The 72,089-nt window shown below is 44.2% G+C and overlaps 1 protein-coding gene across 1 annotated transcript; it reads left to right on the top strand.

Annotated features, from left to right (window-relative positions):
- The first annotated feature begins 19,070 nt into the window (after window positions 1-19,070).
- LOC138796413 (vomeronasal type-2 receptor 26-like) lies at window positions 19,071-28,945 on the top strand. Its single transcript, XM_069976010.1, has 7 exons — window positions 19,071-19,151; window positions 19,577-20,617; window positions 22,051-22,174; window positions 23,818-24,631; window positions 27,951-28,049; window positions 28,146-28,287; window positions 28,601-28,945. The coding sequence occupies exons 1-7, from the start codon at window positions 19,071-19,073 to the stop codon at window positions 28,943-28,945; spliced, it is 2,646 nt and encodes an 881-aa protein (XP_069832111.1).
- Window positions 28,946-72,089: the final 43,144 nt, after the last annotated feature.

Genomic DNA, 72,089 nt, shown 5'->3' with positions numbered 1-72,089 from the left:
TCAGGCCTAATTTTTGTGAGGTTACAGTAGCCTCATTGAAAGGCCGGTAATGGCCACTTTATGGTCTTTTTTATCTAATCTTCAATTTATATTTTGAAATCAAATGGACTTCAATTCAAGTGCTATTTTGCAGGAATGTCTGGTCATCTATTGTATCTCCAAGAAACACGCCACTGTTCAAAGGAACAGACAGTGAAAATGGTGGATCCTAATTTAGTATCCTTGTGTTGTCGATTTTCGTACCAGACAATCTGTGGATGTCAACTTGCGGGTGTTCTCTGCCGTCCTTTCATTTTTTAGCTCAGGGCCTCTTAAGAAGACTGTATTGTTATTCTTCGTCCCTACCTCCAAAGTTATGCCTCTCACACACAACTGCATAAGGGTGTCATGATACTGGTGTACGCACCTGGAATCCAATGGCCAGATGGAGTGAGCCAAGCACACGGATAAACTAAAGAGAATGTCCGGAGGGGTGCAACTAGAATGTAGATAAGGATAATACAACTTGAATGTAGAACAGTCTGGAGAAGATAGTTCTCTGGAGCAGGAGGCTGGAACAAGTCACAATACTCAAGCAATGTTTGCATTGCCTCATGGTCAGAAGTAGGCCCAAACAGGAAGCAAGATGGCTGCCACATCATCCATAGTGACCATTTTGGAAAAGGGCAAGAACAAGGGCAAAACAGCAGCATCCAGTGGTAAGGTATGGAACTGCAGCACAATTTCTTCCAAAATACACATGGCAGCCTCTAGTGGTCAAATGATAAAATATCAGGATCCTGACAGAGGGTGTGAGTCCAAATCTAGCCATAATCCAGCTATTTTTATTGGATGATTGTATTGTCCATATTGGTCTGGGTCTGTGGTTTCAGGATAAGTTTTTGGAGGGTCCATATCCTACCAGTGTTTGAATGGTTCCATGTGTTCTCACAGCCAAGCTGTGTCAGGCTAAATTTTGAGGTGGTTCATATGCTAGCTCTGTTTTTAATGGTTCCCTGTGTTCTCACTGCCATGCTGTGTCAGGCTGAGTTTTTGGGTGGTCCATATGCCTACCTCTGTTTTAACCAGGCTGTTACACAGAATTTGGCATAATGCTGCAATTAGGAAGCCTCAGGGGCATGCATACATGCTGCTCCTGCTGTTTCCTGTCCATTTCCGTTGTGTTTCCATAATTTTCTGAGGTTGACAGGTTTTCACACGACCTTCCCTCTACCGAACTTGGGTCCCATGCAAAAATGCTCGAGTTTCCCATTGACTTCAATGGGGTCCGTTACTCGAAACCAGCACTCGAGTATCGGGAGATATTCGTCTCGAGTAACGAGCACCCGAGCATTTTAGTACTCGCTCATCACTAGTAATAATCCCTTGTATCCTGGTCTATTCTGTGAAAAAAATACAATTTTGCGTCACAGTTGTTATTTTTACCAGATTCATAACAAACTTTCTCAAAGTTCGCTTTGGTGCCAAACCGAACTTTTTGCAAAGTTCGTTACGAATCTGGTTTGTTACTGTTCAGTTAACTCATCCCCAATAAAAACCATGTCATCCAGTTCATTTTGTGACAAAGCCTGTGGTTGGTTATATTTCTACAGGAATTTGGTACACAGTGGTGTGTAGGGTGTGTGATGAATATAAGAGATAATAAAAATCAGGATAAGGTAATTTCCACTGGATTGTTAGATAACGCTAACACAAAGTCATCAGCAATATGTCATCTTATTTTGGATAAGTATGAAGACCAGACGTCAAGTCACTCATCTATACGTTCATTCATTTATGTATAGGCCAGATCTTCAGGGATTCATACATACTCTGATATTTGTGTTTGCTATTGATAATATTAATCAGAATCTTGACATCTTGCCTAACATTACCTTGGGATATCACGTCTTTGACACTTGCTTAGATGTAACATTCATGGTTCAACGTGTTTTACGTCTTTTATCCAGACCGGGTAAAGTTATACCAAATTACTCTTATACGGGCCATGGCCAGCTGGCTGGTATCATTGGAGATCACCACTCATCTACCACTATTCCTGCAGCACAGATCCTTGGATTATATGGATATCCTCAGGTACTGGATACTGTAGGAATTGTCTTATAGTGTTTAATAAGAGTGTAATAGGACTTATGTTGTTTATAGTGATTCAGTGGGTGTGTAATGTAAGAAATCTATATCTAATTTGTGTGAGGCATGGCTCCAGACTGCATTAAGGTCAACCAAGGTAAAAAATAAAAATGAGGCGGATAGCAATTGCCGTATTCCTTTCCAGTGTAGATAAAACATCCCCTGTAGGAAGTTGCTTGGTGGGAGGAGGTGTAGCTTCAGTCTTCTCCAGATTCTTACAAAGAGAGGATACACAAGACAACAGTTCCTGCTGTAGTTAAGCCAGGACCTGGCTGCTGCCAGGACCCCTGCCAGGAACCAAGCTCAGATGCAGGTAAAGACAAAGATTTCTTCTGAGCAAGGAGCTAGTTCTATAATGCAGTGCTAAACAACAGTCAGGGAGAAGAGTCCAGGGACTCCCCAGCCCATGCCAGGAACTCCAAAGACACTGCTGAGGTACTGTTCTCTTTCTCAAAACCCTGTACGAAACAGGAAGAAAACAATGCACAAAACAGGAGATACGTCTTTTCAAATCCACAGCTAAAGGAACTTACACAAGACCCATGATTCTGACAGTCTGGGCAGACCATAGTCTAAACATGGGTGCAAGTATCTCACTCTCAATTATTCTTTTAAAGTTCCAGCAGAGCACAGTACTACATTGGGTTGGGACTCCCTTGACAAACTCTTTTCCTCTACGCTACTCCACTCTACTTCAAACTTTTGAGCACTGCCCCAACTATCTCCACTCTACGTTTTCAAGCATCTCCTCAACACAACTAAATTTAAGCATCAAAGTCTGTAAAGAGATAAATCTATTTCTACAAAAGTGTTTTGTATTATTAAAAGACTGTACAGTAAAACTGTTCTATTTTTTCATCACTGGGACTCAGTTATCCTTTCCTATGCACCAGCACCTATACACAATAGCCGTACACCTTGGGTTATTTTGGTTAATTTGGCGGTACCGATTGTCCGGGTGGGTCAATTGCCACTCAGAACTATCGTGACAAGAGCCAAATGGACTCACTAAAACCCAGCAGATTACCGACCATTTTGGGGAGTACAGCTAGGCACAAAACAAATCAGATATTACCAGGATACCTGTGTGCTGGACTAGCACTGGCATCACAACAATTACATCTTTGGCTGAGATGCACAACAGAAGCGACCAACCACAATATAAGTGGCGTAACTAGTAACACCTTAGTATGCACCAGTTGGGTACACTACAAATACAGTGCTGAGTGGTGTTACAAGTAGAAAATACAGCGTTGTGTGGTGTTACAGGGGGTAATTGTGTGCTGTGTGGTGTTACAGGTAGAGAATACAGAGTGCTGTGTGGTGTTTCAGGTAGAGAATACAGCGTGATGTGTGGTGTTACAGGTAGAGAATACACTGTGCTTTGACGTGTTACAGGTAGAGAATACAGCGTGCTGTGTGGTGTTACAGGTAGATAATACAGCGTACTGTGTGGTGTTACAGGAAGAGAATGCGGTGTGCTGTGTGGTGTTACAGGTAGAGAATACAGCGTGCTGTGTGGTGTTACAGGTAGAGAATACAGCTTGCTGTGTGGTGTTACAGGTAGAGAATATAGCGTGCTGTGTGGTGTTACAGGTAGAGAATACAGTGTGCTGTGTGGTGTTACAGGTAGAGAATACAGAGTGCTGTGTGGTGTTACAGGTAGAGAATACAGTGTGCTGTGTGGTGTTACAGGTAGAGAATACAGTGCTGTGCGGTGTTACAGCTAGAGAATACAGTGTGTGCTGTGTGGTGTTACAGGTAGAGAATACAGTGCTGTGTGGTGTTACAGGTAAAGAATACAGAGTGCTGTGTGGTGTTACAGGTAGAGAATACAGTGCTGTGTGGTGTTACAGGTAGAGAATACAGCGTGCTGTGTGGTGTTACAGGTAGAGAATACAGCGTGCTGTGTGGTGTTACAGGTAGAGAATACAGCGTGCTGTGTGGTGTTACAGGTAGAGAATACAGTGTGCTGTGTGGTGTTACAGGTAGAGAATACAGAGTGCTGTGTGGTGTTAAAGGTAGAGAATACAGTGTGCTGTGTGTTGTTACAGGTAGAGAATACAGCGTGCTGTGTGGTGTTACAGGTAGAGAATACAGTGTGCTGTGTGGTGTTACATGTAGAGAATACAGTGTGCTGTGTGGTGTTACAGGTAGAGAATAAAGCGTGCTGTGTGGTGTTACAGGTAGAGAATACAGTGTGCTGTGTGGTGTTACAGGTAAAGAATACAGTGTGCTGTGTGGTGTTACAGGTAGAGAATACAGAGTGCTGTGTGGTGTTACAGGAAGAGAATACAGTGCTGTGTGGTGTTACAGGTAGAGAATACAGCGTGCTGTGTGGTGTTACAGGTAGAGAATACAGCGTGCTGTGTGGTGTTACAGGTAGAGAATACAGAGTGCTGTGTGGTGTTACAGGTAGAGAATACAGAGTGCTGTGTGGTGTTACAGGTAGAGAATACAGCGTGCTGTGTGGTGTTACAGGTAGAGAACACAGTGCTAAGTGGTGTTACAGGTAGAGAATACAGTGTGCTGTTACAGGTAGAGAATACAGCATGCTGTGTGGTGTTACAGGCAGAGAATACAGCGTGCTCTGTGTTGTTACAGGTAGAGAATACAGTGTGCTGTGTGGTGTTACAGGTAGAGAATACAGCGTGCTGTGTGGTGTTACAGGTAGAGAATACAGCGTGCTGTGTGGTGTTACAGGTAGAGAATACAGCGTGCTGTTTGGTGTTACAGGTAGAGAATACAGCGTGCTGTGTGGTGTTACAGGTAGAGAATATAGTGTGCTGTGTGATGTTACAGGTAGAGAATACAGTGTGCTGTGTGGTGTTACAGGTAGAGATACAGCGCTGTGTGGTGTTACAGGTAGAGAATACAGTGTGGTGTTACAGGTAGAGAATACAGCGTGCTGTGTGGTGTTACAGGGAGAGAATACAGTGTGCTGTGTGGTGTTACAGGTAGAGAATACAGTGTGCTGTGTGGTGTTACAGGTAGAGAATACAGCATGCTGTGTGGTGTTACAGGTAGAGAATAGAGTGTGCTGTGTGGTGTTACAGGTAAAGAATACAGTGCTGTGTGGTGTTACAGGTAGAGAATACAGTGCTGTGTGGTGTTACAGGTAGAGAATACAGTGCTGTGTGGTGTTACAGGTAGAGAATACAGCGTGCTGTGTGGTGTTACAGGTAGATAATGCGGTGTGCTGCGTGCTGTTACAGGTAGAGAATACAGTGTGCTGTGTGGTGTTACAGGTAGAGAATACAGCATGCTGTGTGGTGTTACAGGTAGAGAATACAGTGTGCTGTGTGGTGTTACAGGTAGAGAATACAGTGCTGTGTGGTGTTACAGGTAGAGAATACAGTGCTGTGTGGTGTTACAGGTAGAGAATACAGTGCTGTGTGATGTTACAGGTAGAGAATACAGCGTGCTGTGTGGTGTTACAGGTAGAGAATACAGCGTGCTGTGTGGTGTTACAGGTAGAGAATACAGTGCTGTGTGGTGTTACAGGTAGAGAATACAGAGTGCTGTGTGGTGTTACAGGTAGAGAATACAGAGTGCTGTGTGGTGTTACAGGTAGAGAATACAGTGTGCTGTGTGGTGTTACAGGTAGAGAACACAGTGCTAAGTGGTGTTACAGGTAGAGAATACAGCGCTGTGTGGTGTTACAGGTAGAGAATACAGAGTGCTGTGTGGTGTTACAGGTAGAGAATACAGAGTGCTGTGTGGTGTTACAGGTAGAGAATACAGAGTGCTGTGTGGTGTTACAGGTAGAGAATAGAGTGTGCTGTTACAGGTAGAGAATACAGCGTGCTCTGTGTTGTTACAGGTAGAGAATACAGTGCTGTGTGGTGTTACAGGTAGAGAATACAGAGTGCTGTGTGGTGTTACAGGTAGAGAATACAGAGTGCTGTGTGGTGTTACAGGTAGAGAATACAGCGTGCTGTGTGGTGTTACAGGTAGAGAACACAGTGCTAAGTGGTGTTACAGGTAGAGAATACAGTGTGCTGTTACAGGTAGAGAATACAGCGTGCTGTGTGGTGTTACAGGTAGAGAATACAGTGCTGTGTGATGTTACAGGTAGAGAATACAGCCTGCTGTGTGGTGTTACAGGTAAAGAATACAGCGTGCTCTGTGTTGTTACAGGTAGAGAATACAGTGCTGTGTGATGTTACAGGTAGAGAATACAGTGTGCTGTGTGGTGTTACAGGTAGAAAATACAGCGTGCTGTTTGGTGTTACAGGTAGAGAATACAGCGTGCTGTGTGGTGTTACAGGTAGAGAATATAGTGTGCTGTGTGATGTTACAGGTAGAGAATACAGTGTGCTGTGTGGTGTTACAGGTAGAGATACAGCGCTGTGTGGTGTTACAGGTAGAGAATACAGTGTGGTGTTACAGGTAGAGAATACAGCGTGCTGTGTGGTGTTACAGGGAGAGAATACAGTGTGCTATGTGGTGTTACAGGTAGAGAATACAGTGTGCTGTGTGGTGTTACAGGTAGAGAATACAGCATGCTGTGTGGTGTTACAGGTAGAGAATACAGTGTGCTGTGTGGTGTTACAGGTAAAGAATACAGTGCTGTGTGGTGTTACAGGTAGAGAATACAGTGCTGTGTGGTGTTACAGGTAGAGAATACAGCGTGCTGTGTGGTGTTACAGGTAGATAATGCGGTGTGCTGTGTGGTGTTACAGGTAGAGAATACAGTGTGCTGTGTGGTGTTACAGGTAGAGAATACAGCATGCTGTGTGGTGTTACAGGTAGAGAATACAGAGTGCTGTGTGGTGTTACAGGTAGAGAATACAGAGTGCTGTGTGGTGTTACAGGTAGAGAATACAGAGTGCTGTGTGGTGTTACAGGTAGAGAATAGAGTGTGCTGTGTGGTGTTACAGGTAGAGAATACAGTGTGCTGTGTGGTGTTACAGGTAGAGAATACAGCGTGCTCTGTGTTGTTACAGGTAGAGAATACAGAGTGCTGTGTGGTGTTACAGGTAGAGAATACAGTGTGCTGTGTGCTGTTACAGGTAGAGAATACAGCGTGCTCTGTGTTGTTACAGGTAGAGAATACAGTGCTGTGTGGTGTTACAGGTAGAGAATACAGAGTGCTGTGTGGTGTTACAGGTAGAGAATACAGAGTGCTGTGTGGTGTTACAGGTAGAGAATACAGCGTGCTGTGTGGTGTTACAGGTAGAGAACACAGTGCTAAGTGGTGTTACAGGTAGAGAATACAGTGTGCTGTTACAGGTAGAGAATACAGCGTGCTGTGTGGTGTTACAGGTAGAGAATACAGTGCTGTGTGATGTTACAGGTAGAGAATACAGCCTGCTGTGTGGTGTTACAGGTAAAGAATACAGCGTGCTCTGTGTTGTTACAGGTAGAGAATACAGTGCTGTGTGATGTTACAGGTAGAGAATACAGCGTGCTGTGTGGTGTTACAGGTAGAGAATACAGCGTGCTGTTTGGTGTTACAGGTAGAGAATACAGCGTGCTGTGTGGTGTTACAGGTAGAGAATATAGTGTGCTGTGTGATGTTACAGGTAGAGAATACAGTGTGCTGTGTGGTGTTACAGGTAGAGATACAGCGCTGTGTGGTGTTACAGGTAGAGAATACAGTGTGTGTTACAGGTAGAGAATACAGCGTGCTGTGTGGTGTTACAGGGAGAGAATACAGTGTGCTGTGTGGTGTTACAGGTAGAGAATACAGTGTGCTGTGTGGTGTTACAGGTAGAGAATACAGCATGCTGTGTGGTGTTACAGGTAGAGAATACAGTGTGCTGTGTGGTGTTACAGGTAGAGAATACAGCGTGCTGTGTGGTGTTACAGGTAGAGAATACAGCGTGCTGTGTGGTGTTACAGGTAGAGAATACAGTGCTGTGTGGTGTTACAGGTAGAGAATACAGCGTGCTGTGTGGTGTTACAGGTAGATAATGCGGTGTGCTGTGTGGTGTTACAGGTAGAGAATACAGTGTGCTGTGTGGTGTTACAGGTAGAGAATACAGCATGCTGTGTGGTGTTACAGGTAGAGAATACAGTGTGCTGTGTGGTGTTACAGGTAGAGAATAAAGTGCTGTGTGATGTTACAGGTAGAGAATACAGCGTGCTGTGTGGTGTTACAGGTAGAGAATACAGCGTGCTGTGTGGTGTTACAGGTAGAGAATACAGCGTGCTGTGTGGTGTTACAGGTAGAGAATACAGCGTGCTGTGTGGTGTTACAGGTAGAGAATACAGTGTGCTGTGTGGTGTTACAGGTAGAGAACACAGTGCTAAGTGGTGTTACAGGTAGAGAATACAGCGCTGTGTGGTGTAACAGGTAGAGAATACAGAGTGCTGTGTGGTGTTACAGGTAGAGAATACAGAGTGCTGTGTGGTGTTACAGGTAGAGAATACAGAGTGCTGTGTGGTGTTACAGGTAGAGAATAGAGTGTGCTGTTACAGGTAGAGAATACAGCGTGCTCTGTGTTGTTACAGGTAGAGAATACAGTGCTGTGTGGTGTTACAGGTAGAGAATACAGAGTGCTGTGTGGTGTTACAGGTAGAGAATACAGAGTGCTGTGTGGTGTTACAGGTAGAGAATACAGCGTGCTGTGTGGTGTTACAGGTAGAGAACACAGTGCTGTGTGATGTTACAGGTAGAGAATACAGCCTGCTGTGTGGTGTTACAGGTAAAGAATACAGCGTGCTCTGTGTTGTTACAGGTAGAGAATACAGTGCTGTGTGATGTTACAGGTAGAGAATACAGCGTGCTGTGTGGTGTTACAGGTAGAGAATACAGCGTGCTGTTTGGTGTTACAGGTAGAGAATACAGCGTGCTGTGTGGTGTTACAGGTAGAGAATATAGTGTGCTGTGTGATGTTACAGGTAGAGAATACAGTGTGCTGTGTGGTGTTACAGGTAGAGATACAGCGCTGTGTGGTGTTACAGGTAGAGAATACAGTGTGGTGTTACAGGTAGAGAATACAGCGTGCTGTGTGGTGTTACAGGGAGAGAATACAGTGTGCTGTGTGGTGTTACAGGTAGAGAATACAGTGTGCTGTGTGGTGTTACAGGTAGAGAATACAGCATGCTGTGTGGTGTTACAGGTAGAGAATACAGCGTGCTGTGTGGTGTTACAGGTAAAGAATACAGTGCTGTGTGGTGTTACAGGTAGAGAATACAGTGCTGTGTGGTGTTACAGGTAGAGAATACAGCGTGCTGTGTGGTGTTACAGGTAGATAATGCGGTGTGCTGTGTGGTGTTACAGGTAGAGAATACAGTGTGCTGTGTGGTGTTACAGGTAGAGAATACAGCATGCTGTGTGGTGTTACAGGTAGAGAATACAGTGTGCTGTGTGGTGTTACAGGTAGAGAATAAAGTGCTGTGTGATGTTACAGGTAGAGAATACAGCGTGCTGTGTGGTGTTACAGGTAGAGAATACAGCGTGCTGTGTGGTGTTACAGGTAGAGAATACAGCGTGCTGTGTGGTGTTACAGGTAGAGAATACAGCCTGCTGTGTGGTGTTACAGGTAGAGAATACAGCGTGCTGTGTGGTGTTACAGGAGGAGAATACAGTGCTGTGTGGTGTTACAGGTAGAGAATACAGTGTGCTGTGTGGTGTTACAGGTAGAGAATACAGGGTGCTGTGTGGTGTTACAGGTAGAGAATACAGCGTGCTGTGTGGTGTTACAGGTAGAGAATACAGAGTGCTGTGTGGTGTTACAGGTAGAGAATACAGAGTGCTGTGTGGTGTTACAGGTAGAGAATACAGCGTGCTGTGTGGTGTTACAGGTAGAGAACACAGTGCTAAGTGGTGTTACAGGTAGAGAATACAGTGTGCTGTTACAGGTAGAGAATACAGCATGCTGTGTGGTGTTACAGGCAGAGAATACAGTGCTGTTACAGGTAGAGAATACAGCATGCTGTGTGGTGTTACAGGTAGAGAATACAGTGCTCTGTGTTGTTACAGGTAGAGAATACAGTGCTGTGTGATGTTACAGGTAGAGAATACAGCGTGCTGTGTGGTGTTACAGGTAGAGAATACAGCATGCTGTGTGGTGTTACAGGTAGAGAATACATTGTGGTGTTACAGGTAGAGAATACAGCGTGCTGTGTGGTGTTACAGGGAGAGAATACAGTGTGCTGTGTGGTGTTACAGGTAGAGAATACAGTGTGCTGTGTGGTGTTACAGGTAGAGAATACAGTGTGCTGTGTGGTGTTACAGGTAAAGAATACAGTGTTGTGTGGTGTTACAGGTAGAGAATACAGTGCTGTGTGGTGTTACAGGTAGAGAATACAGTGCTGTGTGGTGTTACAGGTAGAGAATACAGCCTGCTGTGTGGTGTTACAGGTAGAGAATGCAGTGTGCTGTGTGGTGTTACAGGTAGAGAATACAGTGTGCTGTGTGGTGTTACAGGTAGAGAATACAGTGCTGTGTGATGTTACAGGTAGAGAATACAGTGTGCTGTGTGATGTTACAGGTAGAGAATACAGCGTGCTGTGTGGTGTTACAGGTAGAGAATACAGCGCTGTGTGGTGTTACAGGTAGAGAATCTAGTTCTGTCTCGTGTTACAGGAAGAGAATACAGCATGCTGTGTGGTGTTACAGGTAGAGAATACAGCGCTGTGTGGTGTTACAGGTAGAGAATCTAGTTCTGTCTCGTGTTACAGGAAGAGAATACAGTGCTGTGTGGTGTTACAGGTAGAGAATACAGCATGCTGTGTGGTGTTACAGGTAGAGAATACAGTGTGCTGTGTGGTGTTACAGGTAGAGAATAAAGTGCTGTGTGATGTTACAGGTAGAGAATACAGCGTGCTGTGTGGTGTTACAGGTAGAGAATACAGCGTGCTGTGTGGTGTTACAGGTAGAGAATACAGCGTGCTGTGTGGTGTTACAGGTAGAGAATACAGCCTGCTGTGTGGTGTTACAGGTAGAGAATACAGCGTGCTGTGTGGTGTTACAGGAGGAGAATACAGTGCTGTGTGGTGTTACAGGTAGAGAATACAGTGTGCTGTGTGGTGTTACAGGTAGAGAATACAGGGTGCTGTGTGGTGTTACAGGTAGAGAATACAGCGTGCTGTGTGGTGTTACAGGTAGAGAATACAGAGTGCTGTGTGGTGTTACAGGTAGAGAATACAGAGTGCTGTGTGGTGTTACAGGTAGAGAATACAGCGTGCTGTGTGGTGTTACAGGTAGAGAACACAGTGCTAAGTGGTGTTACAGGTAGAGAATACAGTGTGCTGTTACAGGTAGAGAATACAGCATGCTGTGTGGTGTTACAGGCAGAGAATACAGTGCTGTTACAGGTAGAGAATACAGCATGCTGTGTGGTGTTACAGGTAGAGAATACAGTGCTCTGTGTTGTTACAGGTAGAGAATACAGTGCTGTGTGATGTTACAGGTAGAGAATACAGCGTGCTGTGTGGTGTTACAGGTAGAGAATACAGCATGCTGTGTGGTGTTACAGGTAGAGAATACAGTGTGGTGTTACAGGTAGAGAATACAGCGTGCTGTGTGGTGTTACAGGGAGAGAATACAGTGTGCTGTGTGGTGTTACAGGTAGAGAATACAGTGTGCTGTGTGGTGTTACAGGTAGAGAATACAGTGTGCTGTGTGGTGTTACAGGTAAAGAATACAGTGCTGTGTGGTGTTACAGGTAGAGAATACAGTGCTGTGTGGTGTTACAGGTAGAGAATACAGTGCTGTGTGGTGTTACAGGTAGAGAATACAGCCTGCTGTGTGGTGTTACAGGTAGAGAATACAGTGTGCTGTGTGGTGTTACAGGTAGAGAATACAGTGTGCTGTGTGGTGTTACAGGTAGAGAATACAGTGCTGTGTGATGTTACAGGTAGAGAATACAGTGTGCTGTGTGGTGTTACAGGTAGAGAATACAGCGTGCTGTGTGGTGTTACAGGTAGAGAATACAGCGCTGTGTGGTGTTACAGGTAGAGAATCTAGTTCTGTCTCGTGTTACAGGAAGAGAATACAGTGCTGTGTGGTGTTACAGGTAGAGAATACAGCGCTGTGTGGTGTTACAGGTAGAGAATCTAGTTCTGTCTCGTGTTACAGGAAGAGAATACAGTGCTGTGTGGTGTTACAGGTAGAGAATACAGCATGCTGTGTGGTGTTACAGGTAGAGAATGTAGTTCTGTCTCGTGTTACAGGTAGAGAATACAGTGCTGTGTGGTGTTACAGGTAGAGAATACAGTGAGCTGTGTGGTGTTACAGGTAGAGAATACAGAGTGCTGTGTGGTGTTACAGGTAGAGAATACAGTGCTGTGTGGTGTTACAGGTAGAGAATACAGCGTGCTGTGTGGTGTTACAGGTAGAGAATACAGTGTGCTGTGTGGTGTTACAGGTAGATAATACAGCATGCTGTGTGCGTGGTACCACAATGAAATGCTAACTAATTCATTAACACAACAAAACTGCAATGTTGGAACAACTTTGGGCGGGGAATGGGTAGGATGGGGTACTGTGATGTACAGATGAGGGAAAGCAATGCATTCTGGAACCTGTGGTACTGTGTACAACAGCTCAACCAGGAAGTACAGTCACAAAATACAGAACAATGACTCCCAATATAAATGTTTTTTTGCTAGTTTTGAAACTGGTTTAGACAGGGAAGCAATGCTACATGCTTCTGCAGCAGGTTTTTTTTTTTTTTTTTTTACCTCTACCTGGAGTTCCCCTTTCAATCGTGTATATTTTTTAATTAAAAGTAAAAAAAAAAAAATTGGCATAGCCATTTAGGGGGAGGAATTTTTAATTGCTCTTCTAAACAGTGCACCTATGTCGCTATGGCACATGTGCACTGTTTAGTGATGAATAGAAAATTCTGTTTGGGGAGGATGGAAAAGGAGGGAAGAGGCTTCACAGACCTGTGGCACAGACATTCTAAGCCACTCCAGTATGACAGAGCACTGCAGATTAACCCCTTCAAGACAGAGTCCTTTGATGCACAAAAGTCCAGGTCAAATTAATGCAAGGTTCCTCCCAGCCTTCTAAGAGCCATAGCGCTGTTATATTTCAACCTACAGGGCTGGTTGGGGTGTCATTTTTTGCGCCATGATCTCTAGTTTTTAACAATATCATATTGGTGTTACAGAAAATTTTTTAATGCTTTTTATGAATTTTTTTGTGTTATATAATTTAATAAAATCAGCAATCCTGGTGCGTTTCTTGTTTTTTTCCGTTTACACCTTTCACGGTGCGGGAAGAATAATGTTATATTTTAATAGATCAGACAATTCTGCATGCTACGATATGTAATATGTTAATTTATTTGAACTTTTATAATGGGCAAGGGGGTCTTTTAAACTTTTATTTGGGGGAGGGTTATAAAGTTTTTTTTTATACATTTATAACACTTTTTATTACACTTTTTTTTTTTACATTTTTATTTACTGTAAAAAATGCAATCATTAGATTTTACTGATCTATGCTATGCCATAGCATAGATCAGTGTTATCGGCGAGCAGACTCTAGAGTGTAGAGCAGACTCTACGCATAGATCGCCAAACCGACAGGACGGAGGTAAGGAGCTTAGCCCCGCCTGTCAGTACACGCGATCGGGACCCGATCACTCAGTGACAGATGCTTGATCTGTCACTGAGCACCTTAAACACCGCGGTCGCTGTAGATCGCAGCGTTTAAGGGGTTATTGAGAGTCGGCACCGCGGTCGCTGTAGATCGCAGCGTTTAAGGGGTTGTTGAGAGTCGGCTGCGGGATCGCAGCTGACTCTCATTACCTCAGGCCCTAAACACAGATAAGAGCGGGATCGCTATCACTGCAGTGCTCCCGTTTTCATCAATAACCCCGTCAGTAACAGGAACGTATATATACATTCCTCATGGATAATGAACGCCATGTCGTATTTACAGAGCCCTCGTGCTGCCAAGACAGTGAAAAACCCCCACAAGTGACCCCATTGTGGAAACTACACATCTCATGGAATCTAACAAGGGGTGCAGTGAGGATATGGACCCCTGGATGACGGGCACATTTGTGCTGTGAAAGTGAAAAAATGCAAATTTTCCCTTTCACGTAACATTGTTCCACATTTGTGCCAGTGACAAGTGGGTTCCATTTGCTCACTGTGCCCCTTGTTAGAATCCTTTAAGGGTGTAGTTTCCAGAATGGGGTCACTTGTGGGGGTTTTCAGTGTTTTGGCAGCACGAGGGCTCTGTAAATCCGACATGGCCCTTGAAATCCATTCCATTGAAATTCAGCTTCCAAAGGCCAATTGGCGCTCCTTCCATTTGGAGGCTCGTCCTGCGCCCGCTTGGCACTTTATGTCCACATGTGGGGTATTTCTGTACTCGGGAAAAACTGCGCTACACGTTTGGTGTTTTTTTTTTCTTTTATCCCCTTGTAAAAATGAAAAATTGAAGGCTAGAACAACGTTTTAGTGTAAAATATTGAATTTTTATTTTTTCACGCCACATTGTTCTTAAAATCTGTGAAGCACCTGTGGGGTCCAAATACCCACCGCACCCGTTGTTACATTCCTTGAGGGGTGTAGTTTTCTAAATGGTGTCCCTTTAAGGGTGATTTTTATGTTTTGCCACCCCAGAGCCTCTGCCAACCTGAAGTGGTACAGTCAGAAATGACCAAATGTAATAGCGCAATAGCGCAATAGGGCCACATATGGGGTATTTCTATAAAGTGCGGCCGCAGAAAGCCCTGTCAGTTCACACAATGAAGCAAGTGGCTCCGGCCGCTTGCTTCATTGTGTGCTATGGGAAGCTCTTGTGCAGGCGCGCGTACGTAAGTACCTGCCAAGATGATCCGGGCAGAGACCGGCCATTCCGTGACCCAGCCGGAGTCAAGGAACGGCCAGTCTCTTACTGTGTGGGAACATAGCCTTAACCTGAACAAGTCCCTAAAAAAATCTGATTTTGAAATTTTACTGAAAATGTGGAAAATTGCTGCTAATGTTTTAAGCTTTCTATTGTCTAAAAAAATGAAAGATAATTTAATAAATGCTGCCAACATAAAGTAGACATGTTGCTTATGCTGTTTAATATATAATTTATGTGAAATAACCATTTTCTGTATAAGCAGAAAATTTTCAAAGTTGGAAAAATGCAATTTTCCACGTTATTTATTTTTTTTTTTTTCATAAATATAAGTATCGATTCCAATTAACCAAAGTACCATATGTCACGAGAAACAATCTCAGAATCAGCCGGATAGGTAAAGGCACTCCCAAGGTTTTAATGAATAAAGTGACAGAGGTCACATACATAAAATTTGCCTCAGTCCTTAAGGCCATTTCAGGCTTGGTCCTTAATGGGTTAAAGGACAACTCCACAACTCCGGCAGGGGGAGGGGAGATAAACCCCCCTACACTAAGTTTTATACTCACATCACTGGAGAGTCTGTCGCTGCCTGAAATGTATTCGTCCCAGGACCCCGCCGCCCAGATTTTCTTTTCTTCTTCACTTCCTGGTTTGGCGGTTTAAATCTCCCGTTCCTCTGTTCAGTGGCTCGCATGGCTTACAGCTTGCTTAGCCATGAAACTGGAAGTGTTGGAAGAAAAGGGTGGCCAGACGAGGAGGTTCAGTGATGATGTTTATTGGTATGCTTTGCCCCCTCTAAAGTATGATGCCACTCTTCCAGGGCTAACTTAATCACCAATTGATCTCGATCCCCTATAGTGTAATTCCTCTCAGTCATGGAAAAGATCTTAGAAAAGAAGCCACAAGTCTTGGTTCTCCCAGAAAAATCTTTCTGAGTGAGAATGACTCCAGCTTCCACAGAAGAGGCATTCACCTGCAGAGATAATGGCCTGGTGGGATCTGGATGAGACAAAACTGGACAGAAGCAAAGGCGACCTTCAATTTAGAGGCTTGTTAAGCTTTAGTCGGACACTGCCTGTGGTTCACATTCTTCTTGGTAGGAGCCACAATGGGCATGATCAGGGTGCAGAAATGTGGAATAAACTGCAGATAATAGTTGGCGAACCCCAGGAACCATTGTATCGCTCTAATGGGGCGTGGTCACTGAAGAACCGCTGACAGCTTCGCAGGATCTATCAGACCACGATCTGATACGATGTAGCCAAGAAAGTGCTGGACTGACGGAACAGGTGCACTCAGTCACCCTGGAACCTGCTGGGAGGTAATGATCTGTTTGGATCGAAAATCTAGCAAGCTAGGAAATACCTATTTTCAAAGTGGTACTTCAAACGGAACTTTTATTATACAATCTTAAAATGTTACAATATTACTTGTTTCACCCGGTGAATTATGCAATGTTAAACACTTGTAATGTGGCAGCACGGTCTCTCTCTGTGAGGGTCACAGTGCAATTTACTTGCTACGTGGTTAAACAGAGAAGGTCCAATGGTGACACACTACTTCATGCATCAACCAATATAGACCACATAAGACCCGCAGTCAGACCGTGCCTCCAACGAGTGTGATCCCGCATATCTCGTGGACAGCATGGTATGATAACGAGAGACCTATCAGAACTCGGAAAATTGCTGACCAAGTCTGTTGCTGTGTATCAGATAGCGGTGGGGTCCACGAGCATGCGGCGTATTGGCAATTATTGATGCTCGTGGTACAGCTGCTGCTATTGTCTCCGGTAAAGTAGCGACCGATTTGTGTCCCTTGGGACCACAAATCAGTCAAACAGAGCCTCCAGAGGAGTGCGGGCCCGCACCACTCATGGACAACACTGTAGAAGCTGTCAGATCTCGGGAGGGATTGCTGACCGAGTCTGCAGCTATATGCAAAGTGGCAGCGGGACAAAAGAGCATATGACGTATCACCGATCAGTACTGCTAGTAGTGTGACTGCTGCCGCTGACTATAGTGTCGGAGCAACTGTCTAATTAGGGTAGCAAGATAGAGCAAGCTATATTAAAGCTATGTTGCCCAGGAAGAATTTAGTATATGTTCCGAATTGCTCCCCCAGTGAGACCGCTATCTAGACCATTCACAAGTGGTTAAAAATCCCATTCTATCTCTTAAAAGATAGAATAGGATTTTTAACCACTTGTGAATGGTCTAGATAGAGTTCTCACTGTGGGAGCAGTTTCGGAACGTATACTAAATCGTTCCTGGGCAACATAGCTTTAATATAGCTTTCCCCATCTTGCTACCCTAATTAGACAGTTGCCTCTGATGGAACACACACTTCCCCAACTTGGCATACAGGTGATTGGTTCTCAACTGTTGCTGCACCTGTCGGACATGTTCAACATGAGTCTACAGATCTGGAGAGTAGATCAGGATGTAATCCAGAAAGACGATGACACAGACATAGAGGAGGTCCTGGAAGATGTTTTTAATAGACTCGTGAAAGACTGCCGGGTGTTACATAAGCTGAAGGGCATAATTAGCTGCCCAAAGTGCCTACCTCTGGTGTTGAAAGCAGTCTTCCATTTGTTGACTTCACAAATCCTGATCAAGTTGTAGGCTTCTCTGAGACTAAACTTCAAGAAGATACGGCCTCCACGAAGACCATCAAAAAGCTCTGAAATTAAAGGCAATGGATACTGGTTCTTAACAGTCACTTTATTGAGACCCTGGTAGTCGATGCATGGGCAGAGGAAGCCATTCTTCTTTTGAAGAACCCAAAGAAGAACCTGGTGCGTGCTGGTGAGGTGGACTTGCGGATGAAGACTTTCTGCAGGTTTTCCATAATGTAGGCAGACACAGCAACAATCTCCGGATACACTCTACCACAAGAAGGAGTTGCACTAGGAAGAAGGTCTATAGGGCAGTCGTGGGGAGAATGAGGTGGTAGTGTGTCAGCTTCTTTTTCGGAGGCAATGGCTTGGAAGAGTCACTGACAAATAGGATCGGCCATGAGAAGACTGCAGACAGCGGTCAAAGCAATCCAGACCCCAAGGCAAGATCTCGTCGGTCTTCCAATCAAGGCTGGGTGCATGGAGCTGTAGCCAAGGGGGACCCAACAATATGTATGAAGAGGAGTGGGACGGAATTTAGAAAAGGAATGGGACAAAATGTAAAAGGCAATCTTCTACAGTAGTTGGGTAAGTTGAACCACTGGGAGTTGGCACTTCTGGCACAGATTCTGCTCCCGACTGCGTGTTCTTTCCTCTGGCAACAAATTAACTCTCTCCACCTGCATGAGCTCCTCAGATACTGGCGGGGACTTTTGAAAACGTGTGGCGAGGACGATGTAACTTGTGTTCGTGCCGAACCTCCTCTTCTCTCTCAAAGAAACAGACGTTGATCCGAGTGGCCAGATGGTTCTGGTCATTCAAAGAGGTCACGAGGTCCTGGCTAGAAAGCACATCTTTCACTCAACTGGAAAGGCCCTTCTTGAAGCTGGAGACTAAGGCAGCATTATTCCAGTCAAGCTCGGCAGTCAGCGTGCAGAACTCTTGCGTAGTTGCCCACTGAACAGTTCCCCTGGTTGAGGAGGGTGCACTCAGCAGAGGATGCTCGAGCTGGTTCCTCGAACATGCACCGGAGCTTCAATAAAGGTTAGCGGTAACCAGATCTAACAGAGGTATTACTTCCCCACAAGGAAGCTGATGACAAATGCCACCTTGAAGCCCTCCATGATGAACTGGTTGGCCATAAGTTCAATATGCATGGTACACTGGAAGATGAACCCTTTGCACATCTTTGGGTCTCAACGGCAGAGCAAGGCATAGGTGCATGCCGTTGAAGGCGACCCCCAGGTCACTACCCCTGGCGTGGCCTGCTAGCAGCAGCGAGCGAAGTGAGGCTGGAGAGTGGTAGGCAGGCAGGCTGGAACACAGCTGGACTAACGGCTGGAACCGGGATAACAGTCACAGGCAGGAATGAGCACGGTTTAAACCAGGGGCAGGAATCACAGGCAGGAGTCATGGGCAAGCTTGGACCACACATTTATGGGAAGCATGCAAAGGATCCAATACTAGTCAGGACAAAGCAGGAACTTACAGGGAGGTAATTTAGTGCATCAACCAATTAGAGAAGTAATGCCTTTTTAAATTACAGAGAGAATGTTTGCACGTGCCCCAGGGAGCAGAAGTGTGCGAGCCAACAGCTGGGGCGCTGAGGAGAGCGAGCTGGAAACAGGACATGTGAGATGCCCTGTGGGGCTCAAGAGGCAGCGGCGACGGCCCCCTACACATTGGGACCAGCGTCTGTCCGAGACTGGGAACAGCGGGAGCGGTTGTGGCTCAGTGCTGGCCTGCTTCAGTCAGTAATTGTCTGAGTGGCCTGTAAAAGTGTTCAGCCGGCGACCCAGAATTACTGCTGGGGGACACCAGGGCAGTGTGGTGGTGTAAGAATAAAATGTTTATTATGTTGCGTATAAGGGCAGCATTATATAAAAAATGTTTTGGAGAACAATGGCCAAAAATGTAGTTAAGAAAATTATAAACTATGGCTGTTTTGTTTAACAGTTATATTATAAGGATCATGACTGAGCAATGCTGATAACCTTATCACAAATCCCCCTCCAGTCTGTAGAAAATGTTTTTTTATTTCCTTCTGCATTTTGCAGATCAGCTATGGAGCCACCGACCACTCACTATCTGATAGACGTCTCTATCCACATGTTTTCCGCACCGTCCAGAATCACCACGTCCACAATATGGTAATAACCAAACTGGTGAAGCACTTTGGCTGGACCTGGGTTGGGATTTTAGTATCGGATAATGATGCCGGAGAGAATGAGCTGCAGATACTGACAAAGTACATGAGAGAGGACGGGATCTGTGCCGCTTACATTATAAAACTTACAGAGGAAAATAAGAAGGATAATGAGCGGATATCACATTTATTACAGAGTCCACAGGTCAGTGTCATTATAATATGCGGCACCTACACAGATAATGGAGCTTTGTTATTAGTTAATTATGAATCTATATTTATAAACAAAACTCTCATCCTTCCACCGTCTTGGGCTCTCAGTTACCTTGTATCAGAAATGCAATATCCAGGAACGAATGGGAGTCTAGCCGTGGACTTTTCATCACAACCTTTTCCGGGAGAGAAAGATTTTGTGAAAAATTACAGGAAACTCCCCAATATATTAAATACTGAAGCAATGTTGAAAGAAATAGATTTTATAGCAGTAAGTGAAGATGAAAATGCCTTTATTTCCTTCAATTTCACTAATGACTGGGATAATAAGACGTATATTTACGCTATACCAAGTCTGAGGAATTACCTCTCCTCTGGAGTCTCTCCGAGAGTGTATAACGCAGTAGAAATCCTGGGAAAATCTCTACATGAAATGTTCTTATATATAAAAGACAAATATCAAGAAAATTCTATCCCTGGACTTCTACAATATACCCGGAGGTTACAGCGCTACCTACAGAGGATGAAGTCTCCATTGGATCCAATGGCATCTTCATATTACTTCAATGACCAAGGAGAAGCTGTACATCCATATAAGATAATAAACTGGGTATTTATAAATAAGACCACACATATGGACATACGAAAGGTGGAAATAGGAAATTATACCCCCTGGGATGTCAGTGGTCAGAAGCTTTACCTTGATCCTAAGTCTATAACCTGGAAACATACAATACAGGTAAGGTGCTACAATAAGGTGTTACCTGTAGGATAGTCTCAGTATAATAATGGGCAGGAATTAGGATGATATTGTCAGAGTGACAGCTTTATTGTTCTCTTGATAAGGGGAAGATAAACCTGGCTCACACAGACAGAATACTTTCTTAGGCTTCATTCACACGTCCGCACTGCTGGCCGCAATCTCAGACCCGCGATAATGGACAGCAGCGTAGTGGTCCACAATTTATGGACCCATTCCGCGATTGCTGATCTGCTTTGAAACAATATCATTTCTCTTTCATAAAAAATGTGGATCCACAAAAGCGGACATGTGGTGTCCCACCACGGGTGTTCTTTCATACACCTGTCACAAAAGCTTCTCACTCCAGATTAAGTTGTGGTGTAGCGCTCTTTAGAGTTTCACCTGTAGATGTCAGTGTTTTATATGTATGCTCTTATATATTGCACAGTTGAAGTTAGGAATGGGTTACTGTTTTATGTGTACCATGTGCCTTTCTTCTCTTATATATAATTAAACATTAAGGCCCAAATTTATCAAAGGATGTAAAATATACACTGATGCAAACTGCCCACAGCAACCAATTACAGCTCAGCTTCCAGCTCTGGTGAAAGGAAAGAGGAGTTGTGATTGGTTGCTGTGGGCAGTTTACACCAGTCTATATTTTACACCCTTTGATAAAGCTTCCCCTAATTGGTAATATTATCTTCAAATAATAATAATAATAATAATAATAATAATAATAATAATAATTAATAATATTATTATTATTTTACTTATTATTATTGGATGAACCGTCCTAGAGGGTGACACAAGGCCTCAGAGATTGCATATCTATGTTCTGTTGGCTTGATCCAAACCTTAAACATACTACACTAAAACAACAAACACTTGCAGGCATTCGCTCATCAATTCTTACCTGTCCGTGGTCCCTTGGTGTCCCCTACATATCGTAGACACCAACACTTCCTTATTGAGAGGAGAGTGACAACCCGAGTGACAACCCACTCAGTCAAATCACTGTCCCATTTCAGGCAGTCAATGATTGGCTGTCACTCTCATTTCGGGAGTGAATGCCCAAGGGCTGCGATCAGTGGGGGATACTGGAGACCTGTAAGAGGACACCGGGGAAGCGCTGACAGGTAAGCACATGCTCTTTTTTGTTTTGTATGTGTATTAAGTTGTGTGCCCACCATCTTGGAACAGGTTCATTACGAACTTCACAAAAAGTTTTTAACAAATCTTGGAAGTTTGATTCATTCATTTGTAACTCTTCCCTCTTAAAGCAGAACCACATGTGCTTGAGTCTATGCCACTATACAATGAGGGTTGGCGTGGCTTTTGATCCCCCTTTTCCTAAAGTCATACCCTCCTCTGCTTATGGCTCCAGGGGAGTCTGTACATTCTGTAAAGTTTCTGGTCTTTTTATTCAGGTCCCAGTATCCAGCTGCTCAGACCCATGTCTACCTGGAAGCCGGAAAAAGCCGGGAGAAACAATCCATACCTGCTGCTATGACTGTGTCCTGTGTTCAGAAGAAGAGATATCCAGTATAGCCGGTATGTAGTATACTGGTATAATGGGTAAATAGTAGTGTCTTACCGGGAGTGATAAAGCAAAGTGATCAAGGGTTGGTTAAAGTCCCAATACATTACTATTGAGACATAAGAAGAATGGGTGACTGCTAGAGATGAGAAAGGGACTAACCATAATCCCTAGCGGCCCTCCAATCAGCGTTAGGCCCCTCTGTGATGCCAGCATCTCCCCCTCCCTCTCTATATAACGTTCGGTAACGGACGTGGCCAGTCGGCTATGTGTGGAGGAGAGAGCAGGAGGGCAGCAGGCAGTTACCGCAGAGCAGGAAGAGACTTACAGAGTGATATAGGGACAGAGAGTAGAAGATTGGATAGAAGGGCTGATTATGGTTGATGTCAGCACCTCCCCCTCACCCTTTATATCGGGTGGTCTATTAATGTTTGTGTTCAGGACTTTCATTGAAGTAATCCAAAACTGCAGAAGACCTGCCTCTCCCATGACCGAGTTCTCTGGGGAACATTTTCAGGACCACTTGCTATGGCCCACCTTCTCCTTCTGGCCACACCACTGCCTCTTGTAGCCGGTGCTGCAGATCACTTCCCCTCTAAATTGCTGGGTTCAGTCATCTGACCAGTCAGACCAGTCGTTTTCTCATCCACCTCATCTACACTTGGGGAATCGGTGGACACAATTTCCTCAGGTGCTTCCTGAACCATTTGATACAGGTGTTGGTGTTGTTCCTCAGCAGCAGGCTCTTATTCAAGTTGCCCAGGCCGATGGCTTGTGCCCGCACTCTCATCACTATGCCCATGTCCTCGCCCCTTTACACTGTTTTTCCACATATTTTTTCTTAGGAAACTAGCATATACTTATTGTATACTGTGTCACCACCACTTGACTTTAGCACCATGACACTAATTACACTTCAACATACAGTAAATCAGATATTTTTTGTATGTTTTGTTTCTTGTCTCACAAAGAAATCTATTGTAAATACTATACAACAGCGTATACTGCGTCACCACCGCTAGATTGTTGCACTATGACACTGGTTACAATGCAAAATACTTCTATGACAGATGTTTTTTTGATAATCCTAAAAAGTACTTTATAGTTGTGGAACTTATACCATCTACAGTATGTACCACTGCTGTATTCCTTACAATATTGGTAAACTGTATGTTCACTCACACTCACTAATTCCTACTACTAGTCCTTACAAGGACTGTTAGGTATGTATTTAAGGTAATCACCTACCTAACTCTACAATCTGAACCCTACACCTGATCTGTCCCTGCTCCAGTATCTCTCCCTGTCAGCGAGCAGACTGAAAATGAATTGAGCATCAGGTGACTTGGCTGTAAATAGACTCAGGTCCCCTGATGTAGCCGGCTAATCACTGCTATAACAGCAGCCAACATATTGTAGCTGCTGCGTAATAGGACTTTCCTGCCCTTTCCCCGCATGTTTATTGGCTGATCAAAGCTACCAAACATGCAGGGAGGGAAATATTATCAATGTTATCAATGTATTTGTTGGAGTATTAAGTACTTTCGAGCACCTTGAGATAGTACTTTTCCGATAGTATTAAGTACTTATGAGATAGATAGGAGATAGCAGCTTATCTATAATTTTGATATAAATATGTCATGAAATCTTCCTACAGATTCTGACACCTGCATTAAATGTCCAAGTGATGAATGGCCGAATGAGAAGAGAGACCGATGTCTGCCCAAAGTCCAGGACTTCATCTCTTACCACAATGACACAATGGCTTCTGTATTCTCCTGTGTCTCGCTCTTCGGATGTCTTGTGACCGGCTCCATATTGAGGATATTTATCTCCTACCGGGACACTCCTATTGTTAGAGCTAATAACCGGAACCTGAGTTATCTCCTCCTGGTCTCCATCATCCTCAGCTTCCTCTCCGTCTTCTTGTTTCTTGGGCGTCCCAGTGATGTCACTTGTAGATTACGGGAAACCAGTTTTGGAGTCTTCTTCTCAGTTGCCGTCTCTTCACTTCTCGCCAAGACTGTGATGGTTTGTGTTGCTTTTAAGTCCACCAAGCCTGGAAGCCCCTGGAGGAAATGGCTGAGTGTGAAGCTGCCCTATACTGTAGTGTTGTTGTGTTCATCCATTCAGGTTGTAATCTGTGTTATCTGGTTGTCTACCTCTCCTCCATTCCAGGACCTGGACACTCAGTCTTATCCTGGGAAGATCATCATTCAGTGTAATGCAGGGTCAGATATCTGGTTCTACTCCATGTTGGGGTATCTGGGGTTCCTGGCAGCGGTGAGCTTTGTTCTGGCTTTCATGGTGAGGACATTACCGGACAATTTCAATGAGGCCAAGTACATCACCTTCAGCATGCTGGTGTTCTGCAGTGTCTGGATCGCCATGATCCCGGCTTATCTGAGCACCACAGGGAAATCCATGGTGGCTGTGGAGGTCTTTGCAGTGATGGCGTCCAGTGCTGGACTGTTAGGATGTGTGTTTCTCCCCAAATGTTTTATCATTTTATTTAGATCTGAAATGAATAGAAAAACCGACCTGCTGGGGAAAAGGGGAGAAAAAATTGGGAATTATTAACCTTCTCGTTAGTGATTATGTCTTAACACATAACTCATAAATTACCACGACCACTGCCAATAATTTTGACTTTTTTTTTTTTTTTTTGCTTCGTAGCAAATACTCAAATCACACGCACACATTTAGTAACTGAACCTTCTGGATTTATATAAAATCGATCATGTTAATAAACGTAAATTATTTTAAAATCTCCAGTATCAAAATTATTATCAAAAGATCATTCACATATGTAGCCATTTTGTGCTCTCCAAAACTTATAATTAATATCTCCCCTTCCTCCTGCCAAGTGGCATGTTGAAAGTGACAGAGAGTGCGCCATTGATAGAAATTGGGGTCAATGAGAAGACGTGGAGAAAGAAAATGGTGTCAACGAGGACGGGAACCTGATTCTTCCTAGAAGGAATGTTCTACAAGGGGCAAATCAACTCAAAGGTCTTCTTTTCACCAGTGCTTAGAGAGATCAGTAAGACGTTATTTCTCCAAAAGTGATGATAGATGTGAAGTCCTCACCTCTTCCATACGTTACAAAGTGAGCTCGATCAGGAGACCTAGTAATTGGTCATATGTGCTTTAATATCTCAGTCAGTATTGTGGCTATTCAATGTAAGTCAAATTAAAGTAATGTTATGGGCACATTATCCTCTTTGGAAATCAAAGTAAAGTTTGTGTGGGATATATCCGAAATAAGAGAATAAATTTGTAAGATGCAAATTACAAATAGATAAAGGCAAAAGAAGAGTATATTTTAATGGTGGAGTGCTAGAATAAGGAATAAGAGAACTTTAGATGGCTTCTAGTGGAGGGAAGTAAATCCAGCAAAGTTGAAATCACAACATGGTTTGCAAAAATTTGCTTAAATAACAAAGCTAATTTTTTGCATTTATTTCAAGGGGAGGCAGTTGGCAAAGTTTAAGGTTTGCCGGCAGTGTTATCTTCGGCTGGTGTCCCTGAGTTCAGTGATCTGTTTCTCTTATGGCTCTACTAGGCATCGCTCCCACCTAACCAGAATCCTACTCCACACTGATGAGGGCCAACACCCCGAAATGACTGTCTATGGAAGAATACCTGGCCTTGATTCTTCCCTTTTCATTACATTGACTTTTAGGGCCACTTAATATGGTGGTTTTGGTGGTTTCCCTACAGGAGCCACCCCTTGGCTGGGTCCTTCCCAGAGGGATATTTGGCTAGTCCTGTGTTTTGAGACTCCTAAATGAGGTTCCACAGGCTCTTCTTTTGCATATTCATGTTTGGTAGTTAGCAATGCACCTAGGAGTTCACTGCACTTGTCAGGGTCGGTATTGATTATTGATTATAGATGAATGATTATGATTATAGAGAAACATTTCAATTTGTTCTGAGTCTTAATAGTTAATTCAGATATATTTCAGCTCCAGACAGCCAGCTTATGCTAAAACTGCAAGACCGGACCTCCAGAACTTCCTCTTTCTGGATGACTAAAGGAGAATCTTGACAGCTTGCCAATTGCTAGGCAGACAAGCCTGAACTTGCTATATACCATATCAATGCAATAATATAACCATTCGTTGCGCACTTTTATATACTATTTATATCTAAAAATCAAGTTATCCAATCATGCTATACCAAATATGTACATGTGACTATGTTACCACTCCTGTATTCCGTGATTATAAAATGAGAAACATTTCTGATAAAAAGAGGAAGTTGTGTGCACACATCTGTGTCCTGTCTCCATGTGTCCTGTATTGTAGCTTCTAATACGGGCTATGTGGGCACGGGCTTGTTAATTAGAACAGAGACAGTTAATTGATGCGAGGTGACTAAAAGTAGACTCATCACCTTGACACACTGAGCGCTTTAACGAGCAGCCGGCAAAGTTATCTTTGGCTGGCCTCCCTGAGATCAGTGATCTGTTTCTCTTATGCAAAACTATGTTGCACTTGATACGTTTCATATGATTGGTTGCTTGATGTTTTTATCTTACTTAAAATTTCATTAAGAATTTTTTCATATCATTTTCCAAACAAGACAAGGAACAAGCGGCCAATACACTTACAGGAACTAGAACAAATAAAAACAACGCAGGGCCTGCATAATAAGTGCATGTGAACAATTGCACTTGAACAAATGCAATAAATAGATAATGCTTGATGTTTTTAACCCACTAGTGTTTATTTCCCTGTCATACCTGATTAATCGTGAAACTAGTGATGAGCGAGCATGCTCGTCCGAGCTTGGTACTCTTTTGAGTATTAGGGTACTCAATGATACTCGGACAAGCATCTTGCAATACTTGAGAAAATGGCATTATCCGTTTCCTCTAAGTTTGGGCGCAATTTCTCAGCCAATCAACATGTAGGAGACTCTTTGGTACATTCTGCGATCACGTAGGACCCATACATGTCGATAGCAGCGATTGGTTGGCCAGATCAGATGACCCTGGCATGTAAAAATTTGTGCTGGCGGCATTCGGCTCACATGCATTCTGGAAGAGAATAGGGACAGAGCTGCTTCTTGTCAGGGATAGCACTAAGGAGGAAATTAGCGTTCTAGTAGGCAGGGATATTATAGAAAGAACCCAACAGCCCTTGTAAGGGCTTAAAATCTTTATTTTTTTTTATTACTCCAGACTGCTGGCTGGGAATTGCAGTGCAGCTAACACGATTTTAGCAGCACACTGTGGTGATTGGCTGCTGGCAGAAAGGGGACAGCTGGTGTTGCATACAGACCCCCAAAAAGTCCTCAGTACTATTATATTTTTTTGTGGCTGGTGCTGCTGCTGTTGTACATTGTATTACTGTGATTTGTAGTACAGCTGCATAGAACCACACTTCTCATTGTCCTGTGTAACAGGTGGCATACACCATATACCACCATTTACACACAGACTTTACGACAACCTCTAAAAACTAGTGTGTATATTTCCTTATTTCTTCATTTCTTAGTGCAGTCATATCTAAGCTCACTGCTAATTGCCCTGTGTAAGAGGGTGGCATACACTATGCAGCTGCTTTTACCCACAGATTTCATACGACAACCTCCAAAAACTAGTGTGACCAGTATATTTTCTTATGTCTTCATTTCTTAGTGCAGCCTCATCCAAGCTCACTGCTAATTGCCCTGCCTAAAAGGGTGGCATACAGTATATTGCAGCATTTATCCACAGATTGTATACGACAACCTCCAAAAACTAGTGTGACCAGTATATTTTCTTATTTCTCCATTTCTTAGTGCAGCCATATCCAACTCTTTTCTGGCCTTTTCCCTGAGTCTGAGCAACCGGAGCAGTCGATTTGTTCCGATGCCCAAACATAGCAGCTCACGCAATCAGTGGGTGATGAGAGTGGGGACTTGTAAGAGGGGTTGGAATAGGTGTCTGATGATGACGATGAGGTCTGGTTGTCAGACAGTGATGTTGTTGTGAAGGGATGTAATTCGAAGTGGGGAGCAGAGTGAGGAATTGGAGGAAGAGCTGGTGGATGAGGACGAGGTGACTGACCCGAGCTGCGTGGATAAGCCTAGTGAAGACAGTGCTATTGAGAGGGAGGCAAGTTCAGCCACAGGACCGGTTGGAAAAGGAAGAGGGATGGGCATTAGGAGAAGCAGGGGCAGAGCAAGTAGATCAGCAGCTGTTTCACAAAGTCAAACTCCCGTGGCCAGGCCTAGATGATCGCAAGTCTGGAGGTTTTTTAAAGAAACTGCGGATGACCGACGGACTGTAGCGTGCAACGTGTGCCACGCCAGGATGAGCAGGGGAGCCACCACTACCAGCCTAACCACTACACTCATGCGCAGATATTTGAATGCTAAACACCCCACTCAGTGGAACCAAGGCTGTTTAGTAACTGCAAGTCACACCCCTGCTCCTTCCCCTGTGTCAGGTGCTGGCTCTGTCAGTCCCCCGCCCAGGCCCCAGGCACGAGCGCTTCCCGCCCTACACCCACCCCTTCAACTCCAGTATGCTCCACAAGGTGTCCAGCAAGGTCTCCAAGCGAAGCGTTCAACTGTCCCTACAACAAACCTTTAAACGGAAGAGCAAATACACTGCCACTCACCCAAATGCACAAGCCCTAAATGTGCACATAGGCAAATTGCTGAGCCTGAAGATGCTGCCCTATCGGCTGGTAGAGACAGAGGCTTTTAGGAACCTCATGGCGGTGGCTGCTCCTCGGTACTTCATTGTGTCAGGCCTAATTTTTGGGAAGTTCCACGCCTGCCTCATCTAAAGGCCAATTTATGTTCTTTTTCATAATCTTCAATTTCAATTTTCAAACCAAATCAACTTCAATTCAAGTGCTATTTTGCAGGGCTGTCAGGTCATCTATTGTATCTCCAAGATACACACCACAGTTAAAATGAACAGACAGTGAAAATGGTGGGTCCTAATTTAGGATCCTTGTGTTGTCCATTTCTAACCATTCAATCTGTGGATGTCAACTCTGGGGTGTCCTCTGCAGTCCTTAAATTTTGTAGCTGTTTCAAAGGCAGTAGTCAGCTGCTCGTTAAAGGCCACTTTATGGACTTTTTTTTAATCTTCAATTTCAATTTTCAAATCAAATCAACTTCAATTCGACTAATAGTCGAATTCAAATTCAACTATTTTGCAGAGGCTATCTGGTCATCTATTGTATCTCCAAAATACAATTTAAATTTAAAATTTAAATTTGGTAGCCAGAACAGAAGCGCTGGGGAGAAGTGGTGAGTGACATGATACTGGGAAAATTACCCCAACTGCTAAAGTAATAGAGGGGGGGGGGGGGAGGGGGCATGCCCTAGCCCTGGTCAGTCTGTTATAGAGGCATCCATGACTGCTACCCCTGCAGTCTCCTGTCCAATTCCGTAGTGTCAGGCTGAGTTTTTGGGTGGTTCATATGCTACCTCTGTTTTAATAGTTCTCTGTGTTCTAGAACTTACTGCCATGCTGTTTTGGGCTACATTTTAGGGTGGTTCACATGCCTACACTGTGGAATTCCACCTTCGGGATGGTAGCCAGGGTTTACCAGCAATTGCAGAATGCCAGATGTCAACTTCGGCAAGAAGCGGTAGTCAGGTCCTTCAGTTTCCGCAAATCTACAATGAGGAGTGGACGTGGATGTCTGCTATCTGTCAGGTACTGGGCCCTTTTGAGGAGTCAACACAGATGGTCAGTGGCAATGCAGCCATCATCAGCCTCACCATCCAGCTGCTGTGTCTGCTTCAAACCTCCCTGCTCAGCCTGAAGTCTTAGAGCTCAACATGAAGATTCTTCGTATATCCTCTCCTCCTCTTCTTCCTCCTCCTCCTGCAATTCTCAGCCAACAGACATTTCTTGTTCCGCCATGCTGTGCCTGGCATAATTTTTGGGAGGCTCATCTGCTACTGCTTCTACCTGGGTCACTCTATCATCACCATAATGCTGTGTCTGGCATAATTTTTGGGAGGCTCACCTGCTACCGCTTCTACCTTGGTCACTCTGTCCTCACTACCATGCTGTGTCTGGCATAATTTTTGAGAGGCTCACTTGCTACCTCACTTTTAATGGTTCTCTGTGTCCTCACTGCCATGCTGTGTCTGGCATAATTTTTGGAAAACTCACTTGGTTCCTCACTTTTAATGATTCTCTGTGTCCTCACTGCCATGCTGTGCCTGGCATAATTTTTGGAAAGCTCACTTGCTACCTCAATTTTAATGGTTCTCTGTGTCCTCATTGCCATGCTCTGTCAGGCCTAATTTTTGTGAGGTTGAACGACTGTCTTATCTAACTTGTTCACTGAGTTCTCAAAGCCATGCTGTGTCAGGCATAATTTTTGGGAGGTTCCACGCCTGCCTCATCTAAAAGGCTGGTAAATGCCACTTTATGGTCTTTTTTTTTAAATGTTCAATTTCAATTTTCAAAGCACACCGCAGATATTCACTTCCTAGCTTCTTCTCTCAATTTATGGGGCCTCAGGGTACACCACTATAGAAACCGCAGCAGTGTGTACAGGTGATCATGTGGAGAGAATATACAAACTTCATGTAGATGTTATCCTTGGTGGGATTTGAACCCAGAACCCCAGTGCTGAAAGGTTACAGTGCTAACCACTGAGCCACTCAAATTCAAACTCAAATTCAAACTCATATTCAAACTTAAATTCAAAATCAAAATCAAAATCAAATCAGCGGTGGGGAGAAGTGGTGAGTCACATGATACAGAAAAAGTTACTCCAACTGCTAAAGTAATCAAGGGGGTGTCATGCCCCAGCCAAGGTCAGTCTAGTAACTTAAAAAGACAAGTTATTAAGGGGGGAGGAGGGGAGCAGTCAGCTTGTCAGGCACTGGCAGGGGAACACTCTCCAAGGCCTTTGACCTTCAAATTGACCTTCAGGCCTTTGACCGTGGTCGCATGTGCCTTGCCCATCTTGGTCTGGGTCAGCACTATTGTCTTGAGAATGACCACCATGCTGTTGCCAAAAATTTGGCATAATGGTACGATAAGGCAGCCTCAGAGGCATCCATGCATGCTGCCCCTGCTGTTTCCTGTCCATTGCCGTGGTATTCCGTGGTGTCAGGCTAAGTTTTTGAGAGGTTCATATGCTACCTGTGTTTTAATGGTTCCCTGTGTTCTCACTGCCATGCTGTGTCAGGCAAAATTTTTGGGTCGCTCATATGCTACCTCTGTTTTAATGGTTCCCTGTGTCCTCACTGCCATGCTGTGTCAAGCTAAATTTTTGGGTGGTTTATATGCTACCTCTGTTTTTATGGTTCCCTGTGTTCTCACTGCCATGCTGTGTCTGGCTAAATTTTGGGGTGGTTCATATGCTAACTCTGTTTTAATCCTTCAATGTGTGATCACTGCCATGCTGTTGCGCAGAAGTTGGCGTAATAGTGCGATTATGCATGCTGCCCCTGCTGATTTCTGTCCATTTTCGTGGTGTTTTCATCATTTTCTGAGGTTGACAGGTTTTCACACAACCTTCCGTGTGCCGAGCTTGGGTCCCCTGAAAAAATGCTCGAGTTTCCCAATGACTTTAATGGGGTTTGTTACTCAAAACAAGCACCCGGGTATCGGGAAATATTTGTCTTGAGTAACGAGCACCTGAGCATTTTAGTACTTGCTCATCACTATGCGAAATGAATAGGTGCACAGGCATCCTGAGTGAAGTTTTTTTTAAATCTTTTTTTTTTTTTTAAAGGAATAAAGCACATATATTTTTAAGAATTTGTTGGAATGCTGGATACCTTCAGTGTTTGAACTTCCTGCAGTTGCATTACTTGTAGATAGAAAGAAACCCATACTCACAGCTTTGAAGTACCTACTATTACTGAAAGAGATCACAGAGCTCGAGGTCCAGGAATATGGCCCCCGGGAGAATCTGGCCTCTGGGAGGATACATCCGGGTAGAGCTAATCCATCAAGATTACCCAAGGAGATTAGGCAGTAGTTTAGCAGGGCATTTCGGCAGAATAAGCAACTTTTCCAACCACTGGGAACAGTCCTTGGTCAGCATAGAGTATTTATGAAGAAACATAGAATAAAACAGACTCCCTGTATGAGGGGTGGGAGTCTCTCTCTCTAGCTCTCAGGATCTGTACAGGAACCCTACTTGCACTCCATCAGCTACTTATATGCTATGGCTGGGCTAATTTCCTGTTGGTGGAGAAAAGCCTTAGATAACTTGGTACCTAAGAGGTTAGAACCTTCTCTGGTAGGCTTAAAGAGAGGGTAGAGGCTGACAACCAGTCTCTGACACTCTGACACACAATAGGCAAATAACAAATTAACTCCTGAAACCTTCAATGGGTTGGCAGTTAATATGAGAAAAATAGTGGCATCTTATGGGCAAAAAGTAGTACTGCAAATCTCATACACATAAATGTCCTCTTATTTAGGGGATGAAGCCAACCCCCACCCCAAGGGTTAGAACTTTTTTCTTGCACCATTTGGGTCCCTGAGCTTAAGCCTGACCAACAGCAACATCTACAAAAAGTTTACTTCTGCTTCACTGGGTCCCCCAGTCTCCTCCAATACTCCACAAACATTCTGATAGAGTACTTAGCTCCCCATGGAACTGGTCCAGTATGTATGTATTGGAGGGTATATAACATTGTAAGTCTTATTGGAGACAGGGGTTCATGAAATGAATGAGAATGTGATATGAAAATACATCTGTATAAAACAAGGACAACTGAATCTTATTTTGGTTTCTTCATCTTGTACTGTTAAAACAGTTCAGGCCACAATCATCAGGGATCAGATCCAGAATAATGTGTGATGAGACCAGACAGTGTAAAATATATCCCATTATACTGTATAAGAAGAGGAGAGATGAGAGCAGCCACCATAATGTCACTGATCCTATAAGCTGCCGCATGCTCTGTGTCTCTGCTGTCCCTGCTGCTTCCATGATTATATATTACTTAGACCAGTATACACTTCTTCTCTATCATCCTATTCTTATGAGATGTTCATCTTCCTTATTATACTGATGCTTACATGGCTTCCTTTCACACAATTACTCTGTGATCTCAAGATTAGAGAACTTTTTAATGATATGGAGGAAAGCTACCAGGATGGACACCTCATCATCGGGGGGCTGCTCACTATCCATCAAAAAACTGAATATATTCGACTACCAGGAGAACCTCACCCATGGATAATACGTGCAGAGTAAGTGATAATGTCCTGTGTGTTGTGTCTATTAGAGAAGGGGAGAGAATAGTGTGACGGCTGCAGACACAGCTTCCCCATCTATAGACACAGTACAGGCTTCTATCTGTAATATTCCTGTAATAGATGATGGGGGTTATGGCTCCAGAGATGACAGGGATCTGCAGATTCCTGGACAGTCCACACAATATAGAACTCCTTCCCAGATTGTATAAAATAAATGATGTGTCTGGGATTTGTGCAGGTTATTGGGATAGTAATTCTCCTCCTATCACAGGTCATAGGAAACGCTGCTAATGTCTCCATATCACTATTCTCAGCTATAGACAATAGAGATGAGCGAGGGCTAAAATGCTCAGAAATTAAACTTCATAGGTTTCTTCCATCTACTGACCTCCTTAAACCTCTGTGCACCACCATTACTCCTGGGCAGCATGTCCACTATCTCAAGGTTATGACTGATGCAGATTGGTTCTCTTTAAGCAATGTTTCAGTAGACAGTGGGCACTGGCCCATAGGACATACAACAAAATCAGGCTGTATCTGCAATTTGTTCAAATTTGCAAATGGTCGCCAAGAGCCTTATTATTTTTGTGGGAATTTTTTTAGCAGTTGGGGGGGGGGGCAGCTTTTAGCTATTTTCATGTCTGTAGTGGGTCAGTAGCTTGCCATTGCGGTGAGCTGTTTTTTCTGTGTTTTTATGTGTCTAGATTCTTTCCCCCGTCTACATTGATTTTGTGAATCCATAGAAACACTAATTCCTACCTTTACTAAAAACTAAGAGTATCAGTCCAAAAAGTAATAAACTACTATCCCAACAAGGATTTGTTGATCCCCAGTAACATCTGTATAAATTGTATATAAATCTATTTAGTAATATACCACAGAGCCATAATAATAGATATAATAATATTATGCAAAGAATTGCTCAACCCATCAGGACCATGGACAGTCCCGGCTGTCAATCATAGCTGTCGAAACCAAAGCCGCTGTTTATAGTCCCGATGGTGAACATGTAAGCCAGAGGCCTCACTAACACTGGCGATGTCATGGCTATGGAAACCGATCAGGATCAGCTAGATGCATAACACACTAACGGGCATACGACACTGTTTTAGATTTGGCACTGCAGTGCATTATGTGTGTGTGAACAGACTACCACACGGTCAAAAACCTTAATAGGATAGTAAAATAAAATATACCTCTATAGAGATGCCAAGATTGTTGGAAAAATCTGAAGCCTAAGATCTTTGTCCAATACTAGAGATGAGCAAACCTTGGAAAAGTTTGGTTCGGCAGTTTAAATTTTGAACTGAGCTCAAAACAATCCCCACTATATTAGCTAGATGATTGCAGGTGTTTAGCTGTTTAACTGTGGTCCCAAAAGATCCCTCATCCTACATACTTGTCCGCACTCCTCCAGTGTCCTCCTTCTCCAGTACCATCTTCTCTGGTGACAGCCAATCACTAGCGGCAGTGCTGTCCCGTCCCAATCAGCCAGTGATTGGCTGAGAGTACCATGACTCTATTGGCGGATGAAGACACCAGAGAGCAACAAGAGGATAGCAGGGGAGCGCGAACAGGTGAAAAAAAAATGTTGTTTGTCTTTTAGATGTGCTGCCGTCACCCTCCAAAACTTGAGTGGTGATGGACAGTTGCGCTCTAACCCAATATAAATGCTATGCTTTAGCTGGCATTTATCTTGGTTTACTTGGAATTCTGACCTCTTTGCCTGTCTTTCTAATCTCCGTTTTTGACCACTGTTTTTGTACTGTTCTGCTATCTCTGGTTCGTACTGTATCTGCTTGATCATTCTTTATTGTGTTTGTCCAACTTGTCTTATTCTGTGTTTCACTTTACCCAGCGTAGGAACCAATGCCAAGTTGGCGGTTGCAGCCTTGATCAAGACTGGCAAGTAGGCAAGGACAGCATTGGGGGGCCTAGAGCTAGGGCTCACACTGTCTGTCTGTCCTTGTCTACCATCCAGGTCCAGGGGTCCCTTAAATGACTTAAATGACTTAACATGGCCGTCTAAACCAGATGGAAAAGAAAGTCATGGCAGGCCAGGTTGTAGTAATATGGATGCAGACATGGATACGTGTCATGCTTGCCTCATACTGAGCAGATGCAATTTATAAACAATCACTAGAACTAGACTAGAATACAACTGTCCATAGTAGACAGAGAAGACCAGAAAAGTAAACTTCCTGACAAATCATAAAAACTAGGGATGAGCAAACTTTTGAAAAGTTTGATTTGGTTCTATCCGGTGAACTTTTGTGAAGTTCGGATTCGTCCGAACCAAACCTAAAACGAACCTTGCTATAGTAGCTGAATAATTTCTGCTACAATAGTGGGAGTCTGATAGGGTATAGTATAGTTTAATAAAAGTTGCTATTACAATGAAAAAAAGTGGAAAAAAAAATCAAAGTGCAAAAATAGTGAAAAAAAAATTAGCCAAGGTGTAAGTGATTACAGGGGACATAGGGCACAAAGTTTCTTCGAAGAAAGAAGATTGTCCGGCTCCAGATATCCAGTCCCATAAAAGCAAACTTTTATTTGAAGATGAAACAGATACTCCTAGTCCAAAGGATCGACATGTTTCGGGCTACATGCCCTTAAACTTGATACACATTCACAATGACAAACCCCATTTAAAAATCTGTCCAGGTGGGATCAAGTGAGTAGACACCCCTCCCCCAGGATACAATTAAAATGTGGAGAAATAATCCATGTGCTATACAAAAAAGAAAAAAATTCTGCATGTTTTGGAGTTGCTGACACAAACAGAGCATAAAGGACGCATGTGAACAGCAACCAACAAATTTGTCTTCAAAAAGCCAAAACATGCAGATTTACAAATACTGGTAACATGATTATAATAAATGTAACATGCAAACATGCAAATTTACAAATATTGGTAACATGATTATAATAGATGCAATGAATGTAATCACCTACTGACCAAAAACAAACAAACAAAAAAACAAAAAAAAAACACCACATTCAGCATATAATGCATCCATCAACTATATAAATATTCAGTGAGGATGAGATCATGTCGCTGATTCAGTCCATTAAGGACTCTGGTGGCTAGAACGAAAATCCAGTAACTTTCTCTATTCAGGAGTTTCCGTTTGTATTCTCCCCCTCTTATTGGACGGGTGACTTTTTCAATGCCCGTAACACGTAATGACTCTGTGGACCCTGAATGGACAGTACGAAAATGCCTTGTTAGCATGGATACATGCGCTGTCAGGCTAGATACATCTGAGATATGGTGCCGAATGCGTTCTTTGAGAGGCCGTGTAGTGCAGCCCACGTACTGAACCCGACACACATCGCAGGCTGCCAGATACACCACATGTGATACAGTGTTACAGTTAATGTATGAGCGTATACTGTATTCCTTGATAATTACAAAAGGCTGAAAATTGGCCCCAGTTTTTAGATAGCCACATGTAATGCATCTGCCATGACCACACTTGTAACAACCCTTGTGTCGTATCCAGGCACTTCCTTCTTCATGCTGCTTACTGGAAAATAGACTTGGTGATAGTTTAGAGCCAAGGGTGGGGCCCCGTCTGGATACCACTCGTACTCCCCCACTGACTATCTTGTCTAACAAGGGATCCTGCCTGAGAACTGGTAAATGTTTGGTAATAATTTTTCTGATGTCATTAAATTGGTGACTAAAGGTGGTAACAAATGTGGGTATGGAGGCAGATGCTTGTTTGTGCTTTCTGTGACTAACAGCAGAGTTATCTATCAGATTATTTCTGTTTAAAGAGGCTGCTCTGTTATGTGCCTGTTCACACTGTTTAACTGTGTAACCTCTAGACAACAAACGTTTTTGTAGCTTCTCTGATTCCGCAGAAAAACCAGTGTCATCTGAGCAGTTACGCCGTAAACGGTGCCATTCCCCATATGGGATGTTGTTCACCACATGGGGGGGGGGGTGGCAGGATGTGGCTAGTAGCAGTGAGTTTCCTGCATTTTCCTTTCCAATGGGGGGAGATGTCAAATCTGTTATTCCCTATCTGGATATTAATATCCAGAAAGGAAATCTTATCTCCGCCAAAGGTGGAAGTGAAGCTCAAATTCATGTCATTTGAATTAACATACCGTAGAAATTCTGAAAATCTGTTTTCTGACCCACGCCAGACGATCAGCAGATCATCTATGTACCTGCCCAGCCAGCTATCTCTTGGAAAAAAGGATTTTGCGGTGAAAAAATGTATCGCGATTCCTATACCGACATATAAATGCCTGCTAGGGATGGGGAGAATTTAGCCCCCATAGAAGCTCCCTGCATCTGCAGATAAAAATCGCCATCGAACATAAAAAAAATGTTCTTTAAGAGATAGTCTGTAGCCAGGACAAGGTACTCCTGCAGAACCTGGCTATATGGGCTATGCATGTGAAGAAAATCAACTTGCAGGTGTTCTCTGCCGTCCTTTCATTTTTTAGCTCTGGGCCTCTTAAGAAGACTGTATTATTATTCTTCGTCCCTAATTTAGCATCCTTGTGTTGTCCATTTCGTACCAAACAATTTGTGGATATCAACTTGCGGGTGTTCTCTGCCGTCCTTTCATTTTTTAGCTCTGGGCCTCTTAAGAAGACTGTATTATTATTCTTCGTCCCTAATTTAGCATCCTTGTGTTGTCCATTTCGTACCAAACAATTTGTGGATATCAACTTGCGGGTGTTCTCTGCCGTCCTTTCATTTTTTAGCTTGGGGCCTCTTAAGAAGACTGTATTGTTATTCTTCGTCCCTACCTCCAAAGAGAAGCCTCTCACGCACAACTGCATGAGGGTGTGAGGCTAAATCTAGCCATAATCCGGCTATTTTAGTTTTAGGCGCAGGAGCAGCACTGCCGTAGGTAAGCGGCAGCAGGCGGTGCTAAAACTGATGAACAGAACCTTCTACCTTCCTTGGATGTTTTAGCCGTTTTTAAGGCAGGATTGACCAGGCCTTTCACCAGTAGCTTCTATCCTTCCTTAAATGTTGTTATAGCCTTTTTGAAGGCAGTTTTGATCAAGTCTTTTTAATAGACAGACTACCGCACTTGTCTTCTCAAATCAAATCCTGGGGCCTCTTAAGAAGACTGTATTGTTATTTTTGGTCCCTACCTCCAAAGATATGCCTCTCACTCACAACTGCATGAGGGTGTGAGGCTAAATCTAACCATAATCCGGCTATTTTAGTTTTAGGCGCAGCAGCACTGCCGTGACAAAGCGCCAACAGGCAGTGCTCAAACTGCTAAACAGCACCTTCTACCTTCCTTGGATGTTTTAGGCTTTTTGAAGGCAGGATTGACCAGGCCTTTCACCAGTAGCTTCTATCCTTCCTTGGATGTTGTAGTAGCCTTTTTGAAGGCAGGATTGACCAGGCCTTTCATCAGTAGCTTCTATCCTTCCTTGGATGTTGTTGAAGCCTTTTTAAAGGCAGGACTGACCAGGTCTTTTTAATAGACAGGCTACCGCTCTTGTCCTCTCTTATAGACTCTTTAAAGGATTGAAAGTGTATTCATTCATTTAAATCAATTTCCGGGGGCCTCTTAAGAAGACTGTATAGTTATTCTTCATCCCTAACTCCAAAGAGATGCCTCTCACGCACAACTGCATGAGGGTGTGAGGCTAAATCTAGCCATAATCCTGCTATTTTGATTGGATGATTGTATTGTCCATCTTGGTCTGGGTCTCTGGTGTCAGGCTAAGTTTTTGGGTGGTCCATATGCTACCTGTGTTTGAATGGTTCCCTGTGTTCCCTTTTTGGAACCTCATGGCAGTTGCTGCCCCTTGGTACTCTACTGTGTCAGGCCTAATTTTTGTGAGGTTACAGTAGCCTCATTGAAAGGCCGGTAATGGCCACTTTATGGTCTTTTTTATCTAATCTTCAATTTAAATTTTGAAATCAAATGGACTTCAATTCAAGTGCTATTTTGCAGGAATGTCTGGTCATCTATTGTATCTCCAAGATACACGCCACTGTTCAAAGGAACAGACAGTGAAAATGGTGGATCCTAATTTAGTATCCTTGTGTTGTCCATTTTCGTACCAGACAATCTGTGGACGTCAACTTGCGGGTGTTCTCTGCCGTCCTTTCATTTTTTAGCTCTGGGCCTCTTAAGAAGACTGTATTGTTATTCTTCGTCCCTACCTCCAAAGTTATGCCTCTCACACACAGCTGCATGAGGGTGTCATGATACTGGTGTACGCACCTGGAATCCAATGGCCAGATGGAGTGAGCCAAGCACACGGATAAACAAAAGAGAATGAATGAGGGGTGCAATTAGAATGTAGATAAGGATAATACAACTTGAATGTAGAACAGTCTGGAGAAGATAGTTCTCTGGAGCAGGAGACTGGAACAAGTCACAATACTCAAGCAATGTTTGCATTGCCTCATGGTCAGAAGTAGGCCCAAACAGGAAGCAAGATGGCTGCCACACCATCCTTAGTGACCATTTTGGAAAAGGGCAAGAACAAGGGCAAAACAGCAGCATCCATTGGTAAGGTATGGAACTGCAGCACAATTTCTTCTAAACTACAAATGGCGGCCTCTAGTGGTCAAATGATAAAATATCAGGATCCTGACATTATTCCCCCCTTAACAGCGGCCTCTGGACGGTGCTTGACTTGGTTTATCTGGGTATGTCTTGTGAAATTCTTTAATCAGCCGAGGAGCATTGATATTGGCCACATGTTCCCATGAATTTTCTTCTGGCCCATATCCTTGCCATTTAATCAGGTATTGCAACCGATTTCTGAAAATCCTGGAGTCCATGATCTCTCAACGGTATAATGTTCCTGTCCATCAACTTCGATTGGATCAGGGGGAGGCACATGGCGACCTGGAAATGGATTAACAACAACTGGTTTCAGGAAAGATACATGGAACACTGGATGGATTCTCATCGTCCTGGGCAACTTAAGACGAAAGGCTACTGAGCTTATTTGTCTAATAATCTTGAATGGACCAATGAATCTTTGACCCAATTTAGCTGTGGGTAAATGAAGTTTTAGATTCTCAGTGGAGAGCCATACTTCATCCCCCACCTTGAAGTTTGGAGATGGTCTGCAAAACTTATCAGCTGCTTCTTTGTATCTTTCCTGGGCAATTCCTAATGTGTCCTTTAGTACTTAAAGATTCCGCCGAAATGATTGTATGTTGTCAGAGACTGCAGGGATTGAAGTTTCTCTTGGAAAATTAGGAAGGATACTTGGGTGGTAACCCAAATTGGCAAAAAATGGTGTCTGTTTGGTGGAGGAATTCTGAGAATTATTATAAGAAAATTCTGCCAAAAGAAGTAAATCAACCCAGTCATCCTGTAAATGGCATATGTAGCATCGAAGATATTGCTCCAGGGTCTGGTTTGTACGCTCGGTTTGCCCATTAGACTGGGGATAAAATGCAGATGACAAATTAACATCAATGTCCAGCGCTAATCAAAAATTCCTCCAAAATCTTGAGGTAAATTGTACTCCACGGCCGGAAACAACCATATCAGGTACCATGAAGGCGAAATACATTCTGAATGACAAGATCAGCAGTCTCTTTAGCACTAGGGAGCCCAGCACATGGGATGAAATGTGCCGCTTTTGTGAGCCGATCAACAACCACTAAGATGGAATTCTTTCCTTTGGAGGCTGGAAGGTCAACAATAAAGTCCATTGAGATAGATCCCCAAGGACGAGATGGAATTCACAGAGGCTGCAACAGTCCCATAGGTGAGGCACAGGGAGTCTTGCATCTGGCACATGTGCTACAGGAGGAAACATATTTTTTTTCATCTCGTTTTCGCCACCAAAAGAAACGTGACAAAAGAAAGTTTTTGTGTCTTCTGAATTCCTTTGTGACCTGCTAATCTGGAATCATGAATTAGTTTTAACACCTTCAATCTGGCAGATTCTGGAACATAAATGCAGTGCTTGTAAGTCCACACTCTATTTTGGTAGCTAAGTACCACATCATCTTTGGATTCGGAAGAACTGGGTCTGTCTCATATGCTTCTCCTATCTCTTCCAGCAAGTTCTTGTTGTGGATTACCCCAAGGAATTTGGATTCAGAAAGGATGGCTGTTGGTTGTGTTGCCATGGAAGAATCATTAAAGAACAGTTTAGATAAGGCATCAGCTTTACCATTTCATGAACCAGGCCAGTAAGAGATCACAAAGTTGAATCGATTAAGAAACAAACTTCACCGTACTTGGCGAGGAGACAAACATTTGGCAGATCTGATGAATTCAAGATTACGATGGTCAGTCAGAACCACTATTTTCTATGCTGCTCCTTCTAAATGATGTCTCCATTCTTGGAAGGCAGCAATGATAGCTAGAAGTTCTTTGTTCCCCACATCATAATTCCTCTCTGAAGAAGTCAGTCTACGAGAGAAGTAAGCACAAGGATGCAACAAGTCCTTATCTCCAGTTCTTTGTGATAGAATACCCCCTATTGCACAGTCAGAAGCATCCACTTCAACAATAAAAGCATGTTCAGGGTCAGGATGAATTAGTATAGGAGCTGTGGTAAACTTGGTCTTTAGACAGGTAAAGGCATTCTGTGCCTCAGGAGACCAAACAAAGCGTATTCCTTTCTTCGTTATTGAGTAATGGGTGCAATAATCTCTGAAACATTCTTGATAAATCATCGGTAGAAATTGGCAAATCCTACATATCGTTGAACTTCCCTCACATTCTTTGGAGTTGGCCAGTCAATAATTGCTTGAATCTTGCTATTGTCCATGTGCAGACCTAGGGAAGAAATGACATAACCCAAGAATTGATAAAATTCACATTTCTCTAACTTAATGTAGAGTTGGTGTATTCTTAGGTGCTCCAGTACGGCTCTCACATGATTCTGTTGCTCTTCTTCAGAACTAGAAAATATCATTATGTCATCCAGTTAAACGACTACGAACTGATCTAGCAAGTCTTTAAAGATGTCATTGATAAAGTGCTGAAATGTTTCTGGGGCGTTACAGAGTTCGAACGGCATTACTAAATATTCAAAATGTCCATAATGTGATCGAAATGCTGTCTTCCATTCATCACCTGCTTTAATATGCACCAGGTTATAGGCACCCCTTAGATCCAGTTTGGTGAAAATCTTTGCATGACAAACTCTGTCCAGTAGCTCAGGAGTCAATGGCAGTGGGTAACGATTCCTTATGGTAATTTTGTTTAGTTCTCTGTAGTCCACATAAGGTCTTAAGCTGCCATCCTTCTTTTTAACAGAAAATAAAGGTGCACCTGCCGGGGAAGTAGATGATCGGATGAACCCTTTAGCTAAACTCTCATCAATGTATTCTTTAAGTGCCTTCAGTTCTGGTTCAGCCATCGGGTACATGCTTCCAAAGGGTATAATTGCGCCAGGAAGTAGTTCAATGGGACAGTCATATGGTCGATGTGGAGGCAGTTTGTCAGCATTCTTTTGGTCACATACATCTGCAAACTCAGCATATATAGATGGTAGTTTAGATGATAATTCAGGTTCTTCTGTCACATTGTCACACTGTTGTTTTGGTACAGTCTCAGAGGAGTTCTCCAGTGGAAAGGACACTTGTGTGCATTCCCAGTCAATTATGGGGTTTTGAGTTTGCAACCACGGAAGTCCCAAGATAATAGGAAAATGTGGAGAAGACATAAGTAAGAAAGATAAGACCTCGTGATTATTAGGTTCCATAATTATTTCTAGTGGTATGGTCTCTTGGTCCACCGGGCCTGAACTTAGTAGAGATCCATCAACAGTTTCCATAAGAATGGGTGATAGTCTCTCTTGAAATCTTACTTCATGTTTCTTTGCAAAAGAAATGTCCATAAAGTTCCCATTAGCTCCAGAATCCACCATGGCAGAGGTGGAAATCCACTGAGAATCAATCCGAAACTTCATGTGCAAAAAGCAGTGTGAATTCTTGTCTTCTTTTCTAATATTTGGTGCTATAGAAGAGATGGGGCGCATGACTGCATTCACTAGTGGCACGGGTTCTGAGGAAACTCATCTTTAGAAAGATCAGGATCTGTTATTACGGACATCGCCTTGCGCAACCAGCCTGGACAATTGCTGAGGAAATGGTCAGGCTTACCACTATAAAAGCACTGGTTATCCCGAAGCCTACGTTATCTCCTATCAGCAATCTCCCGCTTCTGTATACTGTCAATCTGCATAGGTTCAGTGTCAGGTTCATGATGACTCTTTGTCTCAAATTCTTTAGAGGTAGCAGGAGTTGATAGATAACTGTTGCTATTGCGTATCCAGGTAGAACCCCACTTTTCTTGTCTGCGTTCTGATAAACGAGTATCAATTCGGATACAATGGTGTACAAAATCATCAAAATTCAATGGGGCATCTGCACGTGCTAACTCATCCTTAAGTGCATTAGACAGTCCATTTTTAAAGAAAGTCAGTTTTGCAGCATTATTCCATTCAGTATCTATGACCCACCTTCTGAATTCTGTGGCATATTCAGCAACAAAGCTCCTGCCCTGACGTAAGGCCAATAATGTTGCTTCTGCTGTAGCGGATCATCAAGACAAGCATCGTTGGTTTCAATCAGGGGGTTTGCCCAGGCCACAGCCTTATGTGTCAGTAGCATGATAATACAGAGCACCTTGGATTTATCAGTAGGGAACTGAGCAGCATGTGCATAACTTGCATTGGTTAATAAATCCCTGGTACTTGTCACGGTCCCCATCAAACCTGAATGGCGGAAGTGGCAGAGTAGATGAAGGTGATGGAACCACAGCTCGGTCCCTAAGTTCCCGGATCTGCTCTGTATGTTGAGTCACAATGCTTCGTAAGTCCTGTGTAGCTTGTCCAAAAATCTGAACATTATGAGATGTCTGATTCTCAAAAGCCAAATACTTTGTCTTTAAAGTTTGCATCTCTGCATAGATGTTAGTAAGTAAACAATTCATATTGGTTACACAAACCTCCAAACTCACTTCCCCAGCTGATTCCATGGAATGGCTTGAGTATCCTGTCACGATACTGGTGTACGCACCTGGAATCCAATGGCCAGATGGAGTGAGCCAAGCACACGTATAAACTGAAGAGAATGTCCGGAGGGGTGCAACTAGAATGTAGATAAGGATAATACAACTTGAATGTAGAACAGTCTGGAGAAGATAGTTCTCTGGAGCAGGAGACTGAAACAAGTCACAATACTCAAGCAATGTTTGCATTGCCTCATGGTCAGAAGTAGGCCCAAACAGGAAGCAAGATGGCTGCCACACCATCCTTAGTGACCATTTTGGAAAAGGGCAAGAACAAGGGCAAAACAGCAGCATCCATTGGTAAGGTATGGAACTGCAGCACAATTTCTTCTAAACTACACATGGCAGCCTCTAGTGGTCAAATGATAAAATATCAGGATCCTGACAGAGGGTGTGAGTCCAAATCTAGCCATAATCCAGCTATTTTTATTGGATGATTGTATTGTCCATATTGGTCTGGGTCTGTGGTTTCAGGATAAGTTTTTGGAGGGTCCATATCCTACCAGTGTTTGAATGGTTACATGTGTTCTCACCGCCAAGCTGTGTCAGGCTAAATTTTGAGGTGGTTCATATTCTAGCTCTGTTTTTAATGGTTCTCTGTGTCCTCACTGCCGTGCTGTGTCAGGCTAAGTTTTTGGGTGGTTCAATCATATGCTACCTCTATTTTAATGGTTCCCTGTGTTCTCACTGCCATGCTGTGTGAGGCTGAGTTTTTGGGTGGTCCATATGCCTACCTCTATTTTAACCAGGCTGTTACACAGAATTTGGCATAATGCTGCAATTAGGAAGCCTCAGGGGCATGCATACATGCTGCTCCTGCTGTTTTCTGTCCATTTCCGTTGTGTTTCCATAATTTTCTGAGGTTGACAGGTTTTCACACGACCTTCCCTCTACCGAACTTGGGTCCCATGCAAAAATGCTCGAGTTTCCCATTGACTTCAATGGGGTCCGTTACTCGAAACCAGCACTCGAGTATCGGGAGATATTTGTCTCGAGTAACGAGCACCCGAGCATTTTAGTACTCGCTCATCACTAGTAATAATCCCTTGTATCCTGGTCTATTCTGTGAAAAAAATACAATTTTGCGTCACAGTTGTTATTTTTACCAGATTCATAACAAACTTTCTCAAAGTTCGGTTCGGTGCCAAACCGAACTTTTTGCAAAGTTCGTTACGAATCTGGTTCATTACGGTTCAGTTCACTCATCCCTAATAAAAACCATGTCATCCAGTTCATTTTGTGACAAAGCCTGTGGTTGGTTATATTTCTACAGGAATTTGGTACACAGTGGTGTGTAGGGTGTGTGATGAATATAAGAGATAATAAAAATCAGGATAAGGTCATTTCCACTGGATTGTTAGATAACGCTAACACAAAGTCATCAGCAATATGTAATCTTATTTTGGATAAGTATGAAGACCAGACGTCAAGTCACTCATCTATACGTTCATTCATTTATGTATAGGCCAGATCTTCAGGGATTCATACATACTCTGATATTTGTGTTTGCTATTGATAATATTAATCAGAATCTTGACATCTTGCCTAACATTACCCTGGGATATCACGTCTTTGACACTTGCTTAGATGTAACATTCATGGTTCAACGTGTTTTACGTCTTTTATCCAGACCGGGTAAGGTTATACCAAATTACTCTTATAAGGGCCATGGCCAGCTGGCTGGTATCATTGGAGATCGCCACTCATCTACCACTATTCCTGCAGCACAGATCCTTGGATTATATGGATATCCTCAGGTACTGGCTACTGTAGGAATTTTTCTTATAGTGTTTAATGATAGTGTAATAGGACTTATCTTGTTTATAGTGATTCAGTGGGTGTGTAATGTAAGAAATCTATATCTAATTTGTGTGAGGCATGGCTCTAGACTGCATTAAGGTCAACCAAGGTAAAAAATAAAAATGAGGCGGATAGCAATTGCCGTATTCCTTTCCACTCACAGTGTAGATAAAACATCCCCTGTAGGAAGTTGCTTGGTGGGAGGAGGTGTAGCTTCAGTCTTATCCAGATTCTCACAAAGAGAGGACACACAAGACAACAGTTCCTGCTGTAGTTAAGCCAGGACCTGGCTGCTGCCAGGACCCCTGCCAGGAACCAAGCTCAGATGCAGGTAAAGACAAAGATTTCTTCTGAGCAAGGAGCTAGTTTTATAATGCAGTGCTAAACAACAGTCAGGGAGTAGAATCCAGGGACTCCCCAGCCCATGCCAGGAACTCCAAAGACACTGCTGAGGTACTGTTCTCTTTCTCAAAACCCTGTACGAAACAGGAAGAAAACAATGCACAAAACAGGAGGTACGTCTTTTCAAATCCATAGCTAAAGGAACTTACACAAGACCCATGATTCTGACAGTCTGGGCAGACCATAGTCTAAACATGGGTGCAAGTATCTCACTCTCAATTATTCTTTTAAAGTTCCAGCAGAGCACAGTACTACATTGGGTTGGGACTCCCTTGACAAACTCTTTTCCTCTACGCTACTCCACTCTACTTCAAACTTTTGAGCACTGCCCCAACTATCTACGTTTTCAAGCATCTCCTCAACACAACTAAATTTAAGCATCAAAGTCTGTAAAGAGATAAATCTATTTCTACAAAAGTGTTTTGTATTATTAAAAGACTGTACAGTAAAACTGTTCTATTTTTTCATCACTGGGACTCAGTTATCCTTTCCTATGCACCAGCACCTATACACAATAGCCGTACACCTTGGGTTATTTTGGTTAATTTGGCGGTACCGATTGTCCGGGTGGGTCAATTGCCACTCAGAACTATCGTGACAAGAGCCAAATGGACTCACTAAAACCCAGCAGATTACCGACCATTTTGGGGAGTACAGCCAGGCACAAAACAAATCAGATATTACCAGGATACCTGTGTGCTGGACTAGCACTGGCATCACAACAATTACATCTTTGGCTGAGCTGCACAACAGAAGCGACCAACCACAATATAAGTGGCGTAACTAGTAACACCTTAGTATGCACCAGTTGGGTACACTACAAATACAGTGCTGAGTGGTGTTACAGGTAGAAAATACAGCGCTGTGTGGTGTTACAGGGGGTAATTGTGTGCTGTGTGGTGTTACAGGTAGAGAATACAGCGTGATGTGTGGTGTTACAGGTAGAGAATACACTGTGCTTTGACGTGTTAAAGGTAGAGAATACAGTGTGCTGTGTGGTGTTACAGGTAGATAATGCGGTGTGCTGTGTGGTGTTACAGGTAGAGAATACAACGTGCCGTGTGGTGTTACAGGTAGAGAATACAGCATACTGTGTGGTGTTACAGGTAGATAATGCGGCGTGCTGTGTGGTGTTACAGGTAGAGAATACAACGTGCTGTGTGGTGTTACAGGTAGAGAATACAGCGTGCTGTGTGGTGTTACAGGTAGAGAATACAGCGTGCTGTGTGGTGTTACAGGTAGAGAATACAGTGCTGTGTGGTGTTACAGGTAGAGAATACAGCGTGCTGTGTGGTGTTACAGGTAGAGAATACAGTTCTGTGTCGTGTTACAGGTAGAGAATACAGCGTGCTGTGTGGTGTTACAGGTAGAGAATACAGAGTGCTGTGTGGTGTTACAGGTAGAGAATACAGTGCTGTGTGGTGTTATAGGTAGAGAATACAGTGTGCTGTGTGGTGTTACAGGTAGAGAATACAGTGCTGTGTGGTGTTACAGGTAGAGAATACAGCGTGCTATGTGGTGTTACAGGTAGAGAATACAGTTCTGTGTCGTGTTACAGGTAGAGAATACAGCGTGCTGTGTGGTGTTACAGGTAGAGAACACAGTGCTGTGTGGTGTTACAGATAGAGAATACAGTGTGCTGTGTGATGTTACAGGTAAAGAATACAGAGTGCTGTGTGGTGTTACAGGTAGAGAATACAGTGCTGTGTGGTGTTACAGGTAGAGAATACAGTGCTGTGTGGTGTTACAGGTAGAGAATACAGTGCTGTGTGGTGTTACAGGTAGAGAATACAGTGCTGTGTGGTGTTACAGGTAGAGAATACAGTGCTGTGTGATGTTACAGGTAGAGAATACAGCGTGCTGTTTGGTGTTACCGGTAGAGAATTGTTTGCTTTGCGGTGTTACAGGTAGAGAATACAGCATGCTGTATGGTGTTACAGGTAGAGAATACAGCGTGCTGTGTGGTGTTACAGGCAGAGAATACAACGTGCTGTGTGGTGTTACCGGTAGAGAATACAGTTTGCTTTGCGGTGTTACAGGTACAGAATACAGCGTGCTGTGTGGTGTTACAGGTAGAGAATAAAGCGTGCTGTGTGGTGTTACAGGTAGAGAATACAGCGTGCTGTGTGGTGTTACAGGTACAGAATACAGCGGGCTGTGTGGTGTTACAGGTAGAGAATACAGTGCTGTGTGGTGTTACAGGTAGAGAATACAGTGTACTGTGTGGTGTTACAGGTAGAGAATACAGCGTGCTGTGTGGTGTTACAGGTAGAGAATACAGCGTGCTGTGTGGTGTTACAGGTAGAGAATACAGTGCTGTGTGGTGTTACAGGTAGAGAATACAGTGTGCTGTGTGGTGTTACAGGTAGAGAATACAGCGTGCTGTGTGGTGTTACAGGTAGAGAATACAGTGCTGTGTGGTGTTACAGGTAGAGAATACAGTGTGCTGTGTGGTGTTACAGGTAGAGAATACAGCGTGCTGTGTGGTGTTACAGGTAGAGAATACAGTGCTGTGTGGTGTTACAGGTAGAGAATACAGTGTACTGTGTGGTGTTACAGGTAGAGAATACAGCGTGCTGTGTGGTGTTACAGGTAGAGAATACAGCGTGCTGTGTGGTGTTACAGGTAGAGAATACAGTGCTGTGTGGTGTTACAGGTAGAGAATACAGCGTGCTGTGTGGTGTTACAGGTAGAGAATACAGTGTGCTGTGTGGTGTTACAGGTAGAGAATACAGTGCTGTGTGGTGTTACAGGTAGAGAATACAGTGTGCTGTGTGGTGTTACAGGTAGAGAATACAGCGCGCTGTGTGCGTGGTACCACAATGAAATGCTAACTAATTCATTAACACAACAAAACTGCAATGTTGGAACAACTTTGGGCGGGGAATGGGTAGGGTGGAGTACTGTGATGAACAGATGAGGGAAAGCAATGCATTCTGGAACCTGTAGTACTGTGTACAACAGCTCAACCAGGAAGTACAGTCACAAAATACAGAACAATGACTCCCAATATAAATGTTTTTTTGCTAGTTTTGAAACTGGTTTAGACAGGGAGGCAATGCTACATGCTTCTGCAGCAGGTTTTTTTTTTTACCTCTACCTGGAGTTCCCCTTTCAATCGTTTATATTTTTTCATTAAAAGTAAAAAAATTGGCATAGCCATTTAGGGGGAGGAATTTTTAATTGCTCTTCTAAACAGTGCACCTATGTCGCTATGGCACATGTGCACTGTTTAGTGATGAATAGAAATTCTGTCTGGGGAGGATGGAGAGGAGGGAAGAGGCTTCACAGACCTGTGGCACAGACATTCTAAGCCACTCCAGTATGAGGGTATGTGCACACTGAGCAATTCTCGAGGATTTGAAGCAGAAATTTTTCAGGCAGAATTCAAGCAGAATTTAAGCCCCCCATTGACTTCTATAGGATTCCTCTAGCAGATCTGCGGCAAAAAATTCTGCTCTGAAATTCTGCAGTGTGAACAACAGAACAGAAAACCCATTGAACACAATGGGACTTTGCTCTCTATATATTTTACGGGAGGAATTTCAAGCTGAATTTCAAGCTGAATTCCTCGCCTTTTCCTCAGTGTGCACATAGCCTGACAGAGCACTGCAGATTAACCCCTTCAAAACAGAGCCCTTTGATGCACAAAAGTCCAGGTCAAATTAATGCAAGGTTCCTCCCCGCCTTTTAAGAGCCATAGCGCTGATATATTTCAACCTACAGGGCTGGTTGGGGTGTCATTTTTTGCGCCATGATCTCTAGTTTTTAATAATATCATATTGGTGTTACAGAAACATTTTGATTGCCTTTTATGAATTTTTTTGTGATATATAATTTAATAAAATCAGCAATCCTGGTGCGTTTCTTGTTTTTTTCCGTTTACACCTTTCACGGTGCGGGAACAATAATGTTATATTTTAATAGATCAGACAATTCTGCACGCTACGATATGTAATATGTTAATTTATTTGAACTTTTATAATGGGCAAGGGGGTCTTTTAAACTTTTATTTGGGGGGGGGGTTGTAAAGGTTTTTTTTTTATACATTTATAACACTTTTTATTACACTTTTTTTTTTTACATTTTTATTTACTGTAAAAAATGCAATCATTAGATTGCTTATACTGATCTATGCTATGCCATAGCATAGCATAGATCAGTGTTATCGGCGAGCAGACTCTAGAGTGTAGAGCAGACTCTACGCATAGATCGCCGATCCAACAGGACGGAGGTAAGGAGCTTAGCCCCGGCTGTCAGTACACGCGATCGGTACCCGATCACTCAGTGACAGATGCTTGATCTCTCACTGAGCACCTTAAACACCGCGGTCGCTGTAGATTGCAGCGTTTAAGGGGTTATTGAGAGTTGGCTGCGGGATCGCAGCTGACGCTCATTACCTCAGGCCCTAAACACAGATGAGAGCGGGATCGCTATCACTGCAGTGCTCCCGTTCTCATCAATAACCCCGTCAGTAACAGGAACGTATATATACATTCCTCATGGATAATGAACGCCATGTCGCATTTACAGAGCCCTTGTGCTGCCAAGACAGTGAAAAACCCCCACAAGTGACCCCATTGTGGAAACTACACACCTCATGGAATCTAACAAGGCGTGCAGTGAGGATATGGACCCCTTGATGACGGGCACATTTGTGCTGTAAAAGTGAAAAAACATTTGTGCCAGTGACAAGTGGGTTCCATTTGCTCACTGTGCCCCTTGTTAGAATCCTTTAAGGGAGTAGTTTCCAGAATGGGGTTACTTGTGGGTGTTTTCAGTGTTTTGGCAGCACAAGGGCTTTGTAAATCCGACATGGCCCTTGAAATCCATTCCAGTGAAATCCAGCTTCCAAAGGCCAATTGGCGCTCCTTCCATTTGGAGGCTCGTCCTGCGCACGCTTGGCACTTTATGTCCACATGTGGGGTATTTCCGTACTCAGGAGAAACTGCGCTACACGTTTGGTGTTTTTTTTCCTTTTATCCCCTTGTAAAAATGAAAAATTGAAGGCTAGAACAACGTTTTAGTGTAAAATATTGAATTTTTATTTTTTCACGCCATATTGTTCTGAAAATCTGTGAAGCACCTGTGGGGTCCAAATACCCACCGCACCCGTTGTTACATTCTTTGAGGGGTGTCGTTTTCTAAATGGTGTCCCTTTAGTGGTGATTTTTATGTTTTGGCACCCGAGAGCCTCTGCCAACCTGAAGTGGTACAGTCAGAAATGACCAAATGTAACGGAGTCTTTGAAATTCACTAGGCGCTCATTTATATGTGAGGCTTGTGGTTGCGTCAAATAGCGCAATAGGGCCACATATGGGGTATTTCTATAAAGTGCGGCCGCAGAAAGCCCTGTCAGTTCACACAATGAAGCAAGTGGCTCCGGCCGCTTGCTTCATTGTGTGCTATGGGAAGCTCTTGTGCAGGCGCGCGTACGTAAGTACCGACCAAGATGATCCGGGCAGAGACCGGACATTCCGTGACCCAGCTGGAGTCACGGAACGGCCAGTCTCTTACTGTGTGGGAACATAGCCTTAACCTGAACAAGTCCCTAAAAAAATCTGATTTTGAAATTTTACTGAAAATGTGGAAAATTGCTGCTAATGTTTTAAGCTTTCTATTGTCTAAAAAAATGAAAGATAATTTAATAAATGCTGCCAACATAAAGTAGCCATGTTGCTTATGCTGTTTAATATATCATTTATGTGAAATAACCATTTTCTGTATAAGCAGAAAATTTTCAAAGTTGGAAAAATGCAATTTTCCACGTTATTTGTTTTTTTTTTTCCATAAATATAAGTATCGAGTCCAATTTATCAAAGTACCATATGTCACGAGAAACAATCTCAGAATCAGCCGGATAGGTAAAGGCACTCCCAAGGTTTTAATGAATAAAGTGAAAGAGGTCATATTCATAAAATTTTCCTCAGTCCTTAAGGCCATTTCAGGCTCGGTCCTTAATGGGTTAAAGGACAACTCCACAACTCCGGCAGGGGGACGGGAGATAAACCCCCCTACACTAAGTTTTATACTTACCATCACTGGAGAGTCTGTCGCTGCGTGAAATGTATTCGTCCCAGGACCCCGCCGCACAGATTTTATTTTCTTCTTCACATCCTGGTTTGGCGGTTTAAATCTCCCGTCCCTCTGTTCAGTGGCTCGCATGGCTTACAGCTTGCTTAGCCATGAAACTGGAAGTGTTGGAAGAAAAGGGTGGCCAGACGAGGAGGTTCAGTGATGATGTTTATTGGTATGCTTTGCCCCCTCTAAAGTATGATGCCACTCTTCCAGGGCTAACTTAATCGCCAAATGCTCTCGATCCCCTATAGTGTAATTCCTCTCAGTCATGGAAAAGATCTTAGAAAAGAAGCCACAGGTCTTGGTTCTCCCAGAAAAATCTTTCTGAGTGAGAATGACTTCAGCTCCCACAGAAGAGGCATTCACCTCCAGAGATAATGGCCTGGTGGGATCTGGATGAGACAAAACTGGACAGAAGCAAAGGCGACCTTCAATTTAGAGGCTTGTTCAGCTTTAGTCGGACACTGCCTGTGGTTCACATTCTTCTTGGTAAGAGCCACAATGGGCATGATCAGGGTGCAGAAATGTGGAATAAACTGCAGATAATAGTTGGCGAACCCCAGGAACCATTGTATCGCTCTAATGGGGCGTGGTCACTGAAGAACCGCTGACAGCTTCGCAGGATCTATCTGCAGACCACGATCTGATACGATGTAGCCAAGAAAGTGCTGGACTGATGGAACAGGTGCACTCAGTCACCCTGGAACCTACTGGGAGGTAATAATCTGTTAGGTTCGAAAATCTAGCAAGCTAGGAAATACCTATTTTCCCAGTGGTATTTCAAACTGAACTTTTATTATACAATCTTAAAATGTTACAATATTACTTTTTTCACCCGGTGAATTATGCAATGTTAAACACTTGTAATGTGGCAGCACGGTCTCTCTCTGTGAGGGTCACAGTGCAATTTACTTGCTACGTGGTTAAACAGAGAAGGTCCAATGGTGACACATTACTTCATGCATCAACCAATATAGACCACATAAGACCCGCAGTCAGACCGTGCCTCCAACGAGTGTGATCCCGCATATCTCGTGGACAGCATGGTATGATAACGAGAGACCTATCAGAACTCGGAAAAATGCTGACCGAGTCTGTTGCTGTGTATCAGATAGCGGTGGGGTCCACGAGCATGCGGCGTATTGGCAATTATTGATGCTCGTGGTACAGCTGCTGCTATTGTCTCCGGTAAAGTAGCGACCGATTTGTATCCCTTGGGACCATAAATCAGTCAAACAGAGCCTCCAGAAGAGTGCGGGCCCGCACCACTCATGGACAACACTGTAGAAGCTGTCAGATCTCGGGAGGGATTGCTGACCGAGTCTGCAGCTATATGCAAAGTGGCAGCGGGACACAAGAGCATACGGCGTATCACTGAACAGTACTGCTAGTAGTGTGACTGCTGCCGCTGACTATAGTGCCGAAGCAACTGTCTAATTAGGGTAGCAAGATAGAGCAAGCTATATTAAAGCTATGTTGCCCAGGAAGAATTTAGTATATGTTCCGAATTGCTCCCCCAGTGAGACCGCTATCTAGACCATTCACAAGCTGTTAAAAATCCCATTCTATCTCTTAAAAGATAGAATGGGATTTTTAACAACTTGTGAATGGTCTAGATAGCGTTCTCACTGTGGGAGCAGTTTCGGAACGTATACTAAATTGTTCCTGGGCAACATAGCTTTAATATAGCTTTCCCCATCTTGCTACCCTAATTAGACAGTTGCCTCTGATAGAACACACACTTCTCCAACTTGGCATACAGGTGATTGGTTCTCAACTGTTGCTGCACCTGTCGGACATGTTCAACATGAGTCTACAGATCTGGAGAGTAGATCAGGATGTAATCCAGAAAGAAGATGACACAGACATAGAGGAGGTCCTGGAAGATGTTTTTAATAGACTCCTGAAAGACTGCCAGGTGTTACATAAGCTGAAGGGCATAATTAGCTGCCCAAAGTGCCTACCTCTGGTGTTGAAAGCAGTCTTCCATTTGTTGCCTTCACAAATCCTGATCAAGTTGTAGGCTTCTCTGAGACTGAACTTCAAGAAGATCCGGCCTCCACGAAGACCATCAAAAAGCTCTGAAATTAAAGGCAATGGATACTGGTTCTTAACAGTCACTTTATTGAGACCCTGGTAGTCGATGCATGGGCAGAGGAAGCCATTCTTCTTTTGAAGAACCCAAAGAAGAACCTGGTGCGTGCTGGTGAGGTGGACTTGCGGATGAAGACTTTCTGCAGGTTTTCCATAATGTAGACATAGAAACAATCTCCGGATACACTCTACCACAAGAAGGAGTTGCACTAGGAAGAAGGTCTATAGGGCAGTCGTGGGGAGAATGAGGTGGTAGTGTGTCAGCTTCTTTTTCGGAGGCAATGGCTTGGAAGAGTCACTGACATAAAGGATCGGCCATGAGAAAACTGCAGACAGCGGACGAAGCAATCCAGACCCCAAGGCAAGATCTCGTCGGTCTTCCAATCAAAGCTGGGTGCATGGAGCTGTAGCCAAGGGAGACCCAACAATATGTATGAAGAGGAGTGGGACGGAATTTAGAAAAGGAATGGGACAAAATGTGAAAGGCAATCTTCTACAGTAGTTGGGTAAGTTGAACCACTGGGAGTTGGCACTTCTGGCACAGATTCTGCTCCCGACTGCGTGTTCTTTCCTCTGGCAACAAATTAACTCTGTTCACCTGCATGAGCTCCTCAGATACTGGCGGGGACTTTTGAAAATGTGCGGCGAGGACGATGTAACTTGTGTTCGTGCCGAACCTCCTCTTCTCTCTCAATGAAACAGACGTTGATCCGAGTGGCCAGATGGTCCTGGTCATTCAAAGAGGTCACGAGGTCCTGGCTAGAAAGCACATCTTTCACTCAACTGGAAAGGCCCTTCTTGAAGCTGGAGACTAAGGCAGCATTATTCCAGTCAAGCTCGGCAGTCAGCGTGCAGAACTCTATTGCGTAGTTGTCCACTGAACAGTTACCCGGGTTGAGGAGGGTGCACTCAGCAGAGGATGCTCGAGCTGGTTCCTCGAACATGCACCGGAGCTTCAATAAAGGTTAGCGGTAACCAGATCTAACAGAGGTATTACTTCCCCAAAAGGAAGCTGATGACAAACGCCACCTTGAAGCCATAAGTTTAATATGCATGGTGCACTGGAAGATGAACCCTTTGCACATCTTTGGGTCTCAACGGCAGAGCAAGGCATAGGTGCATGCCGTTGAAGGCGACCCCCAGGTCACTACCCCTGGCGTGGCCTGCTAGCAGCAGCGAGCGAAGTGAGGCTGGAGAGTGGTAGGCAGGCAGGAACACAGCTGGACTAACGGCTGGAACCGGGATAACAATCACAGGCAGGAACAGCAGGAATGAGCACGGTTTAAACCAGGGGCAGGAATCACAGGCAGGAGTCATGGGCAAGCTTGGATTACACACTTATGGGAAGCATGCAAAGGATTCAATACTAGTCAGGACAAAGCAGGAACTTACAGGGAGGTATTTTAGTGCATCAACCAATTAGAGAAGTAATGCCTTTTTAAATTACTGAGAGAATGTTTGCACGTGCCCCAGGGAGCAGAAGTGTGCAAGCGAACAGCTGGGGCGCTGAGGAGAGCGAGCTGGAAACAGGACATGTGAGATGCCCTGTGGGGCTTAAGAGGCAGCGGCGACGGCCCCCTACACATTGGGACCAGCGTCTGTCCGAGAACAGGGGGAGTGGTTGTGGCTCAGTGCTGGCCTGCTTCAGTCAGTAATTGTCTGAGTGGCCTGTAAAAGTGTTCAGCCGGTGACCCAGAATTACTGCTGGGGGACACCAGGGCAGTGTGGTGGTGTAAGAATAAAATGTTTATTATGTTGCGTATAAGGGCAGCATTATATAAAAAATGTTTTGGAGAACAATGCCCAAAAATGTAGTTAAGAAAATTATAAACTATGGCTGTTTTGTTTAACAGTTATATTATAAGGATCATGACTGAGCAATGCTGATAACCTTATCCCAAATCCCCATCCAGTCTGTAGAAAATGTTTTTTTATTTCCTTCTGCATTTTGCAGATCAGCTATGGAGCCACCGACCAGTCACTATCTGATAGACGCCTCTATCCACATGTTTTCCGCACCGTCCAGAATCACAACGTCCACAATATGGTAATAACCAAACTGGTGAAGCACTTTGGCTGGACCTGGGTTGGGATTTTAGTATCAGATAATGATGCCGGAGAGAATGAGCTGCAGATACTGACAAAGTACATGAGAGAGGACGGGATCTGTGCCGCTTACATTATAAAACTTACAGAGGAGAATAATAAGGAGGATAAAGAGCGGATTTCACATTTATTACAGAGTCCACAGGTCAGTGTCATTATAATATGCGGCACCTACACAGATAATGGAGCTTTGTTACTAGTTAATTATGAATCTATATTTATAAACAAAACTCTCATCCTTCCACCATCTTGGGCTTTCAGTTACCTTGTATCAGAAAGCCAATTTCCAGAAATGAATGGGAGTCTAGCCGTGGACTTTTCATCACAACCTTTTCCGGGAGAGAAAGATTTTGTGAAAAATTACAGGAAACTCCCCAATATATTAAATACTGAAGCGTTGTTGAAAGAAATAGATTTTATAGCAGTAAGTGAAGATCAAAATGCCTTTATATCCTTCAATTTCACTAATGACTGGGATAATAAGACGTGTATTTACGCTATACCAAGTCTGAGGAATTACCTCTCCTCCGGGGTCTCTACAAGAGTCTATCACGCAGTAGAAATCCTGGGAAAATCGCTACATGAAATGTTCTTATATATAAAAGACAAATATCAAGAAAATTCTATCCCTAGACTTCTACAATATACCCGGAGGTTACAGCGTTATCTACAGAGGATGAAGTCTACACTGGATCCAATGGCATCTTCATATTACTTCAATGACCAAGGAGAAGCTGCACATCCATATAAGATAATAAACTGGGTATTTATAAATAAGACCACACGTATGGACGTACGAAAGGTGGAAATAGGAAATTATACCCCCTGGGATGTCAGTGGTCAGATGCTTTACCTTGATCCTAAGTCTATAACCTGGAAACATACAATACAGGTAAGGTGCTACAATAAGGTGTTACCTGTAGGATAGTCTCAGTATATTAATGGGCAGGAATTAGGATGACATTGTCAGAGTGACAGCTTTATTGTTCTCTTGATAAGGGGAAGATAAAATTGGCTCACACAGACAGTATACTCTCTTAAGCCTCATTCACACATCCTCAATGCTGGCCGCAATCTCAGACCCACGATAATGGACAGCAGCGTAGTGTTCTGCAATTTATGGACCCATTCCGCGATTGCTGATCTGCTTTAAAGCAATGTCATTTCTCTTTCATAAAAAATGCGGATCCACAAATGCGGACATGTGATGTCCCACCACAGGTGTTCTCTCATACACCTGCCACAAAAGCTTCTCACTCCAGATTAAGTGGTGGTGTAGCGCTCTTTAGAGTTTCACCACTAGATGTCACTGTTTTATCCTTCCCTTCCTTCCCTTCCTTCCCTTCCTCCTTCCCTCCCCTGTATAGTGTGTGGGACTAAGCATATTGTAATAGTTGAGGCATTTCTACATGTAGTAAAATTATTTTTTTATTTTATAAATTATATTTGCCCCCCAAAAAATAATAAAAAAAAAAAATTAATTTCCCCTATAGTTTTCCATTTAATCTTAACCCCTTCCCCCAATATGACGTCCAGGGACGTCATGAAAAGCAGTGGCAGAACGCATCATGACGTCCCTGGACGTCATGGCTTCCCTGCCTCCCCCCTCTGTCCCTAGGTGAGATCGGGCAGCAGGAGGAGGCTGTGTCACACAGCATCCTCCTGCTGCCACTGCCGCGCTCCCCTCCCGGGCAGTTAACCCCATAAACACCACGGTCAATGCGACCGCAGCGTCTATGGGGAGATTCAGTGTCCCCCACCGATCGGGCGGCGGGGGGAGGCTGCAGAACGCTGCCTCCCCCCACCGCCACTCAATGTGTGTCGCCTGTCCCCCTCCCCTCGTCCCCCGATACCGGCGGATCGCCGCTACCACCGTTTTAGCGGCGATCCTCCTGTACCGGGCATTACCGGCGCCGCCGATTGCTTTCATCTCCCCCCACCGTGAATCCACGGTGGGGGGAGATGAAAAATGTCCCCTCAGACCCCAAATCAGCCCCCCGATCACCCTACCCGGGCGGCCATCAGATCCAAGATGGCCGCCCCCATCCCTGCGAACAAACGATGTTTGTTCGCAGGGATGGAAATGAATTAGTGATCAAAGCCCCATGCTCTCCGCCACCGGAGGTAGCGGAGAGCATGGGGCAGTGATCGGGGACCCCCCCATGTGGTCCCGGAGCAGGCGATCGGCGGTATATACTATATACCGCCGATCGCCTGTTCCCAGTGCTGATCAGCACTTTTTATCCCCTGTCACCTTAAATCATTGGTGACAGGGGATAAAAAGTGTCACCGTGCCCCCCCCCCCCAAGTCGCCCCCCACCCCCCAAGTCACCCCCGTCCCCCAGTCACCCCCCCTTCCCCACATACGTTATCTGATCCACGGAGCTCCGTCTTTCTCGACGTCCAGGCTGATTCTGAAGTGCGCATGTGCTCCAGAATCAGTTATCTCAGAAAGTTTAAAGTGACAGAGACCAGTTTGGTCTCTGTCACTGAACTATGATTACTGTGATAGAAAATATCACAGTAATCATAGTAATACAGTGAAAATTAATGTATAAAGTACAAAACCAACGCACGTTGCCACTAACCACCGCACGTTGCCCATAACCACCGCACGTTGCCTATAACCACCACACATTGCCTATAACCACCACACATTGCCCATAACCACCGCACATTGCCCATAACCACCGCACGTTGCCTATAACCACCACACATTGCCCATAACCACCACACGCTGCCCATAACCACCGCACGTTGCCACTAACCACCGCACATTGCCACTAACCACCGCACGTTGCCCATAACCACCGCACGCTGCCCATAACCACCGCACGTTGCCACTAACCACTGCACGTTGCCCATAACCACCGCACGTTGCCTATAACCACCACACATTGCCTATTACCACCACACATTGCCCATAACCACCGCACGTTGCCCATAACCACCGCACGTTGCCTATAACCACCACACATTGCCTATAACCACCACACATTGCCCATAACCACCGCACGTTGCCCATAACCACCGCACGTTGCTTATAACCACCGCACGTTGCCTGTAACCACCCCAAATTGCCAGTGAGCCCCTCCAGATGGTCCGTAATCAGCCCTGATTGCCCGTAACCCCCCCATATTGCACATAACCACTGCACATTGCCTCTAACTCACACACGTTGCCAGTGACCCCCTCTAGATTGCCCGTAACCACACCAGATTGCCGTAACCACCCAAAATTACATGTACCCACCCCTGATTACCTATAAGCACTTCAGTTTATCCGTAACCACCCCAGATTGTCTGTAACCCCCCCCAGGTTGCCCCTAATCACATGTAATTCCCACCAGATTGTCTCTGACCACCGCACGTTGCCTATAACCACCGCACGTTGCCTATAACCACCACACATTGCCTATAACCACCGCACGTTGCCCATAACCGCCGCACGTTGCCCATAACCGCCGCACGTTGCCCATAACCGCCGCACGTTGCCTGTAACCACCCCAAATTGCCAGTGACCCCCTCCAGATGGTCCGTAATCAGCCCCGATTGCCCGTAACCCCCGATATTGCACGTAACCACCGCACGTTGCCTCTAACCACTGCACGTTGCCTCTAACTCACACACGTTGCCAGTGACCCCCTCCAGATTGCCGTAACCACCCAAAATTACATGTACCCACCCCTGATTACCTATAAGCACTTCCGTTTATCCGTAACCACCCCAGATTGTCTGTAACCACCCCATGTTGCCCGTAACCACCGCAGATTGTCTGTAACCACCCCATGTTGCCCGTAACCACCGCAGATTGTCTGTAACCCCCCCAGGTTGCCCCTAATCACATGTAATTCCCCCCAGATTGCCTCTAACCACCGCACGTTGCCTCTGACCACCGCACGTTGCCTCTGAACACCGCACGTTGCCCCCGACCACCGCACATTGCCCCCGACCACCACACGTTGCCCCCGACCACCGCACGTTGCCTCTGACCACCGCACGTTGCCCCCGACCACCGCACGTTACAGGTTCCCATCCCATATTACCTATAAGGACTTCAGTTTATCCGTAACCACCCCACGTTGCCCGTTACCACCCCACGTTGCCCGTTACCACCCCACGTTGCCTGTAACCACCGCAGGTTGCCCATAACCACCCCAGATTACCTGTAATCTCATTTTTTTATTGTATTTTAGTAACTGCGCTATTCTAATAACCATTACTAGCTGCGGTTTTGCTCCAGCAAATTGGCGCTCCCTTCCTTCTGAGCTTTGCTGTGTGCCCATATATGGGGTACCGTTTTACTCAGAAGAAGCTGTGTTACAGATTTTGGGGTACATTTTTTCTCCCATTCCTCATGAAATTGAGAAATTTTAAACTAAACGAACATATATTGGAAAAATTCGAGTTTTTCATTTTTCATTTTCTTATTTTGAATACTTTCCTCTCCTAATACCTGTGGGGTCAAACCGCTCACTGCACCCCAAGATCAATTCTTTGAACAGTGTACTTTCCAAAATGGGGTGACTTTTGGGGGGGTTCTCTTCTGCTGACACTACAGGGGCACTGCAAACGCACCTGGCGCTCAGAAACTTCTTCGGAAAAATCTGCACTGAAAATGCTAATTGGCGCTCCTTCCCTTCTGAGCCCGGCTGGGTGCCCATACAGTGGTTTATGCCCACATATGGGGTACCGTTCTACTCAGGGGAACCTGCGTTACAGATTTGGGCATGCAGCTTCTCTCCTGTTCCTCGTGAAATTGAGAAATTTCAAACTAAACAAACATATTATTAGAAAAATTTTTAGAAAAGTTTTATTTTGAATACTTTCCTCTAATACCTGTGGGGTAAAAATGGTCACTACACCCCAAGATGAATTCTTTGATTGGTGCACTTTCCAAAATGGGGTGAATTTTGGGGGGGGTTGTCTTCTGCGGACACTACAGGGGCACTGCAAAAGCACCTGAGGCTCAGAAACTTCTTCAGCAAAATCTGAACTGAAAATGCTAATTGGCGCTCCCTTCCTTCTGAGCCCTCCTGTGTGCCCATACAGTGGTTTATGCCCCCATATCGGGTACTGTTGTACTTAGGAGAACCTGTATTACAAATTTTGGGGTGCGGATTCTCTCCTGTTCCTCGTGAAATTGAGAAATTTTAAACTAAACGAACATATTATTGGTAAAATTAGAGTTTTTCATTTTTACTGTCTAATTTTAAATACTTTCCTCTAATACCTGTGGGGTCAAAATGGTCACCACACCCCAAGATGAATTCTTTGAGGGGTGTACTTTCCAAAATGGGGTGACTTTGGGGGGGGGGTTCTCTTCTACGGACACTACAGGGGCTCTGCAAACGCACCTGGCGCTCAGAAACTTCTTCAGCAAAATCTGAACTGAAAATGCTAATTGGCGCTCCTTCCCTTCTGAGCCCCGCTGTGTGCCCATACAGTGGTTTATGCCCCCATATGGGGTACCGTTGTATTCAGGAGAACCTGCGTTACAATTTTTGGGGTACTTTTTTTCTCTTTTTCCTTGTGAAATTGAGAAATTTTAAACTAAACGAACATATTATTGGAAAAATTCGTGTTTTTCATTTTTACTGTCTAATTTTGAATACTTTCCTCTAATGCATGTGGGGTCAAAATGCTCATCCTACCCCAAGATGAATTCTTTGAGGGGTGTACTTTCGAAAATGGGGTGACTTTTGGGGGGATTCTATTCTGCTGACACTACAGGGGCACTGCAAACGCACCTGGCGCTCAGAAACTTTTTCAGAAAAATCTGCATTAAAAAAGCTAATTGGCGCTCCTTCTCTTCTGAGCCCGGCTGTGTGCCCATACAGTGGTTTACGCCCACATATGGGGTACCGTTGTACTCAAGAGAACCTGTGTTACAAATTTTGGGGTGCAGATTCTCTCATGTTCCTTTTGGAAAGGAGAAACTTTAATCTAAACATATATATTATTGGAAAATTAAAATTTTCGATTTTTTTTTTTTTTAAGGCCTAATTGTGAATACTTTCCTCCAGCCCCTGTAGGGTTAAAATACTCATTATACCCCTAGATTAGTTCTTTAAGGTGTCTAGTTTCCAAAATGGGGTCACTTATGGGGGTTTCCAGTATACAAGCCTCCTAAATCAACTTAAAAAAAGAACTGGTCCCTAAAAAAAAAATCAGTTTTGGAAACTTTCACAAAATGTGATAATTTGCTAATAAATTTCTAAGCCCCATAACAGCCTAAAAAAGTAAAATATGTTTCCCAAATTATGCCAGAATAAAGAGGACATATTGGTAATGTGATTTAGTAACTAATTTATGTGCTATGTGCTATGTGCTGTCTTCATATTAATAAAACTTGTTTCCGATTTACTAAAAAAAAAAAATAATTAAAAAAAATTAGGATTAATTCCACTATGAATTTTGGGAAGGAATTATATGGAAAATAGTTTTCTCACACTGTTTTAACCCGGGGTTCTAGGTATTTTTTGAAAGGGCTGGTGGTACAGTACTGCTGCGTTCCAGGGCTCAGACTGCTAGTAGCCCTCCTCATGTGCTGATCAATTGACCCATAAACAGTCACCCATGTAAAGCCACTTTTATAAGTTAAAGTTCAAGGACATTTTGACTTCCACATAACATGAACAGCCAAAATTTTCTGGTTCAAGTACTAAAAGTCTATGGGGGAATTTATCATCTGTGCAATTGTTTTGAGCAGGAGGAGCTTAAATGGGCTGAGCAAAATTTTACGGTTGTTGCGTAAAAGACATCATTAGACGAAGGTGCCTCGATACATCTTGCACAATTTATGCCTAAAACAGCTTGACTAAAAGGCTACGCTATGATTTTGCGCAAAATCTGAAAATTTGTACATGATAAATCTAATGATAAAAGCAGTTAATAGTAAAACACGCCCTCTCCCAGTGCATGCCAGCAATTAACCCCTTCGTGCTGCAGCTAGTTTGGGCCTTAATGACCAGGCTAATTTTTCAAAATCTGACCTGTCTCACTTTATGCTCTTATAGCTCAGTGATGCTTTAACGTATGCTAGCGATTCTGAGATTGTTTTTTCGTGACATATGGCACTTTATGTTAGTGGCAAAATTTGGTCACTACTTTGTGTGTTTTTTGTGAAAAACATCAAAATATCATGAAAAATTTAAAAAATTTGCATTTTATGAACTTTGAAATTCTCTGCTTCTAAAAAAAGAAAGTCGTAGCACATAAATTAGTTACTAAGTCACATTACCAATATATCTTCTTTATTCTGGCATAATTTGGTAAACATATTTTACTTTTTTAGGGTGTTATGGGGCTTAGAAATTTATCAGCAAATTATCACATTTTCGTGACACTGATTTTTTTAGGGACCAGTTCTTTTTTTAAATGGATTTAGAAGTCTGGTATCCTGAAAAACCCCATAAGTGACCCCATTTTGGAAACTACACACCTTAAAGAATTAATCTAGGGGTATAATGAGCATTTTAACCCTACAGGGGCTGGAGGAAAGTATTCACAATTAGGCAGTAAAAAAATGGAAAATTTTAATTTTCCAATAATATATACGTTTAGATTAAAGTTTCTCATTTTCAAAAGGAATATGAGACAAAAAGCACCCCAAAATTTGTAACGCAGGTTCTCTTGAGTACAACGGTACCCCATATGTGGGCGTAAACCACTGTATGGGCACACAGCAGGACTCAGAAGGAAGGGAGCGCCAATTAGCTTTTCCAATGCAAATTTTGCTGAAGAAGTTTCTGAGCGCCAGGTGCGTTTGCAGAGCCCCTGTAGTGTCAGCAGAGAGAAAAACCCCCATAAGTCACCCCATTTTGGAAAGTACACCCCTCAAAGAATTCATCTTGGTGTGTGGTGACCATTTTGACCCCACAGGTATTACAGGAAAGTATTCAAAAGAAGACAGTAAAAATGAAAAACTTGAATTCTTCCAATAATATGTTCGTTTAGTTTGAAATTTCTCAATTTCACGAGGAACAAGAGGAAAAAAGTACCCCAAAATTTGTAACGCAGGTTCTCCTGAGTACAATGGTACCCCATATGTGGGCATAAACCACTGCATGGGCACACAGGAGGGCTCAGAAGGGAAGGAGCGCCAATTAGCTTTTTCAATGCAGATTTTGCTGCAGAAGTTTCCGAGCGCCAGGTGCGTTTGCAGAGCCCCTGTAGTGTCCGTAGAAGAGAACCCCCCCAAAAGTCACTCCATTTTGGAAAGTGCACCCCTCAAAGTATTCATCTTGGTGTGTGGTGACCATTTTGACCCCACAGGTATTAGAGGAAAGTATTCAAAAGTAGACAGTAAAAATGAAAAACTCAAATTTTTCCAATATTATGTTCTTTTAGTTTGAAATTTCTCAATTTCACGAGGAACAAGAGGAAAAAAGTACCACAAAATTTGTAACGCAGGTTCTCCTGAGTACAACGGTACCCCAGATGTGGGCGTAAACCACTGCATGGGCACACAGGAGGGCTCAAAAGGGAAGGAGCGCCAATTAGCTTTTTCAATGCAGATTTTGCTGAAGAAGTTTCTGAGCGCCAGGTGCGTTTGCAGCGCCCCTGTAGTGCTAGCGGAGTAAAATCTCGCCATAAGTCACTCCATTTTGGAAAGTGCACCCCTCATAGAATTTATTTTGGGGTGTGGTGACCATTTTGACCCCACAGGTATTTGAGGAAAGTATTCAAAAGTAGACAGTAAAAATGAAAAACTCGAATTTTTCCAATAATATGTTCCTTTAGTTTGAAATTTCTCAATTTCACGAGGAACAGGAGAGAAATGTCACCCCAATATATGTAAAGCAGGTTCTCCTGAGTAGAACGGTACCCCATATGTGGGCATAAACCACTGCATGGGCACACAGCCGGGCTCAGAAGGGAAGGAGCGCCAATTAGCATTTTCAGTGCAGATTTTTCTGAAGAAGTTTCTGAGCGCCAGGTGCGTTTGCTGAGCCCCTGTAGTGTCAGCAGAATGGATTCCCCCCAAAAGTCACCACATCTTGGAAAGAGCACCCCTTAAAGAATTCATCTTGGGGTGTGGTGACCATTTTTACCCCACAGGTATTAGAGGAAAGTATTCAAAATTGGCCAGTAAAAATGAAAAACTCGAATTTTTCCAATAATATGTTATTTTAGTTTGAAATTTCTCAATTTGACGAGGAACAGGAGAGAAAACGTACCCCAAAATCTGTAACGCAGGTTCTCCTGAGTACAACGGTACCCCATATGTGGGCATAAACCACTGTATGGGCACACAGCAGGGCTCAGAAGGGAAGGAGCGCCGATTTACAGGAGCAAAACCGCAGCTAGTAATGGTTATTAGAATAGCGCAGTTACTAAAATAAGATAAAAAAAATGAGATTACAGGTAATGTGGGGTGGTTACGGACAACCAGGGGTGGTTATGGGCAACCTGAGGTGGTTACAGGTAATCTGGGGTGGTTACGGACAACATGGGGTGGTCACGGGCAACCTGCTGTGGTTACAGGCAACGTGGGGTGGTTACAGGCAACGCGGGGTGGTTACGGGCAACGTGTGGTGGTCACGGGCAACGTGTGGTGGTCACGGGCAACCTGCTGTGGTTACGGCAACGTGGGGTGGTTACAGGCAACGTGGGGTGGTTACAGGCAACGTGGGCTGGTTACAGGCAACGTGGGCTGGTTACAGGCAACGTGGGCTGGTAACGGGCAACGTGGGCTGGTTACGGGCAACCTGCTGTGCTTACAGACAATCTGGGATGGTTACGGGAAAAGTGGGGTGGTTACGGGCAACCTGCAGTGCTTACAGACAATCTGGGGTGGATACGGGCAACGTGGGGTGGTTACGGGCAACCTGCAATGCTTACAGACAATCTGGGGTGGTTACAGGCAACGTTGGCTGGTTACGGGCAACCTGCAGTGCTTACAGACAATCTGAGGTGGATACGGGCAACGTGGGGTGGTTACGCGCAACCTGCAGTGCTTACTGACAATCTGGGGTGGTTACGGGCAACGTGGGGTGGTTACGGGCAATGTGGGGTGGTTACGGATAAACTGAAGTTCTTATAGGCAATCTGGGGTGGGTACCTGTAATCTGACATGGGCACCGCAATCTGGAGGGGGTCATTGGCAATTTGGGGTGGTCAGAGGCAAGGTGCGGTGGTCAGAGGCAAGGTGCGGTGGTCAGAGGCGACGTGCGGTGGTCAGAGGCGACGTGCGGTGGTCAGAGGCGACGTGCGGTGGTCAGAGGCATTGTGGCGTGGTCAGAGGCATCGTGGCGTGGTCAGAGGCATCGTGGCGTGGTCAGAGGCAACGCGCAGTGGTTACGTGCAATCTGGGGGGGTTACATGTAATCTGGCATGATTACGGGGAACCTGGGGGGGTTATGTGCAACCTGGAGGGGTTACAGACAATCTGGGATTGTTACTGATAAACTGAAGTGCTTATAGGTAATCTGGGGTGGGTACATGTAATTTGGGGTGGTTACGGGCAATCTGGAGGGGGTCACTGGCAATTTGCGGTGGTTACGGGCAACGTGCGGTGGTTACGGGCAACGTGCGGTGGTTACGGGCAACGTGCGGTGGTTACAGGCAACGTGCGGTGGTTACGGGCAACGTGCGGTGGTTACGGACAACGTGCGGTGGTTACGGGCAACGTGCGGTGGTTACGGGTAATCTGGGGAGGGGTTAGGGGTAATTTGGGAGTAAACTGCAATTATTACTATAATAAAAAGTGTGTGTTTTATTTTTTTGTATGTTTGTCACTTTTTGTACTTTATACATTCATTTTCACTGTATTACTATGATTACTGTGATATTTTCTATCACAGTAATCATAGTTCAGTGACAGAGACCAAATTGGTCTCTGTCACTTTAAATTTTCAGAGTTGGCTGGTTGTGAAGCGCATGCGCACTTCATAACCAGCCAGGACGTCGAGGAGGAAGGAGCTCCGTCGATCCGGTGAGTATATGGGGAAGGGGGGGGGTGACTGGGGGACGGGGGTGACAGGGGGGGTGGGGGGCGACTTGGGGGGTGGGGGGACATCACTTTTTATCCCCTGTCACCAATCATTTATGGTGACAGGGGATAAAAAGTGCCGGGAGCACATGGCACAAGCGATCAGCGGTATATAGTATATACCGCTGATCGCTTGTACCGGGACCCCACAGGGGGGTCCCCGATGACTGCCCCATGCTCTCCGCTACCTCCGGTGGCGGAAAGCATGGGGCTTTCATTCATTTTAACCTTTTAATCGCTGTGAACCGACGTTAGTCGGTTCACAGCGATGGCGGCGGCCATCTTGGAAATGATGGCCGCCGGGGGAGGGGGGTTAGTTATCAGGGCACTAGGGGGGGCTGATCTGAGGTCTGGGGGACACTTATTTCATCTCCCCCCGCCGTAGATTCACGGCGGGGGGAGATGAAAGGCGGCGGCGGCACCGGTACTCTCATTTACCGACGGTCGCCGCTATAACGTTAATAGCGGCGATCGTCGGTAAGGGGGGGGGGGGGGCGGGACGGACCTCACACACTGCCCCAACCCCTCAGCTACCTCCGGTAGCCGGGGGGATGGGGTGGGGGCCGTCCCGGCCCCGCAGCCTTATTCTCTGCCATCGCCGTAAAAAGCTGATGGCAGCAGAATAAGGCCCATTAGTGACCGCCGTAGAAAGCCGTATCGGCGGTCACTAAGGGGTTAAGTACATGATCTTTAATTTACATTATTTAGCCGCCCATTAGGGCTTTTGATTTGAAGCTTCAACTGCCATTGTGATGTGTGAAATACTGCTTATCCTCCATTCAAACAGAGTGATCTCACAGCACTCAGGAGAAGAAACCCCATCAGAGGAGGAAACTAGTGATGAGCGAACATGCTCATCCGAGCTTGGTACTCGTTCGAGTATTAGGGTACTCGTTACTCGGACGAGCATCTCGCAATACTCGAGAAAATTGCATTGTCCGTTTCCTGTAAGTTTGGGCGCAATTTCTCAGCCAATCAACATGCAGGAGACTCTTTGGTACATCCATCAATCACGTGGGACCCATTCATGTCGATAGCAGCGATTGGTTGGCCAGATCAGATGACCCTGCCATATAAAAATCTCGTCTGGTGGTGCTCGCCTCACATGCAGGCTGGAAAAGATTAGGGACAGAGCTGCTGCTTGTCAGGGAGAGTGTTCCAGTAGGCAGGGATACTAGAGAAAGAACCAAACAGCCCTTAAAATAATCATATTTTTTTTATTTTTATTACTCCAGACTGCTGGCTGGGACTTGCAGTGCAGCTACCCCAATTTCAGCAGCACACGGTGGTGATCAGCTGCTGGCAGAAAGGGGACATTAGGTGTTGCATACCGACCCCTAAAAAGTGCTCAGTAGTCATGAGCGAGTACTAATATGCTCGGGTGCTCGTTACTCTAGACGAATATTTACCTATGCTCGGATGCACGTTTCGAGTAACGAACCCCATTGAAATCAATGGAAAACTCTAGCATTTTTGCAGGGGACCAAAGCTCTGCACAGTGAAGGTTACCTGAAAACCTGGAAACCTCAGAAAATGATGGAAACAACACGGAAATGAACATGAAAGAGCAGGGGCAGCATGCATGGATGCCTCTGAGGCTGGCTAATCGCAACATTACGCCAAATTATGGGCAACAGCCAGGTGTTGGCCCTCAATACAATTTTGTTGCCCCAGACCAAGATGGGCAAGGCACATGTTAGGAAAGCATCCAACTAGGTACAACTAGGAGGACTTTTGGTGTAGTCTATAGAGTCTGTGTGGACCAGGTACCAAGTGCTGTATGTTTTAGAGCACCTGTTACACTGCACACTGCACAGCCAGGATATGTGTAGCTGTACTACAGGTCCCAGCAAGCCAAGGTACAGCAGTAGTAAAAATGAGTACTGAGAGGGACTTTGGGCAATTTCTTTGGGGTCTATGTGTGCAAGGTGCTGTCCCCTTTCTGGCACCAGTCACTCTGCACAGTGTGCAGGTAAGATGGCCGTAGCAGCACTACAAGTCTTAGCCAGCAGCCAAGAGGAGGCCAAAAAAATTAGTTGTAGCCCTTAGAAGGACTGTTGGGTTCTTTGTGGATGATTCCTGCTTAACAGACTGCTATCGACATATAGGGTCCCCACGTGATGCTACGAGCTCCCAAAGACTCTCCTGCATGTTTATTGGCTGAGACAAATCCACCAAGCATGCAAGAAGAGGAAGATGCCATTGTCTTGAGTATCGCGAGATGCTCGTCCAAGTAACGAGTACCATGGAGCACCCTTATACTCGAACGAGTACCAAGCTCAGACGTGCATGCTCGCTCATCTCTAGTGCTTAGTACTATTTTATTATTTTGTGGCTGCTGCTGCTGCCGTTGTACATTGTATTGCTGTGATTTGTAGTACACCTGCACCGAACTTCACTGCTCAATGTCCTGTGTAACAGGTGGCATAGACCAAAGACCACCACGTACACACAGACTCTTCTTATTTGTTGGTGAAGCCATATTCAAGCTCACTGCTAATTGCCCTGTGTAAGACGGTAGCATATAGTATATAGCTGCAGTCACCAACAGATTGTATATGACAGCCTCCAAAAAACTAGTGTGACCACCAGTATATTTTCTTATTTCTGTATTTCTTAGTGAAGCCATATCCAAGCTCACTGCTAATTACACAGGGTAATTAGCAGTGAGCTTGGTTGCGTGTGACAAGGGGCGGAACCTAGTGGCGGCTCTGTGCAACTCGGCAGCCTCACACATGTACCATGCCTGGCCCACGTCTTTAACCTAGTGTTGCTGCGCTTCCTTAAAACCTACCCCAGTTTGGCTGACTTGCTCACTAGGGTGCAGCGCATCTGTGCACATTTCTGCAAGTCAACCAGGGAAAGTTACCCCAACTGCTAAAGGCAAACTCAAAGTCAAACTCAAAGTCAAATTCAAACTCAAATCAGCGGTGGGGAGAAGTGGTGAGACACATGATGCAGGGAAAGTTACCCCAAATGCTACAGTCAAATTCAAAGTCAAATTCAAACTCAAATCAGCGGTGGGGTGAAGTGGTGAGTCACATGATGCAGGAAAAGTAACTCCAACTGCTACAGTCAAATTCAAAATCAAATTCAAACTCAAATCAGCAGTGGGGAGAAGCGGTGAGTCATATGATGCAGGGATAGTTACCTCAACTGCTACAATCAAATTCAAAGTCAAATTCAAAGTCAAATTCAAAGTCAAATTCAAAGTCAAATTCAAAGTCAAATTCAAAGTTAAATTCAAACTCAAATCAGCGGTGGGGAGAAGTGAGGAGTCACATGATGCAGCGAAAGTTACCCCAACTACTACAGTAAATTCAAAATTAAATTTAAACTCAAATTCAAACTCAAATCAGCGGTGGGGAGAAGTGGTAAGTTACATGATGCAGGGAAAGTTACCCCAACTGCTACAGTCAAATTGAAAGTCAAATTCAAACTCAAATCCATTTCAAACCATACTATGTGTCAACTCGCGGGTGTCCTCTGTCCTATCATTTTTTAACTTTTTCAAAGGCAGTAGTCAGCTGCTCGTTAAACCTTAGAGGACCGGGCCAATTTCAATTTTTGCATTTTCGTTTTTTCCTCCATGTGTTTAAAAAAGCCATAGCAGTTGCATTTTCTCACCTAGAAACCCACATGAGCCCTTATTTTTTGTGCGACTAATTGTACTTTGCAATGACAGGTTGAACTTTTGCATAAAGTAAACTGCGAAACCAGAAAATTTTTTAATGTGTGATGAAATCCTGTCCCTTTAAGAGCGACTTGGGTCCCTTTAAGAGCGACTTGGGTCCCTTTAAGAGCAACATGAGTCCCTTTGAGAGCGACATGGGTTCTTTTTAAGAGCGACATGGGATCCTTTTAAGAGCGACATGGATCCCTTTAAGAACAACTTGGGGCCCTTTAAGAGTGACCTGGGTCCCTTTAGGTTTAAACGTTCTTAAAGGGACCCATTTCACTCTTAAAGGGATCCAGGTCACTCTTAAAGGGTCCCAGGTCGCTCTTAAAGTGACCCAAGTCGCTCTTAATGTGACCCAAGTTGCTCTTAAAGGGACCCAGTTCGCTCTTAAAGATACCCAGGTCGCTCTTAAAGGGACCCAGGTCGCCCTTAACCTCTTAGGGACATATGCCGTACCTGTTCGTCATATGTTCGCAAGAGGAGTTCAGAGCGGGGCCGCGCCGCAACCACGCTCTGTACTGCCGCGCTCACGACTGCTATCTGCAGCACGGGACCGTGGCTATCAGCGTAAAAACAGTGTAAAATGCAGC

The sequence above is a fragment of the Dendropsophus ebraccatus genome, chromosome 7, assembly GCF_027789765.1.
Source record: "Dendropsophus ebraccatus isolate aDenEbr1 chromosome 7, aDenEbr1.pat, whole genome shotgun sequence".
In the NCBI taxonomy this organism is placed as follows: domain Eukaryota; kingdom Metazoa; phylum Chordata; class Amphibia; order Anura; family Hylidae; genus Dendropsophus; species Dendropsophus ebraccatus.
The sequence above is the reverse complement of the archived record's forward strand: the minus strand, read 5'-3'. Positions and strand labels throughout refer to the sequence as shown.

What these genes read in the sequence shown, in the direction of transcription:
- LOC138796413 (XM_069976010.1), top strand. Translation starts at nt 19,071, where the DNA reads ATGTTTGCACGTGCCCCAGGGAGCAGAAGTGTGCGAGCCAACAGCTGG. An exon ending in CATAGCAGCTCACGCAATCA is followed by an intron (nt 28,050 to 28,145) that starts GTGGGTGATGAG and finishes GTTGTTGTGAAG; the next exon opens with GGATGTAATTCGAAGTGGGG. An exon ending in CAAGTTCAGCCACAGGACCG is followed by an intron (nt 28,288 to 28,600) that starts GTTGGAAAAGGA and finishes CCCCTGTGTCAG; the next exon opens with GTGCTGGCTCTGTCAGTCCC.